The sequence below is a fragment of the Strongylocentrotus purpuratus genome, unplaced genomic scaffold, assembly GCF_000002235.5.
Source record: "Strongylocentrotus purpuratus isolate Spur 01 unplaced genomic scaffold, Spur_5.0 spur5_scaffold_1, whole genome shotgun sequence".
NCBI lineage: Eukaryota > Metazoa > Echinodermata > Echinoidea > Camarodonta > Strongylocentrotidae > Strongylocentrotus > Strongylocentrotus purpuratus.
In genome coordinates this window covers 29052000-29124088 of record NW_022145594.1, presented here as the reverse complement: position 1 = coordinate 29124088, position 72089 = coordinate 29052000, and the positions used below count along the sequence as shown (strand labels likewise).

The window sequence follows — 72089 nt, the reverse complement described above, 5'->3', positions numbered from 1 at the left end:
TATTAAAAATATCATCGCAGCCAATAGCTGAATCGCGATCCATTTCACAAGGATATATACAATACAATTGCAATTCAAATTGAAATAACACAAAATATGAATAAAAATATAGATATTTCATAAAAATTCATTGATCAAATTCAAATTTTTGTTAAAAAAAGGAAGAGATAGGGAGAGGTGTAGAAGAGGGAGAGTTGGAGTGATGACAGAGAGAGAAAAAGAGAAAAAGAGAAAGAACGAGAGAGAAGGGGGACGAAAGAGAGACGGAAAGAGAGATAGAGAGAGAGAGGGGGAGAGACACAGAGAGAGAGAGGGAGTGAGTTGAAGAGGGGAAGATACAGTCAAAAGGTACCTTATCATTACAGATGAGGGGAGATGGCAAGAAATATTCAGCAATGCAGAAAATTGAGATAAAAACTATCATTTACATAGTTCAATCATGGACTGTGAAATTCTAAAAATACAGTTTATATCGGTATTACATTTTATTCAGAAGATTTATAAAGTAAGGAAGAGAGCTGCACTGGAAGCGTTTTGTTTTACATTGGTATCGTTCAAACTTTGATTGAGATCTTAGAGAATAAGTGCTTTGTTGTCTAAGAAGTAAACATTCTTTAAATAAGGGAGTTTACAGATACAATCTGCGCATGGGCAGATAAAGGTCATTTGTACCAAAAAGGTAAAACCCACCGGAGATGAATACTTGATATGCGCTCATGAAAGTTATGTATTATTCATTTATGCACCAACGGTACATTCTAAGATACGCAGGTGGAAGTTTTCTTTTCAAGAGGGCAAACAAAAGGTATTCATGAAGCACATCTTGGACTTTGGCAGTTATTATTTGAAGATGCTCAAAGTGGAACTTCTCCATGTGTAAAAGATCTGTGGATATTTGGGGTCATTTGTACCATGTGCTATCTGTAAACTCCCTTATTGTGGGTGTTTGGCAAGAGCATTGGCAAAGTCCATACATAACTGCTCACGTCTTGCTTTTAATGAACGTAGATTGCACGTTTCCAATACTGCTTCATACTGACGTCCTAAAATGATTTTGCAAGCTCTTTTCTGCATACGTTTTAAAGTATATACATGAGTTTTTGTTAAATTAACATTGAAAACCGGTACCCCATAATCTAAAATCGAACGAATGTATCCTTTATATATAAGTAAAGGGTCATCTACAGGCAATCCATACTTCTTAAGGCAACGAAACATAAACAACTTCCTATTACACCTTTTTGTGAGATTGGATACATGACTATCCCACTTTAGGTTTGATTGTAAAATTATTCCGAGGACTTTGGCTTAATGAACATAAATTAATTCTTTGTCACCAATGGAAATTGAAGTTTGTTCTACACAATTTTTCATAAATGTTATAACCATAGAGAAACACTTGGACGGATTCAATGTCATATTTTTTTTAGCTGACCATTGGTATAGATCAGTGACTGCATTTTGTAGTTTAGACTGAGATGTTACTTTTCGGCTTTCTACAATCGTTAAGTCGTCAACATATTTATTATGTATAACCCTACAAGTTGTATTATATACATTAACAGGACATCATAAAAACTGGTATATTACCCTTAACCTTAAATTCAAAACAATATAACTAATTAAACTAATGACAAATGATTGAACCTATTGTTTCTGGGGAGGCCTTTAAGTTTCCTCTGCCTGTAAACGTACGTAGAGGGCAGTAATTATATTGTTCAATCTTCAACAAGACAAGAAAATGTCCTGCTAATGACAATGTCTACTTAATGACTTATTTTTTCACTACAAATGTCCGTCTAATGACGCTGTAAGATCAACAAGATATAAACAGCTAGACAGTGCATTAATATGATACGTTCGCAAATATACTTTGATAAGAAATTTATTTTTCTTCACATGAAGATTTGGCACAATACACGCTATTGCCCATGAAAATGGAAAATAACTTGTTCATCTTTCCTAAATGAGAATATCATAATGATAAGGTTTATATATCACAATGTTTATCTAAAGAGTCGGAGACATTGATTGCTCAGCTACTGAGAAGATACGATCCATAAGTTATCCATAATAAACGATATTATCACAATTATTTCATGAAAAGATGTAAAACAAATAAATGAGTCCAAATTTATGGGAACAGTGTAGTTTGGTAAAATCTTACAAACTTAAGAGACAGACTAAACGTAGTTGAGTATGCATTATAAAACTATTATTACGTGGCTGAAGAAACATTGGGTGAATAGTAAACAAAAATGAAAGTCACGTGATATGCCTTCAGCCACTCAAGTGACTAGAAACTGATTCTAGGTTCCACCACGATATATTTGCATAACACAGTGTTCTTTACCAAAATGAAGGCTGAAACTAAGATCAAAGATTAAAGTTTTTGTGTTTTGTTTGTTTGTTTGTTTTTTCTTCAGTTGGTGGTACAGGAAATACAAATATATTCAAACTAGCTGAGCTCAAGGAGAGCGCTAGAGAAGATACGTGTAAACACCATTACGCCTCTCAGCAGACGATTCCAAGATCATTTTCTCAAGCACAGCTAGTCGTAGTCCATAATCTGGACTGTTTGATTTCAATCTCCACCACACCAACGCAATATGCGACCTCCCCCTTGCTGTCAGCCGAAGATGGCGTGATCATTACATTAGGACGGGCTTGTGAGCGTATTGATAACGCCATCTTCGGCGGCTTGAACCGGCAATATTCTGGACTAGGCTAGTCCACGCACCCAACGCCCTAAGCCGCGCGACGGGGCGAACGAACAGCACCGAATAAGGGAGTTTACAGATAGCACATGGTACAAATGACCCCAAATATCCACAGATCTTTTACACATGGAGAAGTTCCACTTTGAGCATCTTAGAATAATAACTGCCAAAGTCCTAGATGTGCTTCATGAATACCTTTTGTTTGCCCCCTTGAAAAGAATACTTCCACCTGCGTATCTTAGAATGTACCGTTGGTCCATGAATGAATAATGTTACATAACTTTCATGAGCGCATATCCAGTATTCATCTCTGGTGGGTTTTACCTTTTTGGTACAAATGACCTTTATCTGCCCATGCGCAGATTGTATCTGTAAACTCCCTTATACATGCGGATGGTGAGGGTGAAGCCGACCCCCAATCATCAAGCTCCCCTTACTTTTGATTGACATTAATTTAGAGGGAGGGGGGGGGGGGGGACACCCTTCGATACGCCGCTGCTAGTAAAAAGAGATAGATTTGCATGTGAATGCATTCACTTGTTTATTCACGGAGCCGCAATAATAGTCCCCTTATGTGGGAGGGAACTGATTGGGGCATGCGTACATGAGCTTGACCTATGAACAAGCGAGCGTGCGCGGGTCACAACTACCACACCACAACTAGCTATGGTGTTGAGCCCCTTTCGCTCTCACGGCAACACACACGCATATTTTGTTATGTAAACATATCTTTATGAACCCTCATTTCAAATCACCTTATTGTGAGTTCATCGTAGTACTGGTCATGGCGTACAATATATGTGGGCGGATAATTCTACGTTTCAAAACTCGATAATTTTCAGTACTCTTACTTTTTTTGGCTTCCATTCATTGAAACGTTAATTATAACCTTTTATGACCTGGTATGAAAACACGTATGAATAAAGAGTGGCCTTCTGGGGATATTGACTGACTCGCAGGCCCAGGTTTACAGTCTTATAAACCAGCTCGCTGATCTCACATTCGTAATCATATTGTCCAGAAACCTCGCCAGTCTTCTCATTCTATAACATATCCCAAGTTGGCCACCCAATATTCAAATGTACATCTTCTTTTTTTAATCTTCATATATCAAATTGAAATCCAAATACTTCATACATCTGTGAACCTTGATTTACACCCCCTCTTTCTTTTTTCCATCTTTTTTTTTCTCTCTCTTTCCCCCTTTGACCAATATTTGTCCTCCATATTGTATTATTATGTATCCATTGAGGGTAGTCATGTTATCAAGCTTTGCTTACCTTGTCAACCCTCCTGTTTGATGTTTTCGATTAGTTACAGCAAGTCTTACCTTATTCTGCATATATTCTTTTGACATGTGTAAAATGTGCAATGTTTTGTTTGTTACATATTTGTAAAACTGCAAACGAAAAAGAAAATCAAACAGAAATAAATCAATCAAATCAAACCAAATCAAATTGTCGTCAGTTGTAGAAGCGTGCACATTTCTCTCTTAATACCAGACCCAAGTACTGTCTCGTTGCCAATATCGGCCTGAAATTAAAGCCGATCTTAATCAAAAAATTAAGAAACTATTCTAAAAGAAAGGAGGACAACCATAGAAATAGATTTGTTCACGTTTGAAAGAAATCGGACAAAATAAGAAGGTTATATATTTTAAAAGTTGTAATCAATATTCGTATGGGAACATCACGTTGGCTGAATCAGTCATGTCATGCATGTGAAGCAGTGCATTACAATCTTCCCATTTGTTCCAAGACACATAGTTATTAAAACTCTAATTTCAATATATGTGACTAAGGAGGGTCTTTACTCATTAAACGAACAATCATAATATTATGATATGCATAATAAATTGTTATTAGTACCCAAAGAAAAAAGGAATCCCCTTGCAGGAAAACAATAATAAATTGATGATATTTTTGTACTATAGTACATACATGTACGGTTTTGCAATGAGCTTTCCATGTTTTACGTCGGAATCCACTGACCTAATTGCCAATTAGAGATTCGCGGAGGGACTATTTCAGTTTTGCACGCTTTTCTTTAAGATACCATTGAATGCTAAAAATCATGTTTAGCACACCCTAAAATGAACCCTGTTTATTTCGAAGTCTCACCCCATCTCTTTAATGAAGCACTTGATTGTTATGATGCTCGGAACGGACACATACGTCACTGCAAATACTTTTCATATTTACGAAATGAATAATAACAGTATGATGAAGACAAAAACGTATCCCGGTGACACATCTGTCTGCATATCGATAGGGAAGATTAATTTCAATGGTTTCACCTTGACACAAAACAAGTAGAGCACAACCACCTTTTGTTGAATAAAACCAATTATCGCTTATTTGCCACCAAATAAAAAAAACTGGACGTCGATTATTATTAACAATATTCGTATCAAATAATTTGTTTTTTAACCTCGACCGCTTTTTAAAAACAAACACACAAGATGATAGAGTCAAAATATTAATTAGGAGGTTATTTTTGTTATTATCACCGTTATTTTAATTAACTATTCAAACGCTTCGACCACGTTTGAAAATATTGTCGGTTTGACATTGTCTATCTAGAGTAAATCTTATTCTCACAATTAATTCATGAACAGAGGGCAAAATGGGGTGACCGAGCCCTCTACTTCTCTAGACCTAAGCTGTCGAATAACCTTCCATGATATTTAAGGGGCGCCGAGTCTATATCAACGTTCAAGACTGTCTTGTTCCAAGCTACGACATGATCTCAAGAATAACACTATTGCCAACAAATACTAATGGAAAATAATCTTAATTTGAATAACAGCTGACCAAGAACGTTGAATTTGTAAGACGTTGTAGAGCAAGCGCCATGAGCGCCCAGCAGAGGCGGCAACCGGCGGCATACAAGAAGCGATTGTCATCTTCAACATTAACATTATCATGATACAATCTTTTATATAAGTGAAAACTGAAACAAACAATAATTTAGGGCGGAGGAGCTATTAGAAGCAAAATAACCTTACAGGAATGCTTTCGTAAAAAATTATAATATATAACATAAAGAAGGAAAAAGGGACAAAAATGATATATCAAGGACACTCAAAATGGTGTGTAAACATATTCATTTTTAATGGTGTGTGTGTAGTAGTACGTGATCAGTCTATTTAACGGGTTTGACTCCGAGCCATGTCAGTGATGTCACCAATGTCCTTTGGCAAGACATCAATCTAATTTACCTCTCTTTACCCGGGTGATGTTAATGGGTACCCGGTTGGGAGACACTCGATCCGTGCCAGCTTGAGCGCACTGTAATGGCAGTTCAGGCATGGTAATTATACTGGAGGGCCCTCAACAAGAAAAACATTAGTACTAAATGAGGCTACCCTGGGTAAAATGTGTAGTTCGTGGTGGTAGTGATTAAATTAATTTTAGTTTTTTGTTTGATATGTGGACGGATGATGTTTTTGTTCATGTTAGGTTATCTTTCAATTGTTTTACTATCTCACAACTTAAAAACTGTATGTATGCCAGTATGAGTGTCTGTGCTTTGCGTATTAACACGTTGCTTCCTCTTTTTCTTCTTCATCAACTTCTTCGTCCTTCTCTTTTTGTTTCTTCTTCTTCTTCTAGTTCTTCTTCTCCTTTTCACTCTTCTCGCATACTGCTTCAACTACAACAAAATCTATCCGAGGAAATCTGCTCGTGGAAAGTTTATAAACATAATCCAAAAAGTCCTTGCCCTTCATTAAAGAAATGGATGCGCAACTGTTACAGTGGGGCAGAGCGATGATGCAACAAATGGTCATGTCAACAGTAATAATTATATGATTACCTTTTAAGATAAAGTTAAATAATGACCACGCCCAGGCGCGTACGCAGAGGAGGGGGGGGGGGGGGGTTAAACCCCCCCCCCCTCAGTTTTTTTATGTGTATGTTTTTTTGAGAGTAGTTATGCCAAAATTTGGGTCAAACTTTCATAAGAAAAGGCAGTGGTGTCATTTTTACGCTGCAAACACTTTACAATACAGTGATTCTTGACGTGAAGCATTTCGAAGCTTGTGGGTAAAAGTACGATTTTCGTTTAAAGCCCCACTGTCCTACTTGTAGCTACTTGCTCCCTCTATATAGAAAAAAATCCCAAATCGGTGCCTGTTGGTCCCCCATGATCCTCTTTTTCTTATGTTAGCTGAGTTAATGAGATAGCCACCTGTCAGTGACCTCGCTGGCCCAGTAGTATTGACGGTCTTTAAATGCATTCGTATCGCTAAGGCATACACGGTGTTCGGCTGCGTGTTTTGTAAGAATCGCATAAATACGCGTATGCGCTGACAAGGAAGTTGCAAAGGCGTGGGTACTCTGTTTGTACAACAGTCCCATAATAAAACAACACGAAAGACCATTTTGAAAACTCGTCGATTTTCTTGGACCTCATTTACACTAGTGGAAAAAACACATGAACAACTATTAAAAGTTTACTGTTACCATTTGGGGGGGGGCGGGGTGAGAAGTGCGCATGCGCGACTCGTCGTGGCCCTTCGTGTACTGCATGCGCTAGCGCGAAATCGAAGAGAGTCGCGTGACGAAAAAATGGTTTCTCAACGAAATTTGCTTTTACTTTGCAAGAATTCGGAGATACTACGGCGGGCGTTTAAAAAAACCGCACTCCAGGAATAGGTTTTTCGATTTCGAATTTTCGTCGCGTCGGCGAAACACCGGAATGTGAGAAAGAACGACGATTGTCGGTCGCAGTGTAAATGCAGCTAATATAAGGACAGAGTTGTGGCGCGTATAGTTAACAATAGGTATCCGCATCGGGACACGCGCATTGCTGCTAGAATGGGAAAATAACCTTTGACCCATGCATTGAATAAATACTCTTTAAAGATCACTTTGTCCCTTTTGCAGCCAACTTCAAATTCTGTAGAACTTTGCAGGAATTAGGAATATGTCATGTATGTCCTATCTGTGAGATTTAAACGTTAGCAGTGTCCTAATATTCAAATTATGCAAGGAAATTCATTTACTTGCTAGACTTCACTGTCAGACACTATTGAGTGACTGACTGGCTTTTTTCATCTTTGGCAATAACATGCATAAAATGAGCTGTAAAGGGTAAATGGCATTTGTCTACATAAATAATCCACTTCTTGTAATGGCCAAAATTGAACTGATTGAATCTTTGCACAGCATAAAACGTACGACCATTCGGTACAATGGTCTGAACAATCAGACTATTAATTACTGGCTCTATAGCTCCTAAGTCGATTCGACAACTATTGGTCGTTATTTTCCCACTTATAGACATTTCCAAGCCCCCCCCCCCTCCCTTTTTTTTAAGGGAAGTTCTAAATTAGTATTATCTTTCAAATGCCGTTGGAATTTAATCTTTTCATTTTTTGGACTGCAAATAGGACATAGTACCTTTAAGAGACGTGTTTTGTTAAAATATCTCCCTTTTTTCTGGATTAACACTTTAGATTCGGTATCTAAAACAAGTATTGACTGTTTATTTGTTCGTGACATGGTTAAAACTGTGGCTCCTCGGTGATCTCGAAACTCGAGGATGTAGTAGCAGCAGTATAACCATTGTCATTTAATGTCATGTGGTGGTACACTGATTTGGGCAAAGCAGTGACCTAAAGGTGGCGCTATAGCAATATAGGAGTTGGGTTAAGTTGATCATTTGTATGGTTATTAGTTTGACTGTGTATATATTTAAAGTTGAACAAAATTAATGATGTCCCCGATAATATGATATAGGTACGGGTAAACAACCCCTGGACTTGAATTTCTGCATACAATTTACAGGTGTTTGTTTCCGATAAACACGTTAGACAATAGACTATTTTCCGGTTATCGAACATTCTTGTAGGGCTCTAGGCTCCTCCTACTTTCACCGGTACGTAGTCGGAACCACTCTATTTATTGTGCTTTGTCATTGGTTATATTTAATTGAATGTATAACTTCTCTCTTGATTGGTAGATTGAACTAATCTCGAGGTCGGGCGGCTTACGAATCATTTTATAATTAAATCCTATCTTGTAATTGATTGTCTTCGTAAGGGCCCTCCCAATTAGCTAATAACATCATGACATTGAAGTCATGTCGCCGGCGCATGAGTATTTAGTTGAGTTTTTTTTTTTTTTCCTTTTTTCTATTAAGGATGTGCTGCTAATTCCGTTTCATCTATAGGGCCGCCCAGCCTCTGAGAGAATAGGGACTTTTAGATTTGCACAACGAAAACGTGGATTGCTACGATCGACGTCCTTTTAATGCACTGCCTTGAATGGACGTCACACGTATCAGCCCACGCAAATCTAAAAGTCCCTAATAGCTGATATAAAACGTCCTTAAATAAATAAACTTCGCTTAAACTACTGGAGCTTCGGCTGAATTTTAGCGACGTTATAAATAATTAAGTGTTCCGAGCCTGTGTCGTATTCATTTATTTTCTTAAGTCGTTATCACCGACCGATTACGGGCCCATTATATTTGTTTTTGCATATGTTATCTACTTATTCATTTGTTCATTTCTTTTCTCAACAGATGAACACTTTCAAGATGTCGATCATTCTCATCGTGTCTCTCTGTCTCTTGATGAGCATAGGACAATCGGAAGCACGTAAGTAGTTCACACTCTATTAAATGTCCCGTGTCATACGGCTTACTTCGAACCATAGACCATCGGGTCAACGCGTTCTTGTCGGGTGGTCATGATTAAATCGTAGCTCAAAACAATATTTTCATTGCTTCTGTGTTGGATTTGAATTCATTTCTGCATTTCGACAACTTCGCTCTGACTGCGATCTGGTTTTGGGAGAATTGACAAACGACTTTGATAAGAACAATCGAACAATTAAAATCTAAATGACAGACGTTCTGAATAGTCATAGTCTAATACATTCTAAATTTCAAAATGTTATGCTTTCTTTATTAGAGGAGGAATAGGTAAATCAGCTCAGAATCATCGTGATGTCAGACTAGAAGTGCGATTGTCTTTTATTCTAACTACAAACATTAATTCTGTTGCTAGTATTCTTTTCGCCATTTAGAACTTAAATCGGGAATATGATATTTGACTAGATTTTCATATTTAATATAATTGCTGTTTCTTCGACAAATTAGATCACCGGTTTATCGATGGGCTTAAATGAGAAAGTACTACATATACATATACATACACATATACAGCAATACAGTGTCTATTTCTGCCGTAAACGTTGTTCTTCACCCAAATGATGGCTGAAAGAAAAGGCCAAAATTAAGGAGTTATTTTGTGGGGGGGGGGGGGATTCGTTTTCCATTGATTGTAATACAAAAATATGCAAATATGCTGAGAGCAAGAAAGCGGAGAGGGATAAAAGAATATTTCCTCAGTAGTCAAATCATGAATGCATTCGTGCACAAATATAGTAAGCGGCAATATATACATGGTATAACAACACAACAACTCCCTTAGAGCGAAGAGAGAGATAGAGAGATAGATAGAGAGAGAGAGAGAGAGATAGATAGAGAGAGAGAGAGAGAGAGAGAGAGATAGAGAGAGAGAGAGAGAGAGAGAGGTACAAGGAGACCAAAGGAGAGAAAGAAAGAAAAGAAAGAACCAAAACAAATCAACCTTTACACCACTAAAAGAATACGATCGTAAAGATAAAGTAGTCTGTATACTAATATCCAATACAAAACATCGAATCGGCAGTCAAGTATTAACTCCTAAAGATAAAGTAGTCTGTAAAATAATATTCAATCCAAAACTAACTTTAAATCGGCAGTCAGGAATGAAATAGATCTATCGAATAAATTATTCCCTGCAATACAAAAGATACCATAAACCCAGAATTTACTATAACCAACAGGCATGGCATCCCGAGGCAGGGGAGGGGTAGACGGTGGAAGGAAAAAAAACACCTTGGCAACCTTCGCCTTTTATTCGGGCAAATCACTACTTGAATGTGTATTCGTTTTTTTTTAATATGACATATTCATATAAATGACATATTTATATGTTTGCTTGTTATTGTTGTTTTCTTTTGGGAGGGTGGGGTAGGGGTCGTTTGCTTCTGTAACATATTTTATCTAATAAATATTGGATTTCAATAAAAAAAAATGTTAACCACTCAACTCCCCCTTTGCTTCAGAACATTTGCGTTTATGTCAAATATTACAAGCTTTTTGTGTTCATTTTTCTTTTCTTTTTTGGTTCACCATTTTGGAATTGCAGTGTTATTCTGTTACAAAGAGAGATAGATCGAAGGAGAGAGAAATAAAAAGAGAAATAGAGAGAGAGAGAGAGAGAGAGTTGTCATCTCAAAAGAAAACACCAACGCATCTGGTTAATGACGGTTTACAATCAATGACAGAAAATGCGATAATTTGAAATTAACAAAAAAGTAAATCATCCGAAAAATGGTGTATCAGTAAGATATTGTTTGCCGTTGAGAATTGTAAATACCTTACAATGTCCAGACAATCGTTGTGAAAAGCATTTTCATTGAGATGCCCGATTTATTCATTTATCCTTTGTTCGTTTTGTTCTGGACTTGTTTGTTTTGTTTTGTTTTGTTATCTAGTTTATAATTTGCAACAATAGCGATGCCATTCATTTGTATAAGCATAACAACCAAAATAGACTCTACAATTATAGTAGATAGTAGCTATTTTAATATAAAAATAAATAAATACCCGAGGAATTTCAACTTTTCTCAGATTCACCTAATTGCCATGCATCTAATTTATTACCTCTTTGCTGCTGTTAAAACTGGCAAGTCTCTGCCAAAAAACTTTGAAAAAAAAACATTGATTCATCTTAAAAAGAGAGCACCCCCCGCCCCCCCCCCCCCGCCCCCCCCCCCCCGATACGATGTGGTTTAAGTGAAAGGTTTAGCAAAAACCGATTAAAATTGAGAATGATATGACTTTTCTAAAGATGATATCAATCTAACACAAATTGGCAACTCTGTGGCTTTTCTCTCGAGGTCCCCTCCAATTATCTTTATACTAAAAACAAATCTTTTTTTCTTTTTTTTTGCCTTAAAGAAACTTTCCAACCATACATGCACCCTAAATATTATAGTTGCAAATGTGATTTTTGCAAACCCTGTATGAAACAAATCTATTCCATCATCAATAACTAAGAAAATGAAATGTTATATAATATGACAGCTCCAGATCAACATCCTATATTCTCTTACTAGAATCCTAAATGACACTTATGTGAGGTTGTCGAGATCTCGAGATCAATGACAGACAGACAGATCCTGTGAGAGGGACAAGCAAAGAGTTTCTTTATTAGTACTAATATAGTAACCAGGAACTGACACATTACATATCACATAATAATGCTGATAATCATGGAGATCATGCATTCCCCAAAACATGTCATATTATCAAATATAAAACGAGTACATTTTCCCTTTAATAACCAATTGCCACCGTACAATGTAACTGAAACTTTTAAAGGGATAGTTGAGTTCTGTGGCAGAGGGCGCTAATTTTTTGTGAGATAATAAAAATCTGAGTGTCAAATTCGAAAGAACATACAATTTAAATGACAAAGTCATCTTTGTTTGAGCGAAATCGGTTCAGAAACGGCTAAAATGACAGAAATATAACGATTTCTAATACTTGTGTACCACCACAAATATTCAATAATTTGAATCAGCCGTTGATGAAACGAAATAGCGCCTTCTACGTTGTATTTCAGCCAATGCCGAGTTTGACTTTTTGTTGGCTTTTTCGTGTTGGTTATATTACGCACAACTAGCCGGCTCATGTATTATTATTGTTAATTAATTAGTTAATTAACGGTCACTGTATTTTTTTTTAGTGGAGCTGAATTGTTATGATCGTATTGGCTAAATTTCACACATTTTGGGGTCTAAAATTACCTTCATAGCAATTTTAGGTTCTAAAAGGTCACTAGAAATTTCACTTTGAAGGCATTTGCGGTCTAAAAACAGAACTCAACTATACCTTTAACATTAACACAGGTAAATACCTGACCCTAATACTTAAACAAATAACAGTCAATATAAAACTCATATAAAGCAACACATTAGCAAATTTGGATAAACCACCACACCAAGCTAGGTTTAATAACCTTATCATGTGACCTCTGTGTCACTACTTAATTATTGTTCAATAAACTATACCTTTAATTTTTACATTGTAATATTAAGACGATGCAAATATCCTAATAACATAAACTTAAATAGGGCTATCCTGGTTTCCCCTTTTTAAAGTAAGCACATATTATACATGAATAATGTAACTAAAAATATCATAAACAATGGAACAAAGACAAAATATCTCTGCTTTTAAATAATTATCAAAATATCCCAAGGCCAGAAACATTGATAAATTCTGGAAACTATGAATCTCTTTATATCTGCATCATATACAACTTTCCTCAACCACTCCAATCCAAATATCTATCTTCCATACTTTCCTTACTTCCAAACAAACTCCAATGATCTCCTGGTCTAACCCTAAACACTGCTCTTACTCCTATTATTCCATATCAATTTAACATGTAACACCTTTATATCAATCTGCAAAATGAGAAATAAGGTTTACAATGATAGAGGGCGCTAGAAACCTACTAATGGCTAAATAGTCAGACAAAGTTCGATCATCCCTGTTTGATGTACCATAATCAATATCCCCTAATAGCAACAAACATAAAAACAACATGTAATGCTTTTAAACACTCAACTTCCATCATAGGCACTTCTTTTCTATGCCCCCTACCTTTCTCACTGACCTCGTTCCTAAACCAAGACCTATACTCATCACATAAATTAGAGCGTAAGCCTAGCCCTGGCCCTGGGACCAGGTACAATATTAGCACAATTTTGGTACCGCATTCAACTAATTAGTTTACATGACCATGTACTACAATGTTAATGCATATAAGAAATCATAACGCTAAGCATCAAACATTTTAACATTAAATATAAACATTAGTTCTGGTAAAAAAATGAAATTAATTCTCACAGAATCAAACGAAACTTACACTGAATGTTCAAGATTACAAATATGACAAATCAACATTGAAGTTTTGAAGATTTTTTAAATTTTTGAAATAACCGGGTCTGGAGTAAAGACTGCGCGCTATACCCATGCTTTATTACAGGGTTTTTAGTTTTGAACAAATTCGACATAATATCACTTCAAATTTATTACATTTATGGGTAAAGTCATTATTACATTTGTGAGTGATTCAAAATTATTACATTTGTGGGTAAAGTGGTTATTACATTTGTGGGTGAAATTATTATATTTGTGGGTAAAGTGTTATTACTTTTGTGGGTGTTATTACATTTGGGGTAAAGTGTTATTACATTTGTGGGTAAAGTGTTATTACATTTGTGGGTGTTATTACATTTGGGGTAAAGTGTTATTACATTTGTGGGCGTTATTACATTTGTGGGTGTAACAGGGTAGTGAGCACTAATTCTTTTTTTTTTTTGCTCCCGAAAATTTGAAAATCGTGCCGGCCGATAATTCGCTCAGGTACCCCCCCCCCCCCCCTCTCCTCCCTGGATCCACCACTGGTGTCAAACAATTTTTCAAAAAAAAAATTATATTGTGCAAAATGTATGACTCCGGAGAGTCTTTGCATTTTAGAGTACCTAGATACCTAACAACTGTTTACGATTCTATTCCATATGGTGTTTTAATTATTATGATAATCAGAAAGGTTTGATTGCCGTGTACTAATCAAGAACCTAAGGTTACCTGTTTACGATTCAATTCCATATGGTGTTTTAATTATTATGATAATCAGAAAGGTTTGATTGTCATGCACATAATCAAGAACCCAACGTAACCTGTTTACAAATCTACTATTCCAAACGGTGTGTTTATTGTAGCTTGTTTTATATGCTAAGGAGTATAATCAATCCATCGGAGTGAAAACATGATTGGAATTAGTACATACAACCCTTGATTGTGCAAATCGATATCTGGGGCACGCAACGTTCGGTCAGATTTTAGCTTTATATTCAAACAAAGTTTTGCATAACTTTCTAAAGTTTTGTTAACAAAAAAAAACCTAAAGACGCCCTTTATATATTTAAAATGTTGGTTTATTTTGCCGAGAGAATATAAACAAATTGTTGCTGAGACATGCTGAAGAAAAATGGTCTAATGGAAAAAGGAATAGATTACACTTTTCTGCTTATTATTGGATATAGGGAGGGATTGGATTCATCAATATTCGACTTGAAACGCATTTGTTTTGAAAACCCTCGCAGAAATATGTCTTAAATTAGATCCTCTTTCGCATTATGATAGAATTTAAGTCAAATTTTACCATCAAACTTTTGGGGCTCCCAACGCTTAAGAGGCTCTACACCAGGCGCAGATCCGGGACTTCATAGGGGGGGGGGGCCCAAATTTGAAATTATGCGAGCCAAATATCGGTACGTAATGGTGACCTGCATTGACGTTGTAGGGGGGAGGGGGGTGCAGGAAGGGGCGATTTCCCCCTCCCGCGCAGAACGCGGAAGCATTTACGTTTCATTAAATCATTAACGAAAGAAGACGATTCGTATTACCATTCTCGACTCTTAATTCTTGTTGAAATTCGGTCCCCCCCCCCCACCCTTCAGCACAGTTTAATGAAATTTACGTTTCATTAAATCATTAAGAGAAAGAAGACGGTTCGTATTACCATTCTCGACTCTTAATTCTTGTATGATATCATTACACCCCCCCCCCACCCACCCCCTCCTGCGCGAAGCGCGGAAGCTTTGAACTTTCATTAAAGAGGGTGGGGGAGGGGGGTACTGAGCACTTATTTATTTATCTTTTTGCTCCCGAAAATTTGAAAATCGAGACGGCCGATAATTCGCTCAGGCCCACCCCTGGATCCACCACTGGTGTCCAACAATTTTTCACAAAATAACTAAAATGTATATTGTGCAAAATGCATGACTCCGGAGAGTCTTTGCATTTTAGAGTACCTAGATACCTAGTACCTGTTTACGATTCTATTAGAGTACCTAGATACCTAGTACCTGTTTACGATTCTATTCCATATGGTGTTTTAATTATTATGATAATCAGAAAGGTTTGATTGCCGTGCACTTATCAAGAACCTAAGGTTACCTGTTTACGATTCAATTCCATATGGTGTTTTCATCATTATGATAATCAGAAAGGTTTCATTGTCGTGCACTAATCAAGAACCCAACGTAACTTGTTTACAAATCTACTATTCCAAACGGTGTGTTTATTGTAGCTTGTTTTATATGCTTAGGAGTATAATCAATCCATCGGAGTGAAAACATGATTGGAATTAGTACATACAACCCTTGATTGTGCAAATCGATATCTGGGGCACGCAACGTTCGGTCAGATTTTAGCTTTATATTCAAACAAAGTTTTGCATAACTTTTTAAAGTTTTGTTAACAAAAAAAAACCTATAGACGCCCTTTATATATTTGAAATGTTGGTTTATTTTGCTGAGAGAATATAAACAAATTGTTGCTGAGACATGCTGAAGAAAAATGGTCTAATGGAAAAAGGAATAGATTATACTTTTCTGCTTATTATTGGATATAGGGAGGGATTGGATTCATCAATATTCGACTTGAAACGCATTTGTTTTGAAAACCCTCGCAGAAATATGTCTTAAATTAGATCCTCTTTCGTTTCATTAAATGATTAGAGAAAGAAGACGATTCGTATTACCATTCTCGACTCTTAATTCTTGTATGAATTCAGTCCCCCCCCCCCCCTCATGCGCGAAGCGCGGAAGCTTTGACGTTTCATTAACATTATTAAAGAAAGAAGACGATTCGTTTTACCGTTCTCGACTCTTAATTCTTGTCTGAATTTCAAAAATGTTTTTTTGTCTGCTCCTTTTGCTCCGACGTGCTCTTCATTTTCTTTCTTCTCTTTTTTTTGGCCGGTGTTTTTTTTTTTTTTTTTTTGGAGGGGCCCCCACCGCCCATGGCTACGCGTCTGCGGTCAGATGAACATATTTCGACACCTTGTCCGCTTATCCCAGAAACTCAGGGGATTAAGGCAATAAATTACTGTCAAACAAGCATTCAGGGGCCCGCCTTAGGGGCCCGGTGAAGTCGAGGGTGCGGAAACCCCGGAATCTCAGGGGTTTTAGGCATTTGATTACGGTCAGATGAACATATTTTTATACCTCATTTGTGACACTGGCAGGACACTGATTGGCGTGGGGTCCAGCGGGCGGAGCCCCCAGAAGCTCAAGGGTTTAAGGCACTAAATTACGGTCAGATGAATATCAGGGGGCCCGCCTTAGGGCCGTTGGTTGAGTCCAGGGGGCAGAGCCTCCGGAAGCTCAGGGGTTTTAGGCGTTTAATTACGGTTAGATGAACATATTTGTATACCTTATTTTGTTGTGACACTGGCAGTTAACTATGCTTTCTCTCTTGCTCTTTTTCTTTTTTTTTCTATTTAATATTCTTTGTCAAAAAAATATGGGGGGGGGGGGGAGGGAGCTGGAAGTTCCCGATCCCCGCCGTTCCGAGGGCCCTGACATGTAGGCACCTCAAGAAGCATATTTCATGCCTGGCTGTAAATTTAGGAATTTGTCATTTTACAACAAACGCATAAAATGTATAATTTACTAAAAAATGAGGAAAATCTCTGAAAATTATGTCATTTCAGCATTATGTGTAAACCACCGTAACGGTTATGGAATCAGAAATAAACCCCCTCCCCGATCAAGACGCCAGTGCCCCGCCCCCCCCCCCCCCTGATCTACACTTTGTTGGCGGAAAAATCGCAACTGATCTCCCCTACCTTTCTTCTTTCTCTTTTTTTTTTATATACCTTGGAAATATACCTTAGAAGTAGGCATTTAAAGTTAAAAACTTATTTGCCTCTCGTTGACATTCGGATGAAGAATCCATATTTTGACAGCAATTGACGAACATGGACAAGCGAAGGACTCCTCTGGGTCAAATTGATCTTTTCTTGACGACCAAAATTTCTTTCCCTTACTCTCCACATTTTTTTTTTTTTGCCCCGGAAATTGGAAAATTACGTCGTCAGAAATTTCGTTCAGTGGCTTGAGGGAAAGGAACACTTTTTTTCCCCAAAAAAAAAAAATCTTTCCCCTCCCCCCTTTTGTTTCTTCCCTCCCCCCCCCCCCCTGGATCCGCCACTGACTGATAATTCATAATCGATGTTGGCAAATGTCTACCAGTAGGTATATTCTAATCTCCATTGCCAAGGTAGCCATGCACAACTGTACTGGGGTCACCAAACTTTGTTTTACTCTGAAATTCAGTCCCTGTGGAATGTTATGGCCTGTTGAATGGTTTCTCGGAAAATCGTCATAAATCCTCAAATCTGACACCTTTTAAAAAGAAAAATATACTGTAATGTAGCTGAAAATTTGCAAATTCTTATTATTTGATCGGTTTTTCTGAATTATTTGTGAAACACATGAGGAAATAGCTGTGACAGTGATCCAAGTAATTTCCATCGCCACCGCTGCACGCCACTGAATAGGGCCAATTTGGAATTTAAGGTTAATATTTGATTTAAATATGATCTATAAATATATGATTTAAAAAATGCCCCCAAAATAAACAGTTTGACTTTCCTAATTTGCACAATGAGTGCGCGAATATATAATTAGCTGAAATGACCTAATTTGCATATTTGATGAATATTCATTTTTTTCTTCTTCAAATTGAATATATTTCCATACCTGTCTGATATACATAGGTTTTACTGATGTATCATGTTCGGTTTTGATTTGATTACATATGCGCATATTAATTAGACGGACTTAGTTATTTTCACAACTGTCTTATTTTGTTGGCTTCTGTTTTCAAAACGGTAATAGATATATGAATTTTCTTTTTTGTATTTTTTACCACAAAGATGATATTTTAGTTTCTGATAATTTTATTTATTATTTGTGTCCAAGAAAGTGATGAATTAAGTTGTCAACTTTGTCAAATTTTGCTTTGTTTGCAAATTTGACCATTTCTGGCAGGTTTTTCGGCCATTTTACGACTGGTATACAATCACAACGCATTGACCGATTTCAATTCTGTTTTGTTTTTGTTTTGAAGCTTTCATAAAGCTTGATCATTTGCAATCATCAAATAACATGTGTTTGTTGTACTTATTTTTGGTGTGCTATACCTACTATCAAGCTTCGCTTACTTTGTCAACCCTCCTGTTTGATGTTTTCAATTAGTTACAGCCAGCCTTACTTTATTCTACATAATTATATTCTTTTGTCATGTGTAATTTTTCAATTAGTTACAGCCAGCCTTACTTTATTCTACATAATTATATTCTTATGTCATGTGTAATTTTGCAATGTTTGTTTGTTATATATTTGTAAAAATGCAAAAGAAAAAGAAAATCAAACAGAAATAAATAAATCAAATCAAACCAATCAAATTGACGTCAGTTGTAGGGGCGTGCACATTTCTCTCTTAATACCAGACCCAAGTACTGTCTCGTTGCCAATATCGGCCTGAAATTAAAGCCAATCTTAATCAAAAAATTAAAAAACTACTATAACATAAAGCAGGACAACCATATAAATAGACTTGTTAAAATCAAACAGAAATAAATAAATCAAATCAAATCAATCAAATTAAATGTGTTTGAGAAGCAAGACGGATTGTGTGTGCCCTCATATTGACACAAGTAGATGGCTGCCACCGGAGCACGCGCGTCGTACAGTTCCCTGCGTTCTGATTGGTTAAAACCTTACATCCATCGAATGGATGTACGGTTGTATAGTTGTCATCAATATGGCATGTTCCGCCCGCCATACGCGCGCTCTCTCATACCACGCACTCGTGTGGAAGGCAAAACCAATGATAAGCAGCATCTTATCTTCTGGCGTTCAACAGGTTGGTTGTCCATTCCGGCGTAGAGGTTAAAGCGAAGCACGGACTCAGATTTCTCATTTGTTTCAAAGATATAGTCAAATAGAAGACACTGAATTCACCGGAAACTTAGTGCATTAGGTAAGTTTATTCAGTTTCGTGATTGTATTTTCTTGATTATTTTCTCTGTCACTCTCAGGCTCTCTCCCTCTCTCTTAATTTCTCCGTTATCATTATTATTATTTCTAAAGCATCTCTTTTCAGGACAAAAACTTGAATCTTTTATTTTAAAACGTATTATTTGATCTACATGTATCTAGAAGAGGGGAAGTCGTAGATTGGGATATTTTTTGAGCTGCATGTAGTTATTTCAGAGAGTTTTACCCCCCCCCCCCCAAACCCAAGAAGAAAAAAAGAGACTAGAAACTGATGATAACGAAAAACAATAAGAGAGAACAACTCCTTATTTGTATTATTGTTTCAGAGTTTTATCTCTTTATGAGTCGGAAATTAGTATTTCAAATGTGTGATCATATTATCATATGAAATGATTTTATTAATTTCGGAAGGTTACATATCATTTTTATTCAAACTAATATGATGATGGTCAGTGGCGTACGCAGGATTTTTTTAAGGGGGGGGGGGTTTAAAATCGGGCCAAAAAAATCACAACGACTCAGCCAGCCGCTGAATAAGCGGGGGGGGGGGGTAAGAGGACACTCTTTTTTTTTTTGGTCTAAACAAAAAATCGCAAAAAAACAAAATCAAAAGGGGGGGGGGTTCCCCCAAAACATACAAAAAAGTCAAGGGGGGTACCCCCCCCCCTGCGTACGCGCCTGATGATGGTGAACAAAATGATAGTGATGGTGATTATGATGATGATGATGATAATGATGATGATGATGATGATACTTTACTGATCATAATGATGGTAACAATTATGAAGGGATGATGATGATGATGATGATGAAAATGATAATATTGGTATGAATGAGAGGGATCGTGATGATGAAAAACAGATGCATTGTATACTAAAGTATCGTAGTTAATTTTACCCTGGCTTTAATAGTCGAGCTACCGTGATCTGTACGGTAGGCCTACACGAGTATTCAAGGAATTTCTTTCCATCGGGTAACCATTCACCTCTCCTGGGAGGGGAGAGGCAGATTGAGATGAATGCCTTGTCACTGGAATGACAGTGCCGTGTTATCCCCTTACATACACACGATTGCCTATCATATACATTTTATCATTATATGTAATTAATATCATATTAATTCATTGCAACACTTTAAGCCTGAACAATTTACAATCGTCGTAGTCTCACGTGATCAAATTCATGTTACCTTGGCAACATAATAGCTTGGGAAATGACTAATTGAAAGATTTAATTACTGAATACTTGGAGACTGAATCGATACTATTTAAAATTGCAGCGCATTATTTATCAATTTACCTATTTGATTTTGAAAACGTGCATATGCATAAATGCATATCGCAGATATTTAGCCGTTTAAAAATTATCAAGCCGAGAGACAAAAAAAGAAAAATAGGTTTCATATTTTCCTGAATAAACCCATAATTATTCTGGTATCACCCCTGATTCATTCCTCATTATGCCAATCTTCAAAATATTTGAGCAATATTGTAGGCTATGGCAGGCGCGGATCCAGGGGCCGAGGGGGCCTTGCCCCCCCCCCCCCCCCCCAGAAAAGAGAGAGAGAGAGAGAGAGAGAGAGAGAGAGAGAGGAAAAGAAGGGAAAGGGGAGAGAACGGAAAGAAAGAAAAGGAAGAAGAAAAGAAAAAGGGGAAAGAAGGAGATGGGGGGGGCGGGGACGAAAGGGCCTTGCGTCCCCCCCCCCCCAAAAAAAAATAGAGAAGAAAGGTAAGGAAAATAAAAGGAAGAAGAAAAGTAAAGACGGGGGATCAGTTGCAGTTTTCCCGCCAACAATTTGTTGATCGGGAGGGGGGAGTAGTTATAGCAGTGAGTATGGGGATTGCCATAGGGTTTGTTCACGAATTTTTTCGTACTTATACTATTTCTAATTGACTCGTGTACGAAATTTTGAAAACGGACTTATAACACGCGTGTCTATGGGATTATGACTTTTTGAATTTTACTTAGTGATTTTTAAATATGGACTTTTTTCAAGCAAAAAAGTGACTTGCAACAAGTGTTTCTATGTGAATTTTGACATTTTGAATTTTATTTAAAGATCTTTAGGAATTTGTTACGTTTTGAATATTGGATAGGTATTTTCTTTTTTGGAACTGACTTTTAACATGTGTGTTTATGGAATTTGCACCATATGCACCTGTCCTCAATAGTTTCAGGTGGTGGATCAACACTCCTGAATGTCAGGTGTTATGAATGTTTGTGTTTGTTTAAAAAAAAACCTGTCTAAAGATCACGGTTGGAGATGATGAAACTTACCCATTGAAAAATTTGGATTTTAAATTTTTATTTAACAATTTTTTGTGTGTGTGGAGAATAAGTCCACATGGACACCTGCTCATGTTAAATATGAATACAAATTCCATCATCGGTTAATATTAGTTCTTCAAACATGTAAAATAGTACAGGCACATAACACCTGAAATTCAGGAGTGTTTAACCACCACCTGCATGAAACTATTGAGGACGGGTGCATATGGTTAGGTACACTTGAAGCCACTCTTTTTTTGAAGTGTCTAGCATCAGTTATTTGTTTCCTCATAAGCAGGCTGATGTTTACAAGCTTCATATCAATCATATTTTGTTTTTGTAATACATCCATACACAATGATCTGGAAATTGAATTACTGATCTATATTAAAACACGGTAGCTCCCCCCCCCCCCCATAACTTCAAAAATAAAAAAAGGAACATCAACTCTTCTGTATCTCCTTCGGGTCATGAAATGAACAGAACATGTACGGTTGTCAGTATCATCTTTGTTTGTGTCCGATCTATTATAAAACCCAAGGATTCAAACTTTATAGAACCAAATTTACTCATTAAATCACCATTACAAATCTAGTATGAAACAATGATATACATGTGTACAACACTGTAGGTGAATAATGCAATTAATTATATACATTTGTTTTTCAAGATATCTTGGAAATGATACATGTGGGCAATTTCACGGTAACGGAATTACATTTCAGAGAAATTTTGGCTCGATTTTTATATACTGTAGACAGGTGGTTAGACCTAGCTGATTATTTATCTTTTTAAAAATTATTGTGTTATGCACCTGCTAGCAAATCAAAATCAAAAATATAAAAAAATATTCATTCGGAACACCCCAGGACCAAAAAATGTGTCGGTAACGGAATTACGACACAAAAATTCGGTTATTTTTGTTCAATTACTTTGAAAAGAATTCTTCTGAAATCTGCAGCCCATTGGGGATGAAGTAATGCTAAAAAAAGGTTGCTTGTACTATTGACTGTCCCATAGTAAGAGTTTTTTGGGTGAAGTTGTCATAGTTTATCTATGCTGGATGTTTTTTCTTTAACAAAGGTAGCGGTCACGTAATTACACAAATGGTAACGGAATTACGTCTTCTGAAATAAGCTTGACATAAATAAATTCGTTAACTTTCAGTTGGCTTAAAAAGTTGTTTTATTGTTTAAGGAGTTGCAATAATTGATTTTAACTACAAATCAATTCATATGTGTACTTAATTTTTAATTAATAATTTTAATATTCTGGAATTTGCCTAAGTTATATACCATTGGTTGATTTTTCACACATGACCAAGTGTCATCATCTCCAACCGCGATCTTTAGACCTTAAGTGAGAGCGATCTTTACAACATCGTATTTGAGATTCACACAACTTTTGTTATATTTCATACTTAAATTATTGTTATTCTTTCTTGAAGATGTCTATAAATTGGACATCCGAGGACGAACAACTTATACGGTTTATACAACAAAAAAATTCAAAGCAAGAAGAATGCGAACCAGTTAGTGACTTTTTCATCTTCAAAATGATGACTTTATGGTGATAACAAAAACTATGGAAATGAACTTGTGGTACAAATAAGGACATATGACAATATTTAGGAATCTCGAAGGTACAAAGTCAACCCGATAGGTTAAATGCACGGTTAAACTACCTCATTATGCTGAAGGAAAGAATGGAAAATGAAGAAGAAGTAAGTGTTGGTTTATTTTGCTGAGAGAATATAAAGAAATTGTTGCTGAGACATGTTGAAGAAAAATGGTCTAATGGAAAAAGGAATAGAGTACACTTTTCTGCTTATTATTGGATACAGGGAGGGGAAGTCCACCCTGATATTAAGTTAGCTTCATTAGAAGCAGAACAATAATTTGGGTTTTCTGTTGTACGCAAAAAAATCTAAATTTTGTATTCTTTCATCAATATTCGACTTTAAACGCATTTGTTTGAAAACCCTCGCAGAAATATGTCTTAAATTAGATCCTCTTTCACATTATGATACAATTTGAGTCAAATTTAACCATCAAACTTTTGGAGCTCCAAACGCTTAAGAGGCTCCACGCCAGGCGCTGATTCAGGATTTCATGGGGGGGGGGGGCCCAAATTTGAAATTATGCGAGCCAAATATCGGTACGTAATGGTGACCTGCATTGACGTAGTGGAGGGGGGTGCAGGGAGGGGCGATTTCCACTTCCCTACTCCGCAAAGCGCCGAAGCTTTGACGTTTCATTAAATTATTAGACAAAGAAAACGATTCGTCGTACCGCTCTCGAAAATAATCCTCGTCTGAATTCAGTTTACCCCCCCCCCCGCACGCCTTCCGCGCGAAGCGCCGAAGCCTTTACGTTTCAATAAATCATTACAGAAAGAAACCAATTTGTTGTACCGTTCTCGACTCTTAATCCTCGTTTGAATTCAGTTTCCCCCTCCCGCGCAGAGCGCGTTAGCTTTTACGTTTCATTAAATCATTAGAGAAAGAAGACGATTCGTGGGGTCGAGGGGTCGAGGGTGCGGAAACCCCGGAATCTCAGGTGTTTTAGGCATTTGATTACGGTCAGATGAACATATTTTATACCTTATTTGTGACACTGACAGGACACTGATTGGCGTGAGGTCCAGCGAAAGGAGCCCCCAGAAGCTCAGGGGTTTTAGGCAGTAGATTACCGTCATATTAGGATCCAGGGGTCCGCCTTAAGGCCCAAGACGGGGTCCAGGGGGCAGATCCCCCGGAAGCTCAGGGGTTTTAGGCATTTGATTACGGTCAGATGAACATATTTTTATACCTTATTTGTGACACTGGCAGGACACTGATTGGCGTGGGGTCCAGCGGGCGGAGCCCCCAGAAGCTCAAGGAAAAAAAAGGAGGAAAAAAAAAAAGGAAAAAAAGATGGAAAAAAAAAGGGAAAGATTTGTTTGTTGTTGGAAAAAAGTGTTCCTCCCCCCCAAGCCACTGGACGAAAGAGGGGGTTTATTTCTGATTCCATAACCGTTACGGTGGTTTATACATAATGCTAAAATGACATAATTTGCCGAGATTTTCCTCATTTTTTTGTAAATTATACATTTTTATGCGTTTGTTGTAAAATGTTCCTAAATTTAGGAATGAGTTATGTGTTTTCTCGTTCTTGTATGTGATGTTAGAAGAATATCCTAGCAGGGAAATGTACCGTGAAATGTATGACTCTTCAGAGGCCCTGATAATATGATGACTGAGAAGTTTCTGAAAAATATGAACCGCCGAACGTTCATGCCTTATATAGGGTGAAGTCCCACCTGTGGGCGCATGTTCATGTGATTTTCAGCATGATTAAGCCCAAACTTTGTCATTTTGATGATTCCCATGCTTATTCTAATCGCCAATTATTTGCGTCTGTATGTACATGTACCACAACCAACCTTTAAGAAGCATCTTCTATACAGCTCAATTTAACATTTAATCACGTGATCAGAACTCGACTTCATTTTAAAGAGAGGAATATTTTCCTATTCATACAGATCAAATCATCAACGATGTCTATCAAGTTCTGGGCCTACTTCTTTCTTGTCTTGGGAATCAGTGCTACACACATAAGCGGGCACCTAGGTAAGGCGTGAGTAGGGTTATGATATTCGTTTAATGCCCCACTGCACTACTTATAGCTACTTGTGCCCTCTATAATTATATCAAACAATGTCTTATCAGTGCCTGTTGGTCCCCCAATCATCATCTTTTTTTATGTTAATTGAGAGCTGATTTGATGAGATAACCACCTGTTAGTGACCTTACATGGAGGTCTAACCCCCCTGGCCAAACTAGTACAAACGGGCTTTAAACTTGCTTTAGCGTAAACATACCATATACATTTCAATGAATTTACCAACTTTCGTTTCCCTTGAAATAAAATTTATTTTTAAAACGAGTTTAAAAGGACAATCCGACCCTCGTAATAAATAAGAGACACCGAATGGATAAAGTATGAAATAAATCGGAACAATATTAAAAGAATTATGAATGTATGAAATATGAGATCACTATCAAATTCTATGCGAATCTCAAAATGGGAGTTTGATCAGCCTGCATTGTGACGTATTTGCGGATAACTCTCCCGCTTGTCGTAGTACACAAATATCATTAATTTATGTGTTTCTCCTAACTGCTTTCTCCCTTGGGGGCACTACTCGAAATATATTATGGATAGCATATTACAAAGTGAATGTCTAATCATTTTGGGTGTTTGAACAAATAGAAATTTTTTCTTTCACTTCACCAAGGCACTCTTTCTGTACAATTTTGACTCTGTATATGATTTCTTATTGTAATCCAGCAAAAAATGTATAAAAGTAGTTTCATATTCTTGATTCCCCTGGATCTAGCGCGAGTCGGGACGAAATTTCGATCGATCGCCTCTTTTTCTTTTGCGCCTTTAAATTACGATTCTAATTCAAAGCAAACCACGTAATTTGCTATCAAAGCATTTTTCAAAATAATTTCTGATGGTAAAATTATGTTTATTGATAAACAAATCTCAAGAGAATTTTTTTTTCCCCTGAAAAACGCTTTCTAATGTTTTACTCCAAAAGGCGCTAAATCCAAAAATATTCGTCAGGTATATTTGTGTTAAATGTAAAGTAATCATCGAACCTGGTTACTAACACCGCATGTACGAAAATCGTTTTGCATTATTTGGACACATATGAAACGAGAAATTAATTCGTCATTGGAACAAATTAGGTGGTCTGTTATTTAATCTGAACAACTGGATTTGGGACGAATTGACGTTGCAGTATAGGCCTACATTAGGGACTTTTAGATTTGCGTGGACTGAATACGTGTGACGTCCATTAAAGGCAGTGCATTAAAAGGACGTCGACCGTAGCAATCCACATTGTCTTCGTGCAAATCTAAAAGTCCCTATTGATGATCATGATGACGGTGATAGGGATGATGACGATGATCATAAGGATAATAGAAGAAAAATGTCAAGTAGATTCATGATGTGAATGAAATTCACCTTCAATAGGCATTACATTAAATGGCAATTTTCACTATGATGACGTCATCAAAATGAAAAATTATATTAATTATCTTGTAAAAGAATTGTCTCAGCTAAAACTTATCAGAAATTGGGAGTAAACAAATCAATATTCAAAGAGTTACAATCAATTTTCCATAAATATGCATACGTCATAATATGCAAATTCGTATTTTGAGTTCAAAGGCCAGTATGATGGTTTCATGAGACATGAAATCTTATCTCCGACTCATACTCTATCTAAATATGAAAACAAATTGGGAGTTCTCCAGGTACGACCATGACGAACGAAAACACGCGCCCATGCGCGTGTGCGCGATTCTTTGACAAATGCTCAAAATATATGCACTATAAATTTGAGACGATTTGGAGCATTTTTATATTTTGCCCGCGCACTGACGCGAGAACGTACGGGTACGCGCGCGTTTATTGACCTGAAATTGACCGGACGGATATTGACCTTTATCAAAATAAATATGAATGAGAAATTATTTTCTGTTATGAAGATAATGAGTTGAGACACATCTTATGACAATGACCCATGACTGTCCCAAAATTGAAAGAAATTGATCATACCGATCTAAGAGTTATGCTCTGCAAAAAAAGTTGAGAATTATAAGAAAAAAGAAAGAAAATTCTGACGAAATCAATAGGTGAGCTGTCGAATACGACATTACCAAATAATAAAGAAAGGAGGTTCTGACTAAATCAAAAGGGAGTCTGTCGATGACAGACCACCTAACAATTTCTTTATTTCATGAACAAGAATTCGTTATTTTAGGAGGATAATTGTATTCCAAAGTCTTTTGCTGGGAATATTTATAACTTCCATTCGTGTGTCTAGTTTTGTATTCATTTTTTATAACTCTATTATTTTGTTCCAAAAAAAAAGAGCAAGTTTTTTCCGGAGGTTGTGATAGACCCATAATTATTGTTATCATTGCTTTGACGCGGTATTCCAAAATGTTACGTTTCAATTTACAAAATATAGAATGGTCATAAGTATTAGCATTTGATTTAATCTTTTAGTTTTACGTCTGGTTGGTGGAAACGACGCAACAGAGGGAAGGGTTGAAATCCTGCATAGCGGAGTCTGGGGAACTATCTGTGATGACTATTGGCATATCGAGGATGCCGAGGTCGTCTGCCGCATGCGAGGATTCCAGGGGGCTTCTGAAGCTCCAGGAGGAGCTCGTTTCGGAGAAGGCACTGGTCCTATTCATGTACATAGCATTGCCTGTACAGGAGATGAACAGACTATCTTTGAGTGTGAACACGATTTTTACGGTGTTCATTGTGATCATTCTGAAGATGCCGGAGTGGTTTGCATTGCTCCATTAAGTACAGGAGGTAAATAGTCATTATCAGCTTACCCCCAAAGTTTAAAAAAGATTCCATGTCGTTTCAGGCGCGGATCCAGGATTTCTTAGGGGGGGGGGCCAAATTTGAAATTATGCGAGCCAAATATTGGTACGTAATAGTGACCAACAGTGACGTAATGCGGGGGGGGGGTCGGTGCAGGGAGGGGCGATTCCCCCCCCCCCCCTCCCTCCTCCGCGAAACGCGGGAAGCTTTGACGTTTTATTAAATTATTAGAGATAGAAGACGATTCGTTGTACCATTCTCGAAAATAATTCTCGTCTGAATTTAATTTTTCCCCTCCCTGGTGAAGCGTGGAAGCTTTTACGATTCATTAAATCATTAGAGAAAGAAGACGATTCGTTGTACCGTTCTCGACTCTTAATCCTTGTCTAAATTCAGTCTCCCCCCTCCCCCTCTTGCGCGAAGCGCGGAAGCTTTTACGTTTCATTAAGCCATTAAAGATTCGTATTACCGTTCTCGCCTCTTAATCCTCGTCTAAATTTAGGTTCCCCCTCCCCTTCCGTTCTCGAAAATAATTCTCATCGGAATTTAGTTCCCCCTCCATCCCGCGCGAAGCGCGGAAGCTTTTACGTTTCATTAAGCCATTAAAGATTCGTATTACCGTTCTCGCCTCTTAATCCTCGTCTGAATTTGGGTTTCCCCCCCCCCCCCCCCCCCCCCCCTCCCGCGCGAAGCGCGGAAGCTTTTAAATTTCCTTAAATCATTAGAGAAAGAAGACGATTTGTTGTACCATTTTCGAAAATAATCCTCATCTGAATTTAGATTCTCCCTCCCCCCCCCCCTCCTCCCGCGCGAAGCGCGGAAGCTTTTAAGTTTCATTAAATCATTAGAAAAACAAGACGATTCGTTGTACAATTCTCGACTCTTAATCCTCGTCTGAATTCAGTTTTCCCCCTTCTGCGCGAAGCGTGGAAGCTTTTACGATTCATTAAATCATTAGAGAAAGAAGACGATTCGTTGTACCGTTCTCGACTCTTAATTAATCCTTGTCTTAATTCAGTCTCCCCCCTCCCCCTCTTGCGCGAAGCGCGGAAGCTTTGACGCTTCATTAAACTATTAAAGAAAGAAGACGATTCATTGTTCAGTTCTCGACTCTTAATCCTCGTCTAGATTCAGGTTCCCCCCTCTCGCGCGAAGCGCGGAAGCTTTTAATTTTCATTAAATCATTAGAGAAAGAAGACGATTCGTTGTACCGTTCTCGAAAATAATCCTCATCGGAATTTAGTTCCCCCTCCATCCCGCGCGAAGCGCGGAAGCTTTTACGTTTCATTAAGCCATTTAAGATTCGTATTACCGTTCTCGCCTCTGAATCCTCGTCTGAATTCAGGTTCCCCACCTCCCGCGCGAAGCGCGGAAGCTTTGGCGTTTCATAAGATTATGAGAGAAAGAAGATGATTCGTTGTACCGTTCTCGATTTTTAATCCTTGTCTGAATTCAGTCCCCCCCCCCCCCCTCCCCTCCTGCGCGACGCTGTGACGTTTCATTAAATTATTAGAGAAAGAAGCCGATGCGTTGTACCGTTCTCTATACTGTTAATCCTTGTCTGAATTTCAAAGATGTTCTTTGTCTGCTCCTTTTTCTTCCTACGTCCTCTTCCGATTTGGGGGGACCGCCCCCCCCCCCCCCCCTCCCCCCTCCCCTGGCTACGCGTCTGCGGTCAGATAAACACATTTTGATACCTTGTCTAACCCCGCAAGCGGTCAGATAAGCATTCAGGGGCCCGTCTTAGGGCCCCTGGTGGGGTCGAGGCGGCGGAGCCGGCACTGGAAGCTCAGGGGTTTTAGGCGTTTAATTAAGGTCAGATGAGCATTTTTTTTGTATACCTTATTATTTTGTGACACTGGCAGGTCACTATTTGGCGTGGGGTCCAGGGGGCGGAGCCGCCAAAAAATCAGGGGTTTGAGGCATTAAATTACCGTCAGATGATCATCTAAGGGCCCGCCATAGGGCCCTAGGTGGAATCCAGGGGGCAGAACCCCCGGAGGCTTAGGGGTTTTAGGCATTAATCACGGTCAGATGGGCATATTTTGATGCCTCATTATTTTTTAACACTGGCAGTTAACTATTTTTTCATTCTTGCTCTCATTCTATATTATTTCTCTTTAATATACTTTTTCAAAAAAGTGGGGGGGGGGGGGGGGGAGCTCGGTGCTCCCGATCCCCGCCGTACCTCGGGCACTGACATGTAGGAATCTCAAGAATCATATTTCTTGCCTGGCTGTAAATTTAGGAATTTGTCATTTTCCAACAAACACATACAAACGTATAATTTACTAAAAAGTGAGGAAAAATCTCGGAAATTATGTCATATCAGCATTATTTGTAATCCACCGTTGTGGAATTAGAAATAAACCACGTTTGAATTTGATTTCCCCCAAGCCCCCCCCCCCCCCATCGGTACGCCAGTATCTCCTCTTTTCCTTTTTTCTTTCCCTTTCCTTCCTTCTCTCTTATTTTTTTGATTGGGGGAGGGGGGGGGGGGGTCAACAGCCTGGGAGGCAAGGCCCTTTCGCCCCCCCCCCCCGATCTCCTTTTTCCCCCTTTTCTTTTCTTCTTCCTCTTCTTTCTTTCCCTTTCTCTCCTCTTTCCCTTTCCCTTCTTTTCCTTTCTTCTCTCTTTTTTTTTTTTTTTTTTTTTGCGGGGGGGGGGGGGCCAAGGCCCGCTCGGCCCCCCCCCCTGGATCCGCGCCTGTGTCGTTTTACAAACAGTACATCATTTCGCAAGTTTGTTACTCTGTACATTCGTAAGGCCAATGGTTCGTTTTTCTGAATGTTCATAATTTGGAAGTCTTGTAATTGAAAATTCTTAATTCCGAAAATGAGCTACAATCCTTTATTGCCTAAGAAATGTTAACCTATCAGTAAAATAAATTATATTTCTTTTTCAGAATAATCTAACCTCGGATATACGAACTGTCTAAAAGAGCATTCACTATTGGGAAAAAAATAAACCCTATATCATTTTTTGAAATGATGAACACCCTGATTTGAAATATTCGTGTTTCGAATTTACAAATCTTTGGAATTATGAACTCTTTTAAAAACCAAACTTCGAAAAAGAAACTTCACCAAGTATGATCACGTATATGTAAAGCAGATACCTTTCATCCCAAATCAGGATGCAATTGTACTTATACTTTATGTCAATTCAAATTTCAAAAATGGCTTGTCAAACCATTCAAAAACGTATATTGTACAAAGACCTATCATTTTTTACGAAAAGCAGACCGATTATTGATACCGACATGACACAATTGAAATTTAATATCATTTGTGAAATACATCTATTCTTTATTTTTTAACAAGACAATCTTGTTATAATGTAGCCCGCCTCGACCCTTTAAATGAAGAGAAAAGACAGACACGTGTTATTTCTTGGTAAAAGTAACGGTAGAATGCTTTTATTTAGACAAATAATCAAACACATGAGCGTATACAAAATAATAATATGAATATGTTGAGATTCAACATATATATCAAGATACTGTAACCCCGAGGTTATTCAGTCTCATATAATAAACTTAACATTGATAACACAATGTATTAACGAGTTCCTATTTAACTAATATCTACAAATTAAACTATTAATACAGTTTCATTATCAAATTAAATAAACACTAACCTAGTAACAAACAGATGATATTATATATATTCCTACTAATATTGTGATTCGTAATACCCTCTACCTCTAAAGGTATTATGAACTTCATTGTATACCTAGACAATATCAAAATGCTGAACTATTACCCTCTCAGATTTATAGAAATATAACGTAAACATAGACCTATGTTGTATCCTTCAAGCTAGCACACACTACATATATGCAGGTGTAACTATCGTTAATAGGAAAACGAGCTTATCAATCATTACTGCTATCTGCATGATTCACCTATTAATGCACTATTATTATGCTTAGACTACCCAGGATATGACATAGAAACAGAGAAGAATAACCATGAACTATATACAAGACAAGAAATATAGACTAAAGAATATTGATTGTCTCTAAGAAATCGGATAACTTCCACTTATACAATGTACAGCGAAACATGTTGTATTAAGCCAATCGATATCCTAAACATCAATCTTTAAATATAAATACAATTATGGGATATTTATGTACAGGTTTATTCTATTGAAAACTACCAATTAACTATGTTAAGACAATCCCTTGTGCCAGGCAAATGCAAACTCTTCAGTGTTTCCAACTTCTACTCTGAGCTCTTAAGCAAACATGCCTCCTAACACTAATTCCCTTGTCCTAGCCCAATGGAGAGTGTAATAGCTTACAACACAGCGTAAACAAGAATACTGGGGAAGGGAGAAAGAGAGAGAGAGAGGGGGAAGAGATAGAGTATCTGTGTGTGAGAGAGAGAGAGAGAGAGAGAGAGAGAGGAAGAGAGAGTGTGTTCCTCTACCAAGGGAGGGCTTGCAACGAACACTCACGTATCACGTATCACGTGATCACGTGATCACGTGATCACGTATCACGTATTGCGCCCTTTCGTGAAACAGGTGACCCAAATCTACGAAGTGTTGGGTTACGTGACCCAACAAATAGTTATTTTGCTATATGCAATCTACGAAAGCTCACGTAAATTGACGCTGGCGTTTAAAAAAAATAATGCTAATTGTCATTGAGAAGAGACTAATAGCAAAAAAGCTGCTTCAGGTCAGAATATGTTGTGTAACTCTGGCGCGGATCAAGGCCCCCCCCCCCCGGAAAAAAAGGAAAAAGGAAAAAACAGAAAAGAGAGAGAGAGAGAGAGAGAGAGAGAGAGATTGAAAAGAAGGGAAAGAGGAGAGAAAGGGAAATGGAAGAAGAGAAAGAAACTGGGAAAAAAAAGGAGATCGGCCGGGGGGGGGGGGGCGGGGAAGGGCCTTGCCTCCCAGTTGTAACCACCCCCCCCCCCCACCCCCGCCACCCCCCCCCCCCCCCACATAAAAAAATAAGAGAGAAGGAAGGACAGTGAAAGAAAAAAGGAAAAAAGAGGAAGAAGAGAAAAAAATAAGGGGGATATCGGTTACAAGTTTCCCGCCAACAAGTAGTAGTTCGGTGGGGGGGGGGGGGGGGCTCTTGCCCCCCGCCCCCCAAAAATGGGGGAAGGAAAAGAAGGGTGAAAAGAGGGGGAGAACAGTTGCGATTAATCCCGCCAACAACCTGTGGATCGGGGGCCGAAAGGGCCTTGCATCCCCCTTGCAAACCTGAAACAGAGAGAAGGAAGGGAAAGGAAAGGAAAAAAAGAGAGAAATGAAAGGAAAATGGGAGATAAAGGAAAGGAAAAAAAGAGGAAGAAGAGAACAAAATAAGGGGGATATCAGTAACAAGTTTCCCGCCAACAAGTTGTAGTTCGGTGGGGGTGGGGAGGCTCTTGACTTTGGGGGGGGGGAGGATCCAGAGGCGGATCCAGGGGGGCCGGGGGCCCGCCCGCCCCCCCCCCCCCTGGAAAAAAAAGAAGGGAAAAAAAGAACGAAAAAAAGGAAGGAAAAAAAGAGAGAGATAGAGAAGGAAAGGGAAAGAGGAGAGAAAGGGAAAAGAAAAGGGGAAGAAGGAGATCGGGGGGGGGCGTCCTAGGCTGTTGCCTCCCCCCCCCCCAAATAAAAAAAATAAGAGAGAAGGAAGGAAATGGAAAGAAAAAGGAAAAGAGGAGATAAAGGGAAGGAAATTGGAGAAGAGGAAAAGAAAAGAAGGGGGTAATAGTTGCAATTTTCCCGCCAACAAGTTGTGGATCGGGGTGTGGTGGGGCAAAATGACCTTGCCTCCTCCCCCTCCCCCCTCCCCACTAAACTTAAAAGAAAGAGAAGGAAAAAAATAAGAGAGAAGGAAAGAAATGGAAAGAAAAAAGGAAAAGAGGAGATAAAGGGAAGGAAATTGGAGACGAATAAAAGAAAAGAAGGGGAAAATAGATCATTTGCGGTTAATCCCTCCAACAATGTGTGTAAAAGGTTGGGGGCCGAAAGGACCTTGCCCCCCCCCCCCTCCCCCCTCCCCAGCAAACTTAAAAGAAAAAAAGAGAAAGAAGAAAGGTAGGGGAGATCAGTTGCGATTTTTCCGCCAACAAGAGGGGGGGGGGCTCGGGGGAAATAAAATTTAATCGTGGTTTATTTCTAATTCCATAACGGTGGTTTACACATAATGCTGAAATGTCATAATTTTCCGAGATTTGTTCTCATTCTTTAGTAAATTATACTTTTTTATGCGTTTGTTGTAAAATGACAAATTCCTAAATTTACAGCCAGGCAAGAAATATGCCTCTTGAGATGCCTACATGTCAGGGCCCGCGGAACGGCGGGGATCAGGAGCTTCCAGCTCCCTCCCCCACCCCCGAATTTTTTGAAAAAGCATATTAAAGAGAAATAGAAAGAAAGAGAGCAAGAAAGACAGAGTAGTTAAAGTAATTAAACGCCTAAAACGGGGGCTTTGCCCCTGGGACCCAACTAAGGGCCCTAAGGTGAGCCCCTTGATTCTCATCCGACCGTAATTTAGTGCCTAAAACCCTTGAGCTTGTGGGGGCTCCGCCCGCTGGACCTCACGCAAATCAGTGTCTTGCCAGTGTCACAAATAAGGTATACAAATATGTTCATCTGACCGTAATCAAATGCCTAAAACCTCAGAGTTTCTGGGGTTTCCACACCCTCGACCCCACCAGGGGCCCTAAGGCGGGACCCTGAATGCTTATCTGACCGTAATTTATTGCCTTACAAGGTATCAAAATATGTTCTTCTGACAGCAGGCGCGTAGCTAGGGGGCGGTGGGGGCGCCACCCCCCCCCCCCCCCACCAAAAAAAAGCCGGCCACAAAAAAAGAGAGGATAGTAAAGAAAGAGGACGTAGGAAGAAAAGGGAGCAGACAAAAAACACTTTTGAAATTCAGACAAAGATTAAGAGTCGAAAACGGTACAACGATTGTCTTCTTTAATAATTTAATGAAATATCAAAGCCTTCGCGCAGGAGGGGGGACTGAACTGAGACAAGGATTACGAGACGAGAACGTAACAGCGAACCGTCCTCTTTCTTAAATAATTTTAATGAAACGTCAAAGCTTTTGCGCTTTGCGCGGGAGGGGGGGACTGAATTGAGACAAGGGATAAGAGTCGAGAATGGTAATACGAATCGTCTTCTTTCTCTAATGATTTAATAAAACGTAATAGCTTCCGCGCTTCGCGCGGGAGGGGGGGGGACTGAATTCAGACGAGGATTAGAGTCGAGAACGGTACAACGAATCGTTTTCTTTCTCTAATGATTTAATGGAACATAAAACGCGGGAGGGAAGGGGGAACTGAATTCAGACAAGGATTAGAGCCGAGAACGGTACAACGAATCGTCTTCTGAAACGTAAAAGCTTTCGATCTTCGCGCAGGAGGGATATCAAGGGGGAGCTGAATTCAGACGAAGATTATTTTCGAGAACGGTACAACGATACGTCTTCTTTCTCTAATAATTTAATGAATCGCGCTTTGCGCAGAAGGGGGTGGGTGGGGGAACTAAATTTAGACAAGGATTAAGAGTCGAGAACGGTACAACAAAATCGTCTTCTTTCTCTAATAATTTAATGCAACGTCATAAGCTTCGCGGAGGATGGAGGGGGAAACTCGCCCCTCCCTGCACTACCCCCTATTACGTCACTGCTGGTCACCATTACGTACCAATATTTGGCTCGCATAATTTCAAATTAATACAGACCGATAGGAAAAATTATGCTTTACATGAGTAGGTTCATATGCTATTTTTTTATCCCATAATGAGAGAGAGAGAGAGAGAGAGAGAGAGAGAAAGAGAGAGATGCAAGTGGAGAAGGCTGAAGATTTATAGAAATAAATAAATTGCAAGAAAATTGAAATGAAAAGGAGCAAGATAATAGGCCTATTTCTTTCCTTTCTCTCTATTTTTTTTCTTAAAGTTTATCTTTGGTTTCTTTTTCCACATTTTGTTTCCCTACTCATATGCCAGGCGCGGATCCAGGATTTTCCAATAGGGGGGGGGGGGGGGGGGGGGGGGGGGGGGGGGGGGGGGGGGGGGGGGGGCGGAAATTCCAAAATTGCGCAGACCGTTTTTTCAAGGTCATATTAGAAGCACCATACCGGTACAATTTTGGACATTTTCATCGGGGGGGGGGGGGGCTATAGCCTCTTGCCCGAAAAATTAATTTTCTGGTTTCACAATTCGGCTAGTGAGCGAGCAACAATTTGACCATAATATTGTGAAAGTGTTATTTATCACCAAAATAAACGAGAAAAGATATAAAACAACTCATATTCGGGCAGCTCGCTGCCACCCCCTCCTAATTACGCGCGAAGCGCGGAAGCTTTGACCTTTTCTTCATTATTAGAGAAAGAAGACGATTTGTGTTACCGTTCTCGACTCCTATTTCCTTGTCTGAATTCAGTTTTCCCCCTCCCGCGCGAAGAAAGCTTTGACGTTTCATTAAATTATTAGAGAAAGAAGACTATTCGTTGTACCGTTCTAGACTCTTAATCCTTGTCTGAATTCAGTTTTCCCCCTCCCGCGCGAAGCGCAGAAGCTTTGACGTTTCATTAAATTATTAGAGAAAGAAGACGATTTGTTGTACCATTCTCGACTCGTATTCCTTGTCTGAATTCAGTTTCCCCCCCCCCCCCCGCGCAAAGCGCGGAAGCTTTGACTTTTTATAGTTTAAATTGAAATTATTAGAGAAGATGATTCGTTGTACCATTCTCGACTCTTAATCCTTGTCTGAATTCAGGTTCATCCCGCCTGCGCAAAGCGCGGAAGCTTTGACCCAGTGGCGGATCCAGGGGGGGGGGCCGGGGGGCCCGCCCCCCCCCCCCCCTTGAGAAAAAAAATCATGTAAAATCACGTGATTTTTACCCTTTTGGGGGGTTGGGCCCCCCCCCCCCCCCCCCCCCTGGCGCCGTACCGTTCTCGACGTGTCAGAATTTTCAAAAATGTTTCTTTGTCTGCTCCTTTTTCGTCCTATGTCATCTTACTGCCCCTACCGCCTTTGGCTACGCGCCTGCTTTAAAGGGAAAATTAAACAATCATGATTGTGATGGCACACAATTAGGTTAGTAGAAATGAAATGGAAAAAAGATCTATTTACACCAACCATGGATAAATCACGGCCGGGAGCGTCATAGTTTTGTGTTATCGGGCGAGGGCCGCGGCCGGCCGGAGCGTAGCGACCAAGCGAGATTTTTTCAATGTTGAATGCTGAAATTATGCATTCTAGAAAATCCCTGAGCCCAATATGTACGTTCTTTTCGCTATATTTCTTTCTAGCTATATTTCTAAATTTCCTGGGGGACGTGTCCCCCTATCGGGCCCAGGATTGCCGCGCGCGCCCCTGTCCATGATTACTACCAATATGAGTTCAAATACAAGCACAAGCGAGTTGGTATGAGCTGAATCCAAATGAAGGGCAAAATAAGAGTTGTGAAGCGGCCCTACCGTTAATTTAGAATTTGACTGTTGAGTATATAACTTCTATTTAAAAGACACCCAAAATATTGTGCCCTTTCAAATTTCTCACTTCAGAGTGATGACCTTTGTAGCGCAGGGGCTGTTCTTAACGTTTAACTTTGAATCCGCGGCTCGAGATTTTATGCGTCCGGCCCGGCCCCCCCCCCTCTATTCAATAATTTCGTTATCTTTTCTCTTCTCTTCTCTTTCTTTTCTCTCCTTTTTTCCTTTCTCTCCTCCTTTCTTTTTTCTTCTCCTTTTTTTCTCCTCTTCTCCTTTCTTTTTTTCTCTTCTTTTCTTCCTCTTTTTTTTTCTTCCTTTTTTTTGCGCCGCCAATAAGGGGGGGGGGCCGCGACCGTTTCGCCCCCCCCCCTGGATCCGCCACTGATATGCTGTGAAGAAATTATTTCATCTGGATTATATGTTTGTCACGAGCTGACAAAAAAAAAATGAGGGGGGGGGGGGCTCGATGATAATTCATCATTTGAAGGTTTACAAAAATGTCCATGGGTTATATGCACCCACTGAAGAAAATCCATGTATAGGGTTGCTTCAGGAACCCCAGCACCCACAGATCCCACGCATGATGAGACAAACTCGAGATAAAAACACATTCTTTCACATAGGCCTACTTATTAAACGCCCCCTTACCACCTGCGTTAATTACTCCCTATTCAAATCTGACAGATGCCCCTTTTACCTTTTATAAGTGCCACTGTTCCCTTTTCATAAGTGCCTCTTGTGATATCTGATAAAAGGCTTTTTTATTCTTTACTTTGTCACGCGTCTCCTTATAATTTTTGATAAGTGCCCTTTTACCTTTTTAATAAGAGCCCCTTTCCTTTCTCATCAATGTCCTTATGACACATGCCTCCTTTTCCTTTCTCGTAAGTACCCTTTTCCTACTGATAGGTGCCCCTTTTCCTTTTTTAATGATTCCCCTTTTCTCTATTTCTCTCCGAAAATTATCTTCTGCAAGGTTTGTTCCATTGACTGAACAACCTCTTGCAATTCCTTTCTGTCTCACTTTCAGTCGTACTTGTTACCACTCATTTGCATTCCCTCGTTATCAACTACGATCAACCATTCCATATTCACTCCATTACTGTCCACATTTCAATTGGATTCTCTTCACTCTACCTTTTGCAGCCTTTGCAGAATCGTTGCTAGAAGTAGAACATTTTTAATTTAGGGTTAGCATTTTATTCAAGTTTTCTAACTTGAAAAAAGGAAAGTGAACCATTGTTTAATTTCAATATTGACATAATTTTTTTTTAAAGACAATTGAATTTAACACTACAAATTTTTAATTGGTTTGCCCCCCCCCCCCCCCCCCCAAAAAAAAAAAAAAAAAACACCACCAAAGTGGTACCAGGGTTTTTGTTAGGAGGCCATGTCCTGTATAATTTTTATTTTAAGAATAGTTTTCTCTTTTTTTAATTAACTTTACATTGGTATACCGTTAATTTCACTGGGGAAACAACCCCCCCCCCCCCCCTCCCATTAACAATCAACACTGCCGTTACTTCCACCAACACTAATGCTATAATTCAAAACTTTTCACTTTCTAAGTCCTTCTAATATAAACATATAATCATATGTGTACACTATTGCAACCCGTTACATGGGCCATGTAATAATAGCACCAGGAAGAGGATAGCAAGCCGCCCCCCCCCCCCCCCCCCGTCCATAGAGGTAAATGAATTTCAACAAGTATAATTATAATTAAAATATCATTAATTAATTCAATCTTTGATATGGACTGATAGATCTTTATCACTCAAATTTCAAGGAGAATCTTTCTGCCCAGTCCTCAGTTTCATCTTATAAGATGGTAGTTTACATTGTTAGAATTTTAATGTTTATTCATTGAGGATTAGTTATCTTTAATTATTTCTACGTTGACAAGATAATAAACTTCATTAGCTTTATTGAATGTGGTATTCTACAAACATATAATACAAATAATAAATAAATATCATGTAAATATTCCAGTTTAAACCCATCTATATTGTACTCTTTCATAATATGAGGGTGGCATCTTTAAGACGTAGTCCCGTGTAGATGTCTTCTGCATTCATCACTAAAGTTGTAGCCTAGTTTTCAGAAGAAAGGGCTGTAGTGATAACCCAAGTCTGTTGAATGGAAAAATGAAATAAGATATAAGAAAATCAATGACGACTAATAACACACACCCTGATACCTGCTCAGAAAAAGGAAGGATTGAAATTCACTTGGGGTTCTATTGGGCAAACCGAAACTATTTTTCGTACAAGACTAGTTTCTGACCACATTTTAGATTATTTCTGATGATCCCATTGAGACGATAGGACTGCTGGAGTATGGTTCAGACAAGGTATGAAATAAGTAATACAATGTACTTGTGATGTAAACTCGTGCTCATTATTGAATAATACTCGGTTAAAGGTAATACAAAGTTTTACGAAATTTTGAAAATTGGGTGGATAGTGATTCTTTACAATTTTGATATATTTGAATGCCCCTGTGGATGTATTATAAGCACTAGAAAACTTAGCCTCTAAAACACTTCTGCTTTCGAGAAAAATTGAATATAAATATTTACTGGTGCTCCCGGTAAATTTTGATAAATTTCAAATGGTAGCTGCGACCATGAAAATCTCAGAATATGTAGATGTGATATATAACTTCCAAACGAGAATAGCAAATTGGTCGATTTTAGTCAAGAAAAATGTATATCTTGACCTTGAGAGGGAGCTATACAACATAAAGAGTTTATTATTTACAATTTCATAATTTTAGACTCGATTACAACCGCGACAACGATCACTGAATATTGTAGGATCTCATATGCGTCCAATATGTTCATTTGAACCAAATTTATGACCCCATACTAAAACTGTGTATTACCTTTAAGTATGGGACATAAAATGACCAAACAACTTGGACCAGAGAATATACTGGAAATAATGCTACTGAAACACACGTAACGTAGACTTATATTTCATCTATATTGACATTTAATTTTTAATCTAAATCACAATTGTGATATTCAGTCAATTATTCGTCAGATCTATAATTTTCTGCATGACATGTGTTCCACAAAAGTTTATTGGGGTACCTACATGTATATTAGCACACTTGCTCGTATGAAGTGTAGTAGGCCCGCATCTCTAGATATGATCCCGTCAATATCTCTTCTTTGTTCCTCTCCTGAGTTTGTAAACCAGCATGCCTTCATCACCCACTGTAGAGAAGCATCATCCTACATGACAGAAAACAAAGTAGGTACTTCAATTTAAAACTGATACTAATGGATACATATCAACCATAATACATCCTATAAACAGACTTTCATCTTATTTTGTGTTCTTCTTCATCTTCATTGCTCAAGAAGTGAAAGGAGCCCTTACAAAAAAGTAATGAGGGGTCCTGTGTATACCCTACATGTAGTGCTTTGGATGTGGATTAGATATGGCTCTTCTACACACAGACCAGTCCCCCCCCCCCCCCCCCCCCACTCAGGGGTCGGCAGGACCGCATGCGTATTCCCAAAATGTCCAGTAAAGGGGTAGTTTTCACAAAGTCTGGCTCATAGCACACAAAAATCCGGCCCGTATTGACTTTACACACCAGACTTAGGGGGTGTTTTCAAAAGGAGGGAACACGCATACGCATACCCCAAATAACACTGAGTGGGGGGGGGGGGCGGGCACACAGGACCTCCTTTAAATAAGGACACATTTTCCTTTGTAAACCAAAAAAATTAAAGACATCAATATTTCTCTTTCCAACCCCACATGCAGCTCATCATTTAGTATTTTTTTCTGTACCCTCGATCTCTCACTTCTTTTTGTCATTGTCTACTCTTTGTATAATTATGACCATGTTCTTCTATCTTTGTCGTGTAAAGTATTGTCTTGTCCCTTTCTCGTCTCTGTTGGCATCCCCATTTTTCTTTCCCCTATTTTGTAGTTCCTTTTGTCATTACAGAATAGTAAATTTAATTACTCATTATTCCTAAGTTTCATTTGAGGTGTTCACACTTGTACAAGCATTGCTTTTTAGTGGACCCCTCTGTTTCCAACATGTATTTCTTAAATTTGTTTTAAATGCTTATAATTATTTGTAATGTTTTGTTGGAAATGTGAATAAATTTGAAATTGAAATTGAAATTGTATGCTAGGTGCAGAACTAGAATAAAATATACCCTCCACTATATACGCTAATAATAATAATAATAATAATAAAAATGTTACTTATAAAGCGCTCACCACCGAAGTCTCTAAGCGCTATAATTGCAACGTCAACTTAGTTCCATTTACTTTGTTAGTGAATTAATACATGTAGGTGATCGTTTAATATTTGTGTGCTAAATAACCTGGTAATTTTACCTGCATGGGACTTTCTGCTTCATGTTGTTAACTTCTTTCAGCTCTTTAATTTCAATCTGTTGGAACAAAAAGAAGGAAAAAACCAATACAATAATCAAGGCATCCCTTTCTCCTTAACAATAAAATAGATCAAGCATAATAGCTATTTTTTATGTCATGGTTGGCCTTAAATTTAACATGGTGTGGAAATCAACATTCCTATTTAATGAACCACAGTACAAAGTAAAACTAATGGAATATTTAACGTGTACCTCACACAGTGCTTTCTATGGCCTATGAGCACGAAGAAGTACTAAGTAGAATTAGTTTATTATAACAAGAAGAGGTGGACTACAGATAAGTAAACATAATTGTGGACTAGGGGTCATTTCTTATACAACGTCCAACAAAAATATATTTATCAACATGAACTGCACAATTTGGAAACAAATCTTTAATTTAGACTCCTTATGAATATGAGTTATGACAACTAGACAAGCATGCTGGACCCACACAAAATCTAAACATTAAATAAACAAATCCTAGTTGTTGTTTTTTGAATATTTTTATTAATAAGTTCCAGGTTTACATCTAGATCTAGGCCTAAATAAAATAGGGTTTGGAGTTGTTTGATTATCCATGGTCACAGATAATTCTGGTCTGAAGTTGACACCACCAATTTCATTTCATTTCAAAGACTTTATTTTCTGCAATCAAACAAATCAGTTATTCAACAAATATGGATAATTATATAAAACATATTAAGGTATGCAAACAATATACGAAATATAGACCCTAGAAACAAATGTATAATACATGAGTAAGAGTAAATTTATACGTTGGGCCATTGCGTGTATAATTGCAAATTTGAAATTTAGTGTGCTGAAATTTGAAAATCGTGCCGGCCAATATTTTGCTCAGTGGGGGGGGGGGGGGGGTACTGCATGAGTACCTCAACAGAGTCCACGTCTAGAAGAAGGGTCTACTAAAGATTTTAACAAGAATTAACCCACTTGGATTATTAAAGAAATCATACTTCATAGATTATTTCAAGGTAAGTTAAATCTAGATTTAAATTCAATCAATAAATTGATGAATTAGATTCATGATGACGATCAAATTTGCAGATGAGCACCGCAATTCCACGGGGTGGGCCTGCCGGAACCCCGGGCCCTAACTGGGTGACATGACGGCAAACCGCAGTCAAACTACTTCACGACGATGAAAATCAAAGTGCAATTTGAAGAGAAATATTTCCCTAGCCTTTTCCCCAAATATCTGTTGAGAACAGTCTCAAAATGAAAAGAAATTACCGAAGATCACGAAAACTATTACAAATTTTTCAAAATTAATCACTAAATTTACTAAATTCACTCATATTGCAATCAATTACTCACCCATTCTCCGACTTTGTTGTCAGCTAGCTAGGCGCAGGCGATATTAATACTCGTACACAGTACAAATCATACATATTACGGTGACGTCATGACTAGTCTTAGTAACAAGCGCTTGCAATTATAAAAATATTGATTAAACACTCACGTCACGTTTTGGAAGACGTGATCATTCGTGTTTTACCGGCGTGGAAAACAACGAATGGTAGACCCTACACTTCGTAAATTAGAGTCACCTATTTTACGAAACAGCGCAAAACGTGATACGTGATCACGTGAACGTGAACGTGAGTGTTCGTTGCAAGCCCCAGGGAGAGGGTTAACCTCTCCACACAGAGTGAACAAAGAGAGATAAGGGAGGGATGGAAGAGGGGGAAGATCTACTACACATGGCATACAGTGTATGCATTATACTCTGTTGTATTGTATCTACACTTGATCATACAATAACTCAATGGCACTGTTGCAAAGTATATACACTATTCACCTAATTTGCAATTAGAGTAAGTTCTGAAAGATATATTGTAAACCTGGAAAGTACCATTGGTGATATAACATTTACCTTTTCTTTATCAACTCTAAACAAACTCTTATTCTATCTACATGCTCCAATACTAAACGGAGGATAAACTTCCATAAGAATGTATAACAGGTCTGTACTTCATTCTATGAGAACCTTACAGACTGACATAAACATTCAAAGTTTATGATTTTACCTACTATTCTTTGCATCACAAAGTTCAAACCACAATGGAACTACATAATGTTCAATTAATAATACTCTTCCAATGTACTTCTTTTCTGGCATAGAAATCACAGTCATTCAAAATCACTCTTCAACAATTAATACTTCTTAGAACTTCTTCTACATCATATAGTCACACACATAATCAATAACTTTTAACTGGCATTAGTTAATATTCAACATCCAATCACACTCAAAAATTCAATGATTATAATAACTTGAAAGATGAACCAAGCTTACCTTTAAATGAAGAGAAAAGACAGACACGTGTTATTTCTTGGTAAAAGTAACAGTAGAATGCCCTTCTCACAAAGTGTGGTCAAACTCCTGCAGTACGTATCTGGACTCTTCGATTATGTTACAAGGGTAACCATCATTACCAATAGAGGGACTGCCAGGTGTGCTAATTAAAGGCCTGTATGTACCTTTGTGTACTTTGTGGGCCTGCCCACACTAAGAGGGCAATAGTGCTCTTAAGTCCTTTGCTGGGAATATCTATAACATCCATTCGTGTGTCCAGTATGTTATTCATTTTCCCAAAATGGTAAATAACTCTAATATTTTGTTAAAAAACATCTGACCAAGTTTTACCGCAGGTTGTGATAGACCCATAATTGTCGTTATCATTGCTTTGACGCGGTATTCCAAAATGTTACGTTTCATTTTTCAAAATATAGAATGTTCAAAAGTATTAGCATTTGATTTAATCTTTTAGCTGTACGTCTGGTTGGTGGAAACAACGCAGCAGAAGGAAGGGTTGAAATCCTGTTTAACGGATTCTGGGGAACTATCTGTGATGATGACTGGGATATCAACGATGCCAAAGTTGTCTGCGGCATGCTAGGATTCGAGGGGGCTTCTGGAACTCTAGGAGTAGCTCAATCCGGACAAGGCACTGATCCTATTCTTCTATCTAACGTTGCCTGTACAGGAGCTGAACAGTCTATCTATGAGTGTGGACACGCTGGTTTCGGTGTCAGTTACCAGTGTGATCATTCTCAAGATGCCGGAGTGGTTTGCATTGCTCCAGCAGGTACAGGAAGTAAATAGTCGTTATCAGCTTACCCCAAAGTTTAAAAAAGTTTCCATGTCGTTTTACAAACAGTACGTAATTCCTCAAGTTTGTTACTGTGTAGATTCGTAATGCCAAAGGTTTGTTTCTTTGAAGGTTCATAATTTGGAAGTCTTGTAATCTGAAAGCTAAATAAGGTAACTATATTTTCGTAAATTCCGAAAATGAGCTGTATATAAACCAAGTAGTGTAGTTAACTCGGCAATTTGTTTGTCATAATCATTCAATACATTATGTTTGTTAGAAGAAAAAACAATTCCTCTCGCCCTTATTAACATGAATATGCGAAGCCATGTATCATTTAATTTTCACACATACATTACACGTGGACAAACAGAAGATCCCAGACTTATGTTGTATCATTATTTCTCTATTCCTCAGAGTCTGACAGCTCGTCCTCGGAGTCTGACAGCTCGTCCTCGGAGTCTGACAGCTCGTCCTCAGAGTCTGACAGCTCGTCCGCAGAGGAGTCTGACAGCTCGTCCTCAGAGTCTGAGAGTTCGTCCTCAGAGGAGTCTGCCGAAAGCGCTGCCTCAGCGGAGTCTGCCTAAAGCGCTGCCTCAGCAGAGTCTGCTTCTTCCAGTGAGAGTAGATAGACCAAGTCAGGCTTCGGGCGTTCTCTGGCGACCTTTAAACCATGATTTATGATTCAAATTCAACAGATTACAAATATATGTTAACAACTCTTTGTGTGTCACTCTCATAATATCCATGTTCTATACTTTAAATCTGGACGTGTACTTTTCTCTTTCGTTCCTTAGGTCAATTTTACTATTTCAAGTAAGAAAAACACATATATGTCATAAAGGAGTTGGTCTTGTATTCAATTAAGGCTGGGAATGGGTCACTATGCAAGGCTTTTGTATTAAAGACATAGTTCAGATCATATTTTCTTCCCGATTAGCACTCGAGGCACACATGTGAGTGTGTTAATCAGCGCTCCTGGCAGATGAAAGGTTATTCAATACGATTATTGACATAATTCTATTTATATCTAGACAGATAATCACATTTTTTGTATTATTCAAATTAAATAGTTAAAATGTGTGTAATCTGAATTGACAGTGCCTTCTTTACATGTTGACAATTGATTTTTCTTATACAAATAATTACAGTGCAGAATTGTTAATGTTTTTGTTTTAAAGTCTAGATAGATTTCCCTTTACATGTTATCAAGATACTACATGGTCGACTGTTTCCCCATTCAAATCATAATCGGTTCAAGTGTTCTTTTTGTTTTAGTGTAAGCACAGACATTCGAAATTAGTAGTGTTGGAGAATGTTTTCTGCTTTCCTCTTTTTTTCCCCTTTTTCTCATTTTTCATTTCTTGTTTTACATTCCCTTCTTTATGATCATTGATCTGTTGTTAATGTTCCCTGCACTTAAAATACAATACAAATTGTGAATCATAATCATGATTAAATCGAAGCTCAAAACCACATTTTCATTTCCTCAGTGTATTTTATTTGAATTAATTGCTGCATTTCGAAAACGGCAAAGCCTTTAAAGCGCACTATACGCTCAGACTACGATCTTGTTTTGGGAAAATTTATAATCGAATTTCATATGAACAATCGAAAAACGAAAATCTAAATGACAGACGTTCTGAATAGTCATATGATTAATATATTCTACATTTTCAACAGGATTTTATGATTCCTTGGAGAAGCTAAATCCTCGTGACGTGAGACTATAAGTGCGGTTTTCTGCGATACCGACTTTTTTCTATAAACGCGCCAAAGGTTCTATTGCTATTATTCCTTTCATTGTTTAGAACTTAAATCGGGAGATAATCTGTGTTTCGATTTCTTTATCTAATATAATCGCTATTTCTTCGTAAAATCGGATCGCAGGATTATCGTGTAGTTCGGTGGATTAAGAACTATATATCCATGATATATATAAATCAAAACAGCAAGACAGTGCATTCAGGGGCGGAACTACGGGGGAACGGGCCTTGCCCCCCCCCCCCCCCCCCCCCCCCCCCCCCCCCGCCAAAAAAGAGAAAGAGAGAGAAGGAAATTAGGGAAAGTGAAAGAGGAGAGAAAGGGAAAGAAAGAAGAGGAAGGAAAAAAAAAGGGAGGAAAAAGAAGGAGACCGGGTAGGGGGCGGGGGACGAAAGGGCCTTGCCTCCCAGCTCTAACCTCCCCCCCCCCCCCATAAAAGAATAAGAGAGAATGAAGGAAAGTGAAAGAAAAAAGTTGAAAAGAGGGGGATATCAGTTGCGATTCCCCCACCCAACAAGATGTAGTTCGGGGGGGCAGAAGGCCCTTGCATCCCCCCCAAAAAAAAAAAAATGGGGAAAACGGGAGGGAAAGGGTAAGCGGAGAGCTAAAAGGGAACCAAAAAGAGGAAGAAGAAAAGAAAAGGGTGAAAAGACGTGGAGAACAATTGCGATTAATCCCGCCAACAACATGTGGATCGGGGGGGGGGGGTGGGGGGGGGATAAAGGCCCTTACCTCAAACGTGATTATTCTAATTCGATACCGGTGATTTACAAATGTTGCTGAAATGACATTATTTTCGGAGATTTAAAAAAAAAAATGTTTATACGTTTGTTGAAAAATGGCAAATTCCTAAAGAAAGAAAGTAAGAATAGTGACCTGCCTTTGTCATAGAATACTGAGGTGTCAAACTTTGCTAATCTGACCGTGATTAAATGCCTAAAACCCCTGAGCTTCCGGGGGCTCTGCCCCCTGAATTCTACTAAGGGTCCTAAGGTGGGCACCTGGGTGCTCATCTGACTGTAATTAAATGCCTAAAACCCCTTGACTTCCGGTGGCTGTGCCACCTGGACCCCACCTAGGGCCCTAAGGCAAATCCCTGGATGTTAATTTGACTATAATTAAATACTTAAAAACCCGTGAGCTTCTGAGGTCTCCGCCCCCTAGACCTCACGCCAATCGGTGACCTGCCAGTGTCACAAATAAGGTAACAAAATATGCTCATCTGACCGTAATTAAATGCCTCCAACCCCTGAGCTTCCGGGGGCTCCGCCCACTGGACCCTACGCAAATATGTGACCTGCCAGTGTCACAAATAAGGTAACAAAATATGCTCATCTGACCATATTTTCGATCCCCGCGCCAATTCGTGTCCTGCCAGTGTCACAAATAAGGTATCAAAATATGCTCATCTGACCGTCATTTGTTGCTCAAAACCCCTAAGCTTCCGGGGGCTTTGCCCCCTGGACCCCACGCCAATATGTGACGTGCCAGTGTCACAAATAAGGTAACAAAATATGCTCATCTGACCATATTTATGATCCCTGCGCCAATTCGGGTCCTGCCAGTGTCACAAATAAGGTATCAAAATATGCTCATTTGATGGTAATTTAATGTATAAAAGCCCCGAGCTTCCGAGGGCTCCGCCCGGTGACCCCAGACCAATTTGTGTCCTGCCAGTGTCACAAATAAGGTATCAAAATATGTTCATCCGTCTGACTGTAATTTAATGTATAAAACCCCTGAGCTTCTGGGGGCTCTGCCCCCTGGACCCCACATCAATTTGTGTCCTGCCAGTGTCACAAATAAGGTATCAAAATATGCTCATCTGACCGTAATTTTTGCTCAAAACCCCTGAGCTTCCGGGGGCTCCGCCCCCTGGACCCCACGCCAATATGTGACGTGCCAGTGTCACAAATAAGGTAACAAAATATGGTCATCTGACCATATTTTATCGCCCAGAACCCCTGAGCTTCCGGGGCTTTCGCCCCCTGGCCCCCACGCCAATTTGTGACCTACCAGTGTCACAAATAAGGTAACAAAATATGGTCATCTGACCATATTTTATCGCCCAGAACCCCTGAGCTTCCGGGGCTTTCGCCCCCTGGCCCCCACGCCAATTTGTGACCTACCAGTGTCACAAATAAGGTATCAAAATATGCTCATTTGACGGTAATTTAATGTATAAAACCCCCGAGCTTCCGAGGGCTCCGCCCCCTGGACCCCACGCCAATATGTGACGTGCCAGTGTCACAAATAAGGTAACAAAATATGGTCATCTGACCATATTTTATCGCCCAGAACCCCTGAGCTTCCGGGGCTTTCGCCCCCTGGCCCCCACGCCAATTTGTGACCTACCAGTGTCACAAATAAGGTATCAAAATATGCTCATCTGACCGTAATTTTTGCTCAAAACCCCTGAGCTTCTGGGGGCTCTGCCCCCTGGACCCCACATCAATTTGTGTCCTGCCAGTGTCACAAATAAGGTATCAAAATATGCTCATCTGACCGTAATTTTTGCTCAAAACCCCTGAGCTTCCGGGGGCTCCGCCCCCTGGACCCCATGCCAATATGTGACGTGCCAGTGTCACAAATAAGGTAACAAAATATGGTCATCTGACCATATTTTATCGCCCAGAACCCCTGAGCTTCCGGGGCTTTCGCCCCCTGGCCCCCACGCCAATTTGTGACCTACCAGTGTCACAAATAAGGTATCAAAATATGCTCATTTGACGGTAATTTAATGTATAAAACCCCCGAGCTTCCGAGGGCTCCGCCCGGTGACCCCAGACCAATTTGTGTCCTGCTAGTGTCACAAATAAGGTATCAAAATATGCTCATCTGACCGTTATGAAATGGCTATACCCACTGAGCTTCCGGGGCTCCACCCCTAGACCCCACGTCAATTTAAGATACGCTCTACCTCATCGTAAATACCACCCCACCCACTTAATAGACACGTTCATCGGGGCTGCATGTACCAATATTTGGCTCGCATAATTTCATATTTGGGCCCCCCTAAGAACTTGGATCCGCGCCCGAATGCATTTAATTGATAACGTCTGCAAATCTACTTTAAAAAAGAGAAAACATTTTTCATAAAGACATGTTGTACATTAGTCACTATTGCCCATAACAATTGTAAAAAACTTTTTTACTTCATGAGGATACACTGTAAAAAAAAATAGTCGAAATAACTCAATAAAATTGAGGACAAGAATTGCCTTATTTTTATTAAGTAAATATTACCTACGGCATCTTAAGTAGAATTTACTTATTTTGCTGAATAAATTTTTACTCAGTTAAATCGAGTTACATTAACGTAAATAATTTAAGTATTGTAATCATTTTAGATAATTAAAAAAAAGCTATGATAGGATTACATATTGCACGATTTGGTACCCATCTAATCTAACAAGTAACATCCACTAATCATTCACTACTTCTATTTAAGATTTAACCGTATATATATATCTACCACCATCACAAACTATTACATACGCTTCAATTCGACACATATTGAAAGGCTCCAAATTTTATATATACTTGATCGTAGCATCTTAAAAGGAAAATTGGTTGACAATTTCCTGAAATATCAAGTTTTGATTTGTTTTGAACTGGGTAACAATTAAAAATTGTCTTGTCTTTGCTTAGCCATGTTAAATGAATTAGTAAATGTTTTAAAGTCCTTAAAGGTAAAGACCAGTATTGGCAACGCCCCAATTTCAAAAAATGAAATGGAAGCTCTCATTACCAATCATGTGAAAGAATATGTTTTGACTAATACATGATGATAAAAAATTTGCCGGGAAACCGCCTACTAATTCATATATTTGGTAAATTTATTTCTCTCATGGTCTGGTGAGAGAGATAGGGTAGTCCCATATACATCTTTCTGTGTATAGTGCTTGTAACTTTACGAAGAATGGGCCAAATTTCTTATCATTTTGATGATTCCAGAACCTTGCAGATGCTAGATGCTAGATGATCAACCTTTTCTGATCGATTCCACAACGTTTCTTTCACAATGCAATCGCATGACCATTACTGGTCTTTACCTTTAAATTTTCATTCAACCACAAAAAAGAATTGTTTTATTTAAAAAAGAGTTTAATTTGGTCTTAATGAATATTCATAAATTATGTAAATATTTCTATTACGCACTGCATCGGTCCTTACTTTAAAAAGATAAGAATAATCAACATAAATTGTTTGAGTAATAAGTATAATTTCTGATTTTGAGTTAAAATTACTAAATTAATACAAGCTGAAATTACTTAAAGTTCTTATGTATTTGATTTTACTTAAATATTCCACGTATGTTCTACTAAATTGAAAGTTTGAGTTAGCAAGACTTAGTAGTGCGTAAATGGCAAAACTAATGTTTTCAAGTAAATTCTACATGGAAAAAATACGTAAAAATTACCAATGAACAAATTCTTTTTTACAGTGTACGATTCATTATGGATAAATGATTATCTTCTCAGAATGTTTTTTGTCAAGCTAAAGAGTCAGAGGGATTCATTGCACAAGCAGTGCACTTCAGTAGCGTACGCAGAATTTGTTCAAGGGGGGGGGGGTTAACCTTTTTTAAATCGGGCCGAAAATTTCGCTACGACTCAGCCAGCCGCTGAATAAGCGAGGGGGGGGGGGGGGGGGAATAAGAGGACAAAAAAAAAAGAAAAAAGGAGGGGGGGGGTTGCTCCAAAATACACACATACAAACATTTGAAGGGGGTTTAACCCCCAAAACTTTGCATCAGTGATATTCTGTTTCATTGAATTGAGTTTCCCGCAGAGAGGATTCAGTTGGTTTAATTAAAGAAGGAAGAGAGTCAAATGAAGAATCAAAAGCGCCATGAGCACCGAAAGGTGGACCTATGCGCTATACAAGTAGTCACTATCATTATTATTATTATATGTTTTTCATTTACTAATGAAAACTATGAGAGGCGGCCCTCCCGGGGGGCGAATTTTTTTTTCCCAAACAGGTTTACCTATGAGAGTAAAATCCTGCCTCCTGATTGGTTCAGAGGTATACGCGTCATGAATATTCACGAGCTGAGTTCACAGCACTGTGGCTGAGCTGCAGTACCTAGTATATGTATTACGCATGCGCGTGGACTTTAGTTTTGCTGGCCATTTAGGTGTACAAAATGTATGTGAGCTAGCTGTGGTGCGAGGGGATTTTTATTGGGGGAAGGGGGGGGGGTCTGTTTGTTTTTGAACATTTCTGGTTATTCTGGTGCTTGGTTTATATAGTTTTACACTGAGGATTTTTTTTCTCAAAGAGTTCACTTACAGTACACACACTAATATTCCAATTTCACACATAGGCTATACATACAAACACTATCTTTCTCTCTCTCTCTCTCTCTTTCTCTCTCTCTCGCTCTCTCTCTCGCTCTCTCTCTCGCTCTCTCTCTCTCTCTCTCTGTCTATAAACACACACACCCACCCACCCTCATGTATTTACAAACACATAAGCAACAAATGCACACACTAGCTGTCAAGAATACACAATAGACACAAGTTCAAGTTCAAGTTCAAGTTCAAGTTTATTTGTCTTCCAGAAAACACATGTGACAAAATATAATAGAGTATAATCATAACAGTACAATGTAGAACAAAGGAAGACGAGGAGACCTTGGTTGAAGCACAGCTTGTTAAGTTAAGGCCCCCTCATACGATGTGACAAAGATAACTTATTTATGAATACAACAACAAATATGGAATATATAAAACTATTTACAAAATACTCTCAGAGAACAACTACCCAACGTCGCATCTAAATTATGATCTAATATGGACAAACCCAAGCCGACACCAAGTCGAGACATCAATGAGTTATTGCTCTCTGAGTGCAGAGGTCAAGAAGGAATATATGGTATATGTAGTATGTACAGATGAGAAAGAAGAAGAAAAAAGAAAAGGGATAAAGGGGGTTATATGTCAAAGTCAAGAATTAACGAAAAAAAAAAAGATCAAGAGTAGAGTTAAATATGCTACAGTACACTAACAATAAAGCTTGATAACACATTCATGTGTCATCGACATACTTGTCAAGAAAATATGACTTAAGTCTACGTTTAAAAACTGAGATACTTGAAGCATTTGTTATGGTAGTATCAAGTGAATTTCAGAACCTGGGGCCAGTGGACATTAGTGTATTCAAAGTGAAGGTTGTCCTTGCATATGGTAAATGGAGAGCAGAAGCCTGTCTAGTATTATAGCTGTGAATTTGGTTATTTCTTCTAAAGATTTGAGCAAGGGCAGGAGGGAGGTCTCCAGAGTGAATGCTAAACATGAGCATTCCAAGTTGCATTGAATAGAGATCTTCTAGTTTTAGAATACTGTTTTCATAATAAAGTAGATTTGTATGTGCACGATAATTTGCTTTACAAATTATTCTAATAACCCGCTTCTGCACAACAAAAAGCCTGTGGATTTGAGTTTTGGATGATTTGCCCCATGCCAACATACCATAATTGATATATGATAAAATAAGAGTAGAGTACAAAATGAACAATACCTCTTGAGGTATACATGATCTCAACTTATAAATAACACCAGTATTTTTTGACACCACTTTACTTAATTTGTCCACATGAGTTTTCCAATTCAGTTTCTCGTCTATGTATATTCCAAGAAATTTCGTTGAAGTTACTCTCTCAATTGGGTTATTATTGAATGCCACTTCGCCTGGCAAAATATTAACTGAATTACTGAACAGTATATAATTAGTTTTCTGAAGATTCAAGGATAACTTATTAGCATTAATCCACTTCATTACTTTTCGAAACTCTTCATTAACAGTTTTCAACAATGTTTGTGGACATCTATGAGAAAAAAATACACTTGAGTCATCAGCAAAAAATATGAATGATAATACACTTGATGAGCGTTGAAAATCATTAATATACAAAATGAATAAAAGTGGTCCCAAAACACAAGGGGTATGAATTATCTTATCAGGATGGTCCGACATGAGATGGTTGGATGTGGGTCAAAGCCACTGTGTTGCTCCGAGCATGATATCTTGACAAACATTTAATATTATCACCCGTAACTGAAACCAACACACAATTAATATCACGGTATTAGTCTCTTTTTTGTTCCACCAAGCTAATTTTTGCACCTTGCACAAATGCACTTCTCAACATGAAATATTTCACTAAATTTGTTTTGTTATTTTCACTCCAAATTAATTCAGCCATGCTCACTTTTAATCACTTCACTTATATCTTATTTAACATTGAATACAATGCAGTTGCATGGGTTGTTCTTTTATTTTGTTAACTCGGCAGAGGCCACGGTCATGTTCAAGCATTTACGCTTACGACATGTGGTCTCCTGCTTTTTCCTTTTGTATGAAACTTTTATTTTAACTAGAAACAAATTTTGTCAAACTTACATGTTATTCATTATATTTATTTGTATGTTTCTTTGTATTGATATGAAAAAGTGGAAATAAAACAAAACAAACAAACATATCAGTGGTTCTGGTTCCTTTGTGACAGATGAACCTGGCCAAAGAAAACAAAGGACATAAAGTAATATATACAGGCTCTACACACATGTCAAAGACAAGCTTTTATTATTAATATGCATACCAAGTGCACATTACACTGATTCATCTCTTATTTAAACATGAATATCTGACTAAGTCCTTTTCAATCTTTATATCTTCAAACTTCTTTTCTCAAGATTATCTTACTTAAATCAGAATCAAAACAATATTTAAAGGACATCCATTTCATTGCATTAATTTGAGCTTTCAACAATAAATACAAACAGCAGGTTCATAACCTTTGACCTACTTTCATGAATTTAAACTTGATATGACATGCACATGATATGATTTTACATTTTCTGTTATTAAGATACAATCCCCACACACATTTATTTCACTGCCTCTGTCAACTAAATTTGAGACTCCATATAAATTATATTGCATGCATGTGTCACTGCTTTTGAGACTAATTCAGAATACATAATAACATAACCTACTGACACTATATACTGACAATTTCAAAGCATTAAAATAAAAATGGGATGGGCCGATTTACAATTTCACAATAATATTGTGGTACTTACATAAAGACTTGTATGGTTCTTGCAGAAGAAATCGGTATTCTCTTCTTTAGAGCGACCAAAATTGCAGAGAGTTGTACTTGTAGACTCCGCCATAATACTATAGCTCATGTAAAAGTTATAACTTAGAGCCAATCACTGCGCATGCATACCATGCATGCAGTGTATAGCCTACGTACTATAGCTGCGCTGCATCAACGAACTCAAACTTGGATTTCGATGAGCTGCATGAGCAGCTTCGCCTGGTGTCACGCGCATGCGTAATACTACTAGTATCTTTCAGCTCAGTCATGAATATTCATGATGCGTATACCTCTGAACCAATCAGGAGGCAGGATTATACTCTCGTAGGTAAACCTGTTTGGGAAAAAAAAATTCGCTCCCGGGGGTGGGGGGGGGGGCACCGTGCCCCCAATTTTTCAAGCACCTGAAAAGTGCCCCTTTTTACATAGGAATAGTGCCCCTTTTACTTTGACAAGTGCCCCTATTAATTTGTAAAACTGCCCCTTCCACTTTTCAACTCTGATAAGTGCCCCTTTTATCTGGACACGTGCCCTTTTTCCTTCGACAAGTTCCCATTTTCCCTTGCAATAAGTGTCTATTTTCAATTCTCATAGGTGCCCTTTTTAATCTCGAGTAAGTGCCCCTAGTTACGTACGAGAAGTGCCTCTTTTCACTTTTCATTCAAGTCCCCCTCCACCTCTGATAATCGTCCTATTTAAATCTGAGAGGAACGTGCCTCTTTTACTTTGACAAGACTAGTGCCCCTTCCACTTTTAATAACTACTCCCATTTCAAATCGGATAAGCTCACCTTATATTTGTCCCCTTTTTCCTTTTCCAATTGATAAGTGCCCCATTAAAAAAGAGCCCCTTATCAAAAGTGCCCCTTTTTTGGTAAATTACCCTATTCCCGAACAAGAAGTTACTATTTTGATTAGGGTGTCCCCTATTTTGATTAGGGTGTCCCCTTCTCCTCCGATAAATGCCCCTTTAAAACCTGATCGGTGCTCATTTTCTTTTAACTAATACAAATTGTTCCTTTATTACAAGTGTCCCTTTTTCATTCACATATAAGTGTCCCTTTTCATATCTGGTCATTGCCCTTTTCAGGTGCAATAAGTGCCTCTTGTCACCTCTTATAATTTCCCTTTTAACAATATATAATAATTATCATAAGATATGATATTTTATAAATGCCCCTATCAAAATCTGATGGGGGCCCCTTTTCCGTCGACAAAAAACCATATCCTGTTCTCATGACTGACTTTTTTCATTCCTGGTGAGTGCCTCTTTTTGAGGGTGTAAGAAGTGCCCCATTTTCACCTCTGATAATTGATAATTACTCTTTGTACTTTGGCACATGCTCCTTTTCTTTCCTGATAAGTGTCCCCTACTCCTCTCATCATTAAACGCGACTAAGAGCAATTTCCCCCAAAGCTATACTTCTGTTACTTATCAAAGGTCTTTTCAGTCTTCCGTTATGAGAATGTACTTATAACCCCCTTAGGATTGAATTTTTTCTTCCTCTTTATAAGACGTAATTTTTCGCATTGCGACCTCATACATCTTAAAAATTGTCCTCGCTCGCTCGCAAACAATATTTTAGACAATCAAACCCAGCTGCAAAGCATCACGCTTAAGCAATATCGTGTATGGTGTATAAAGTGAAACAAATATTGAAATCATCCCTGATAATTGTAATTACAATGTAGGGGTCTACCAATGTCTAAAAAATTTTATATTTTCGCTTTGAGATTTCCCTTTGTAGGTGCTCTTTTTTCCAAGAAAGTGCCCTTGTTTCTTGGTGCCCCCTCCCCCTCCCTCCACTTTGGAAGTCGCTCGGCCGCCCCTGAGAACTATGTTTTTTGAGATCTCCTTACACAGAATATTGGAATGGGTTTTTCACGATGAATGTTGTTTGGAGACATCAATATTCATAAAATGTATGTTCATATCACCAGGAAATAAAGATTTTTCTGTCTACATGAACCTTTTCTGGTTGCTTATTGATACATTTGCCCACTGGTAACATAATACTTCCACAAGTTGATATCGCTCACCATTGATTTTTTTTTTGGATGGTCTAAATTTCGTTTAAAATTAAATGATATCAGTCTGGTAGGCCTACACTGCAGGCAAGAGTCAGGACTAACATTTAGCATGTTATTAAATGTATTACCACTCTTATATTCTCTGAAATGTTATCTTTATTGAGGGTGACTTGAAGAAGTTAATAACTTGGAAGGGAGGGGGGGGGGCAACCTGCCACACGGTTCTACCTCTTGGTTGCTTTGATCCATTGCCGAAGATATTTTGGCACCTATCACCCCCCCCCCCCCCCAACCACGGATACAAATCGACACCCCTGGTGAACACTCGAGCAAACCGACACTTGTCAAACTCCTCTTACCTTTAATTGACAGGGGGTATATTCCCCCGACCACCCTTAGAAACGCCGAGCTAGTAAAGAGATAGATTCGCATGTGAGTACATGGAGCAGCAATGATAGTCCCCTCCCACAAACTGTGTGGGAGGGAACTGTTTGGGGCTGCGTACATGAGTTTGGCCTATGAACAAGCGAGCGTACGCGTGTCACAACTACGTAATTTTAACTATAGCTATCATCAACACACACGCATATTTTGTTCTCTAAACACCTTTTGATGAGCCCGCATTTCAAATCGTCCTAGATTCTTAAAACCGAGCTCTAAAGTGACTCGGTAACATTGCCTCAGATTCTGAAAGAAAATCTTTGATTTAGCTCATGCTGCAACTATAATATAAACCTTTAAGTCAGTCAGTCCGGAATCCCATGACTTTTACAAGCCGATCGCCTGTCTGATTATCAAGATATTTACGATTGGAAATCGAAATTCTGTTTTTCGCTTTCCTAACGGTTTTTATAACATTACAGTCTGTTGGGGGAAATTAGTACGGTAAAACCGGTCACTCAAAGATTTTTTTTACTTTTTTGAGGCACTTCTAATCATTTTAAATCGCTTTTAATTTTAATCTAAATAAAAAAATTTTAGGGCTTCAATGTTACACCACATCACAAACACTGATAACACGTAGGGAAATGCATTTCAGATTTAATATTGTTAAACGATGCCTTTAAAGATAAACTTGAGTTCTGGTAAAAAAAAAAAATGAATTCTCACAGAATCAAACGAAATATACACTGAATTTTCAAGATTACAAATATATGTCATGTGCCAAACAATTTTGGAAGAAAATGTAAACTGGCTGAGTAATGAGCATAGAAAGAAAAGGAAATCAAGGTAGGTAGCCTAGACACCAATTGTGTAGTCCCATATACATCTTTCTGTGTACAGTGCTTGTTACTTTACCAAGACTTGGCCAATTTATTATGATTTCGATGACTCCAGAACCTTGCAGTGCACACCAATACTTACATGCTACATGATCAACTTTTTCTGATCGATTCCACACCTTTTCTTTCACAATGCAATCGCATTACCAGAACTCACCTTTTAATATCTTTAGTAGTCATGTTAGTTTGTTGTCGGTTTTGGCGGGGTGACTTGGGCGTTAAAACTGTTACCGTTTTAACTCTCGTTAGTGTAACATAACGTGAAAGGCAGGCTGGGTTATCACACATTGATCTACTGGTAAATTATCATTATACATGCTTGTAAAAAAAAAAAATTTTGAGAAAAAAAATTAGCGACGACCAGGCGCGTCCGCAGGATTTTTTCAAGGGGGATGTTTTAACATTTTTAAATCGGGCCGGAAATTTCGCAACGACTCAGCCAGCCGCTGAATAAGCGGGGGGTAAGAGGACACTTTTTTTTGGTCTCGAAATTTGAAAATTTGACATTTTTAGGTCAGCCATGGGAATATTTTTTTTTTATAATAAAACAAAAAACAAAAACAAAAAACAAACAAAGGGGGGTTTTAAGGGGGTTTACACAATTAAAAATACCAAAGGGGGGGGTTCAACCCCCTAAACCCCTCCCCCCCCCCCCCCCTGCGTACGCGCCTGGCGCCGACTCAGCCGGCCGGTGAATTAGCGGGGGGGGGGGAGGGTGATGGAAAGGAGAACCACTTATTTTGTTGATGTGGGCGAAAATATATATATTTTTTTTTTTGGGGGGGGGGGCCCGCTTTTGTTTGTTGTCTCAAAACAATTTAAATTTACGCACTTATCCTATTTTTTAAAACCGTTATTTGGGCTAGGGGGGGGGCAGGCCGGAAAAATCGCCACGTGGATCCGCGCCTGGGCCTGGGGGTTGTACGTCATTCGTTCTGACGACAAGTCCTCTACGGTCAATACCAGTTAATGCGGGACTGCATTACCTGTAGCTACTTGCGCCCTCTATATAGCAAACAGTGCCTAAGCGGTACCCGTTGGTCCCCCATGATCCCCTTTTTCTTATGTCAATTGAGAGCTGATTTGATGGGATAACCACCAGTCAGTGAACAGGCATGAAGGTCTAATCTATCCTGGCCAAACTAGTGCAGACAGGCTTTAATTGAATTCTTTGCCCAGGTCCAAAACACGACAAGGCTTTCGTTAGGCCTGATATTAAAGCAATTTTTTTTGTTATAGAAAACTATTCTCAAAGAAAGCAGGGAAACCATAGAAGCAGACTGATGCAAATTTGAAAGAAATCGGACAAGAAATAATTAAGAAGGTTTTAGTTGTTGAAAAGTTGTAATGAATATTCGTATTGGAACATCAAATCGGCTGAATCAGTCATGTCACTGCATGTGAAGCAGTGCATTACAATCTCCCCATATGTTCCAAGACACATAGTGATTAAAACTACTTTTTAAAGGAACAATCATAATATTGTGAAATGCTTAATAAATTGTTATTATATAGTACCAAAAGGAAAAAGGTACCTATGGAATCCTTATAGGAAAACAATAATAAATTGATGATATTTCTGTACTAGAGTACAGTTTTGCAATGAGCTTTCCTTGTTTTCCGTCAGAATCCACTGACCTAATTGCCAAATAGAGCGCAACCACCTTTTGTTGAATATAACAAACTATCGCTTATTTGCCACCAAATAAAAAACAGGAGGTCGATTATTATTAACCTTATTCGTATCGATTAATTTGTTTTTTTAACCTCGACCGCTTTTTTAAAATCAAACACACAAGTTTATAGAGTCAAAATATTAATTAAGAGGTTATTTCTTATTATCACCATTATCTGAATTACCTACTCAAACATTTCGACCACATTTAAAAATATTGTCGTTTTGACATTGTCTATCTAGAGTACACCTTATTCTCACAATCGATTCATGAAAAGAGGGCATCTGTGTATGTATTTATACAATTGGGATGACCGAGCCTCCTCCTTTTTCTCTGGAGCTAAGCTGTCGAATAACCTTCCATGATATACCAGGGGCGCCAAGTCTATATCAACGTTCAAGACTGTCTTGTTCAAAGCTTCGACATCATCTCAACGATAACACTAATGCCAACAAATACTAATGGAAAATAATCTTAATTTGAACTAGAAATTTAATTCGTCATTAGGACGAATTAGGTGGTCTGTCTTCACTTCTTATGAGAGATTTGAATATTTACTATATAGAGAAAGGGAGAAGTTATATAAACATGTAAACAATGATGATGATGATCATGATGATGATGATGATGATCATGATGATGATCATGATAGTAAGGTGATGATGATGATGATGATAATGATATTGTTAGAGGATGATAATAACGATAATGCTAATGATGATGATGTTCATGATGATGAAGATGATGATGATCATGATCATGATGATGATCATCATCATCATGATAGTAATGGTGATGATGATAATGATGATAATGATATTGTTAGATGATGATAATAACGATAATGTTAATGATGATGATGATAATGATCATCATGATCATGACCATGGTCATTATGATGTTCATGATGATGATGATGATATTGATGATGATCATGATCATGATCATAAGCGTGATCCCGACATCTGATTGAAAAAATGAGGGGACATTTTATAGATAGCATATTGTCTCAGCTACAACATACTAAAAAATCAACAAAAACCAAGCAGAAATAACGGCGATATTGCTCGCAAAAGACAGGAATGTAGAATCCAGATTTGAGAAAAAGTCATCTCCCATAGGGATTACACACAAAAAGTAATGGATCAAGTGATAATAGGATAATAATAAAGTAAATATGGTTGTTTATTACGTTATTTGCCATTCCTTGACCGGAAGGTGGATGCGCAACAGTGGGGCAGAACAAATGGCGATGAGAGTCACGTGGTTTCACGTATCCGCTCGAAACAAAAGCTGTTGTGATTTCGAGCTTGACATGGTCAATACTCGATACGGTCACGAAACTAGGACGTCATTTATTTTCTTTTTGTGTGTAATTCATTCAAGGCATTTTACCGTTCAAACTGTATAAATAGGAGCTGGTTTTAGGACACTGCTAATTTTTCGTTATTAGTCTTTGTGAAGCTGCTCTTCACTTCGTGTCTCGTTTCCTGTTTCATCAGACGTTAACAACTCAAAGCATCGTAAGTAAAATATTCGAGTATCATCAGATTGACTTTTTAATTTGACTTGATCTGATTTTGATTTCATTTGATTTGGCTTGACTTGACTTGACTTGAATTGACTTGACTTGCCTTCATTTGATTTGATTCGGCTTGAATGTACTTAAATTGACTTGACTTAATTTGATTTTATATGATAATGTATGATCTTATTTGGTCTTATCTGATCAGGGCCCCGTCTTATAAAGAGTTACGATTGATTCGGATCAATCAAAACTTAAAATTAATCGCAACTCCTATCTTTTAAGTACAAAGTTGCGACTAATTCTAAGTTACGATTGAGTCAAATCAATTTCTTGATGACACAGGGACCTAATCTTATATTATCTGAATTAACTTTATTTGATTTGATCTGTTCTTGTTTAATTTGATCTGATCTTGTGTGAGCTGATCATATCTGATTTGATTTTACTTTCGTGGATTTGATTTGATCTTAAGTTATGATAAATCATCGATAATTCTCCGCTTCGTTTTGTCATGGACCCACTGTATAATTTATGATGACGCGTAATAAGCGCTCAATTAACTAATTACGCCCAACATTAATTTGCGTGGAGTGCATTTTCAGATATGGCACCAACGACTCCTATTGGTTAACCTACTTATTATGTTTATATAAAAATAGATCTTGATTGGTTGGGTCCACAAAAATGGGCGCTTCAAAGATTAGATAGGAGCGGTCCTTCAAGAGATAATATAGGTATTATTTAATTTTCAGAATACCAACTTACAACAAAATATTAGCGTTGTATTATGTATGGAAGATACAAGAAATGATAAGACAAAAGTTACAACAATTTTTGAAATAACGCCCACGAGTTCTCTTTGGAATAAATAATTTAAAGGTAAAGACCAGTATTCGAAACGCCCCAATTTCAAAAAAATGAAATGGAAGCTCTTATTACCAATCATGTAAAAGAATATGTTTTGACTAATACATGATGATACAAATTTTGCCGGGAAACCGCCTACTAATTGATATATTTGGTAAATTAGTTTATATATTGGTGTGTGAGAGATAAACGCACGTGTCGCGCACGTGTGCGTAGTCCCATATACATCTTTTTGTGTACAGTGCTTGTAACTTTACGAAGACTGGACCAAATTTCTTGTCATTTTGATGATTCCAGAACCTTGCAGTATACACCAATACTTATATGCTAGATGATCAACCTTTTCTGATCGATTCCACAACGTTTCTTTCACAATGCAATCGCATGACCATAACTGGTCTTTATTTTTAATGATAATGTTGATGGTAACTTTGTCAATGTAATTTACCATTTGTTTGCTCAGGCTAAGTCATGTGTAGTTTCTTGTTCAGAAAAGTCTTCTTTATTTGATTGTAACATTGATGTGCGACAAGGAGAACATTTATCTCCGATGCTTTATTTTTTATTTTAGTGACTTTAAACAATTAATTTGCAAAACAAAAAGTTTGGAGGAGTAGATGTTCTTCCTGCCAAATGTATTGGTCCAGCTTCGTATCAAAACTGCATAGATGTATATCTCAGGCTTTTACATTACTGTATGCAAACGATACGATAGTTCTTGCACAAACTGAAGGTTATCTTCAACTTGCTCCTGATACGGTATCTGATTATTGTACAAATTGTTTCTTCAAGGCAACACAGCTATTGAAAAACAAATTTGTTGTCTTTTCTAGTGGTAAAGCTCGAAAAAAATCCGTCGTTATTAATAATTTTATTGAATAACATTAATTCGATTTGAATTGTATTATGAACAGTTTTAAATTGTCGAATTCAAACTGATTGTAAACTTCTCCAATACCTCAATGTGGGTAACATGATAATGAATTTTTATTGTCATTGGCCATATAATATGAGGACGCAATTTTAGCGGTATAGTTAAAGAGAAGTTTGAGTTCTGGCAAGAAAATCATTTTTGAGCGTCATCGTTGTATTATGCAAATGTGGAAAAACATCAGATAAACAAATGTTTCCTGAAAAGCATGGCTCTTCAAATACCTTAATATTCTAAATGTGGCATGTAACATCATAACAACCGGGACGGATTTTGATGCCACATGTTCGTGTAGTCCCATATACATCTTTCTGTGTACAGTGTTTGTAATCTTACCAAGACTGGGCCAAATTTCCTATCATTTTGATGATTCCAGAACGTTGCAGTACACACCAATACTTATATGTTGGATGATCAACCTTTTCTGATCGATTCCACAGTGTTTCTTTCACAATGCAAACGCACGACCAGAACTGAACTTGATCTTTAACAATGGGTACGCGCAGTGGGACACTAGATTGGGAAATCAACATGTGAATCTTCAAAATAAATACACTTGAAGAGCCATATTTTGTTAAGATATCTCATTTTAAGAATGATACTGTGGATGCAGTATATCATCAAATTACTGACTGCTTATTTTTTCGGGTCTCGGTTAAAACTATAGGTCCTCGGTGATCTCGAGACTGCACTTTACTGCTCGACTTCGTGTCGCTGAGTTACGAGATCACATTGAGCAATATATGTCGCATCCCTCTCAAGGCTAGATAATATTATATTATTATTATCATCATTATTACCTCGACAGTAACATTAGTAGTAGTAGTAGCAGTAGTAGTATAATATCATCAACAGTACATACTACAGTTATTAATGTTGTTGAGGCTTATGTTATACATTTATTATTCATTTGTTCTTCAACAGATGAACACTTTCAAGATGTCGATCATTCTCATCGTGTCTCTCTGTCTCTTGATGACCATAGGACAATCTGAAGCACGTAAGTAGTTCACACTCTAATAAATGCCCCTTGTCACACGGCTTACTTCGAACCATCGGGTCATCGCGTTCGTTGGCTGGGTGGTCGCGTTACACAACTTTGCGTGAAACATTAGACGACTGTTCGTAGATTTGCTTTTAATAGGGTTTTCACAAAGTGTCGGGTAAATTGGAACAGGCGATTTGTAGAAGAGAGGTGATTATTTCACAAACATTAACCCCGTCAATAAAGTGGCATGTTTTCACAAAAGGTCGGGTTACGCGACCCTCGACCCGACGCGATGACCCGATGAGGGAAGCCTGGTCACACAATTATGACGTTGTGAAATGTCAAAGTAGCACTATTTCACTTATTAAATGAGAATGCCTAACAGCATGTTCAAAGTTGACGTGAGCTCACAGTGGTTATGAGTCGGATTGGCTTGCCACCGGGAAGCGCTTTTTTTTCCGTACCGCTAATGCGCCGTAGAGGTTATTTTGATGACTTGAATAGAGGCAACATCCGACACACAGTACCGTGCGATGAGCTGAGGCGTACTTAAGTTGATCTGGCGTAAATTCTAGGACTAAGATTAGGTTTATTTAGTCTAGGTTTTAAGGTTAAGGTTGGGGTAGGATTTAGGAATAGGATTAGGGTTAGGGAGACATTAGCTGAAATTAGCAATCGAAAATAATTTAAACCCCTAAAACCAAGGATAACCATTTGCCACTCGTATAAATCTCACAATGGAATAAATCGAGAAAATTACAAAGAAAGATTAAAGTTAAACCCGAATAAATCTTTATGAGAACACAACACTTAATGACTTTTGCCAACGATACTCAGAGAAACGCACGTTTAAAAGTGTAAATAAAGCCACACACAAAACTGTCGGCTGATGTGTTATGATCTGAAAACGTGACAAGATCAGTGCGGCGGTGTGTGTCGGATGTTGCCTCTATTCAAGTCGTCGAAACAACCTCTGCGACGCATTAGCGGTACGGAAAAAAATGCGCCTCCGGGAAGGTTTGAAATCACCTGAAATTTAGATGTTATTATTCTACGACTATTCAGACCTAGTTTGATGGCTAAAATTCAACCCCTTTTTATTTTTATATATATATATATATATATATTTATATATAACAACAACAAAAAACGTCATTTACAAGGCTCAAGAATATTTTGTCTTACAATCGCAACTTTTTCCAAAATTGTATTGCAGTCGGATCGTATAGTGTGCCCTAATAAAAAGACGCTACGTGCAAAAAATGTCAGGGTAAAAAAATAATGTAATGTGACTACGTATAAGACCTTTGTTGTGCGTTATATTTATTCGTTCAATTAAAACAAATTAAAAAAATGAAAAAAAAATATATATATATAAACCAAGGCATAATTATGTGAAAAAGCCTAATAGTGTAGTAAACTCGGCAATTTGTTTGTCATAATCATTCAATACATTATGTTTGTTAAAAGAAAAAGAAATACTTACCACACGTGCTTATTTACATGAATAAGCGAAGCCATGTAACATTTAATTTTCACACATACATTACACGTGAACAGACAGAAGATCCCTGACTTATGTTGTATCATTATTTCTCTATACCTCAGGCAGGTACGGCAAGAAGAACATGAGGAAGATAGATGATGGCGGCATGGAAAGGGATCGGGTGGAGCGATCTTTAGGGTCAGACTCAAACTCGGCAGGTCGCGAGAAGCGATCTGAATCAGGCTCAGACTCGGCAGGTCGCGAGAAGCGATCTGAATCAGGCTCAGACTCGGCAGGTCGCGAGAAGCGATCTGAATCAGGCTCAGACTCGGCAGGTCGCAAAAAGCGATCTTTAGGCTCAGACTCAGACTCGACAGGTCGCTAGAAGCGATCTAGTTCAGAGAAGGCTAATGGCGCTGCCTCAAAAGAATCTGCTTCTTCCAATGAGAGTAGATAGACCAGGTCCGGCTTCGGGCGTTCTTTGGCGACGTTAAAGCGATGATTTATGATTCAAATTCAACAGATTAAAAATAGATGTTAACAACTTTGTGTTGGTCACTCTCATAATATCTGTGATCTATACTTTAATTCTGGACGTGTACGTTTCTCTTTCGTTCGTTAGTTTAATTCTACTATTTTCAAGTGAGAAAAACACATATATGTCATAAAGGAGTTGGTCTTGTATTCCATTAAGGCTGGAAATGGATCATTATGCAAGGCTTTTGTAAGACATACGTGTAGTTCAGATCCTATTTTCTTCCCGATTAGCACTCGAGGCACACATGTGAGTGTGTTAATCAGCGCTCCTGGCAGATGAAAGGTTATTCAATACGATTATTGACGTAATTCTATTTATATGTAGACAGATAATCAGATATATCACTAGTAATTTCATTGTAACATTATTTTATTATTCAAATTAAACAATTAAAATGTGTGAGATCCGAATTGGCAGTGCCTTTTTTGCATGCTAACTCTTAATCTTTCTTACACAAATGATTACAGTGCAGAATCTTGTGAGTGTTTTTCATTCTTGATAGATTTCTCTTTAAATGTAATCTACATGTAGATTTGATTTGATTTGATTTGATTTGATTTATTTATTTCTGTTTGATTTTCTTTTTCTTTTGCATTTTTACAAATATATAACAAACAAATATTGCAAATTTACACATGACAAAAGAATATATGTAGAATAAGATAAGGCAGGGTGTAACTAATCGAGAACATCAAACAGGAGGGTTGACAAAATAAGCAAAGCTTGATAGTATGACTACCCTCAAAGGATACATAATAATACAAATATGGAAGAACAAAATATTGGTAAAAAGGGGGAAAAGACAGAAAAAAGAAGAGAAAAGAAAGAGGGGATGCACATCAATATTCACAGACTTATGTGGTAGTTGGATTTCAAATTGATATATAAAGATTTTAAATAAGAAAAGAAATGCAAATTTGAATACTGAGTGGCCAACTTGGGATACAATAGAATGAGAAGACTCTCAAGGTTCGGACAGTAAGAATGTGAAAGTAAGATCAGCCAGCTGGTTTTAAACATGATCGACTGCATTCCGAATCAAATCATATTCAGTTTAAGTGTTTTATTTTTCTTATGTAAGCACAGACATTTGAAATTAATAGTGTTGCAGAATGTTTTCTACTTTACCTCTTCTTTTCCCCTTTTTACTTAAAAAAAAAAATCTTACCTTCTTTATAATATAATCGTCATTATTTCCATCATTGATCTGTTTTTAATGTTTTCTGCGTCTAGAATACAATACAAATTTGTGAATCATAATCATGATTAAATCGAAGCTCAAAATATCTTTTTCATTTCCTCAGTGTAACTTTGTTTGTATTTTATTTGAATTACTACATTTCGACAACGGCAAAGCCTTTAAAGCGCTCCGCATGCTATACGCTCTGACTGCGATCTGTTTTTGGGAAAATTTATAATCGCATTTGATATGAACAATCAAAAATGTAAAATCTAAATGACAGACGTTCTGAATAATCATATGATTAATAGATTTTAAATTTCGAAAGAATTTCACGCTTCCTTGGAGGAAGAATAGCTAAATCCACATGACGTCAGAGTCAGACTAGAAGTAAGGGCGATGATACGAAGCCGATTAAAAAACAATTATAACTGGAAATGTTAAAGTTAAACGCACCAAAGGCAATGTTGCTATAATTCTTTTCATTATTTAGAATTTAAATCGGGAGATAATATTTGTTTTGATTTTTTAATCTAATATAATCGCCATTTATTTGTAAAATTAGATCGCAGTATTATCGTATAGTGCGATAGACTATGTACTACATTTGCATTATAGATAGATATATAGAAATGGATTTTATTAAAAAGATCATCGCAGCCAATAGCTGAATTGCGATCCATTTCACAAGGATATATACAATACAATTGCAATTCAAATTGAAATAACACAAAATATGAATAAAAATATAGATATTTCATAAAAATTCATTGATCAAATTCAAATTTTTGTTTAAAAAAGGAAGAGATAGGGAGAGGTGTAGAAGAGGGAGAGTTGGAGTGATGACAGAGAGAGAAAAAGAGAAAAAGAGAAAGAACGAGAGAGAAGGGGGGCGAAAGAGAGACGGAAAGAGAGATAGAGAGAGAGAGACAGAGAGAGAGAGAGGGAGTGAGTTGAAGAGGGGAAGATACAGACAAAAGGTACCTTATCATTACAGATGAGGGGAGATGGCAAGAAATATTCAGCAATGCAGAAAATTGAGATAAAAACTATCATTTACATAGTTCAATCATGGACTGTGAATTTCTAAAAATACAATTTATATCGGTATTACATTTTATTCAGAAGATTTATAAAGTAAGGAAGAGAGCTGCACTGGAAGCGTTTTGTTTTACATTGGTATCGTTCAAACTTTGATTGAGATCTTAGAGAATAAGTGCTTTGTTGTCTAAGAAGTAAACATTCTTTAGATAAGGGAGTTTACAGATACAATCTGCGCATGGGCAGATAAAGGTCATTTGTACCAAAAAGGTAAAACCCACCGGAGATGAATACTGGATATGCGCTCATGAAAGTTATGTATTATTCATTTATGCACCAACGGTACATTCTAAGATACGCAGGTGGAAGTTTTCTTTTCAAGAGGGCAAACAAAAGGTATTCATGAAGCACATCTTGGACTTTGGCAGTTATTATTTTAAGATGCTCAAAGTGGAACTTCTCCATGTGTAAAAGATCTGTGGATATTTGGGGTCATTTGTACCATGTGCTATCTGTAAACTCCCTTATTGTGGGTGTTTGGCAAGAGCATTGGCAAAGTCCATACATAACTGCTCACGTCTTGCTTTTAATGAACGTAGATTGCACGTTTCCAATACTGCTTCATACTGACGTCCTAAAATGATTTTGCAAGCTCTTTTCTGCATACGTTTTAAAGTATATACATGAGTTTTTGTTAAATTACCATTGAAAACCGGTACCCCATAATCTAAAATCGAACGAATGTATCCTTTATATATAAGTAAAGGGTCATCTACAGGCAATCCATACTTCTTAAGGCAACGAAACATAAACAACTTCCTAAAATTATTCCGAGGACTTTGGCTTAATGAACATAAATTAATTCTTTGTCACCAATGGAAATTGAAGTTTGTTCTACACAATTTTTCATAAATGTTATAACCATAGAGAAACACTTGGACGGATTCAATGTCATATTTTTTTTAGCTGACCATTGGTATAGATCAGTGACTGCATTTTGTATTTTAGACTGAGATGTTACTTTTCGGCTTTCTACAATCGTTAAGTCGTCAACATATTTATTATGTATAACCCTACAAGTTGTATTATATACATTAACAGGACATCATGAAAACTGGTATATTACCCTTAACCTTAAATTCAAAACAATATAACTAATTAAACTAATGACAAATTATTGAACCTATTGTTTCTGGGGAGGCCTTTAAGTTTCCTCTGCCTGTAAACGTACGTAGAGGGCAGTAATTATATTGTTCAATCTTCAACAAGACAAGAAAATGTCCTGCTAATGACAATGTCTACTTAATGACTTATTTTTTCACTACAAATGTCCGTCTAATGACGCTGTAAGATCAACAAGATATAAACAGCTAGACAGTGCATTAATATGATACGTTCGCAAATATACTTTGATAAGAAATTTATTTTTCTTCACATGAAGATTTGGCACAATACACGCTCTTGCCCATGAAAATGGAAAATAACTTGTTCATCTTTCCTAAATGAGAATATCATTTATTATACACATAAATGATAAGGTTTATATATCACAATGTTTATCTAAAGAGTCGGAGACATTGATTGCTCAGCTACTGAGAAGATACGATCCATAAGTTATCCATAATAAACGATATTATCACAATTATTTCATGATAAGATGTAAAACAAATAAATGAGTCCAAATTTATGGGAACAGTGTAGTTTCGTAAAATCTTACAAACTTAAGAGACAGACTAAACGTAGTTGAGTATGCATTATAAAACTATTATTACGTGGCTGAAGAAACATTGGGTGAATAGTAAACAAAAATGAAAGTCACGTGATATGCCTTCAGCCACTCAAGTGACTAGAAACTGATTCTAGGTTCCACCACGATATATTTGCATAACACAGTGTTCTTTACCAAAATGAAGGCTGAAACTAAGATCAAAGATTAAAGTGTTTGTGTTTTGTTTGTTTGTTTGTTTTTTCTTCAGTTGGTGGTACAGGAAATACAAATATATTCAAACTAGCTGAGCTCAAGGAGAGCGCTAGAGAAGATACGTGTAAACACCATTACGCCTCTCAGCAGACGATTCCAGGATCATTTTCTCAAGCACAGCTAGTCGTAGTCCATAATCTGGACTGTTTGATTTCAATCTCCACCACACCAACGCAATATGCGACCTCCCCCTTGCTGTCAGCCGAAGATGGCGTGATCATTACATTAGGACGGGCTTGTGAGCGTATTGATAACGCCATCTTCGGCGGCTTGAACCGGCAATATTCTGGACTAGGCTAGTCCACGCACCCAACGCCCGAAGCCGCGCGACGGGGCGAACGAACAGCACCGAATAAGGGAGTTTACAGATAGCACATGGTACAAATGACCCCAAATATCCACAGATCTTTTACACATGGAGAAGTTCCACTTTGAGCATCTTAGAATAATAACTGCCAAAGTCCTAGATGTGCTTCATGAATACCTTTTGTTTGCCCCCTTGAAAAGAATACTTCCACCTGCGTATCTTAGAATGTACCGTTGGTCCATGAATGAATAATGTTACATAACTTTCATGAGCGCATATCCAGTATTCATCTCTGGTGGTTTTACCTTTTTGGTACAAATGACCTTTATCTGCCCATGCGCAGATTGTATCTGTAAACTCCCTTATACATGCGGATGGTGAGGGTGAAGCCGACCCCCAATCATCAAGCTCCCCTTACTTTTGATTGACATTAATTTAGAGGGAGGGGGGGGGGACACCCTTCGATACGCCGCTGCTAGTAAAAAGAGATAGATTTGCATGTGAGTGCATTCATTTGTTTATTCATGGAGCCGCAATAATAGTCCCCTTATGTGGGAGGGAACTGATTGGGGATGCGTACATGAGCTTGACCTATGAACAAGGGAGCATGCGCGGGTCACAACTACCACACCACAACTAGCTATGGTGTTGAGCCCCTTTCGCTCTCACAGCAACACACACGCATATTTTGTTATGTAAACATATCTTTATGAACCCTCATTTCAAATCGCCTTATTGTGAGTTCATCGTGGTACTGGTCATGGCGCACAGATTCTCTATCCTTTTTCTTTCTTTCTTGTCTTATTTATATGTGGGCGGATAATTCTACGTTACAAAACTTGATAATTTTCAGTACTTCTACTTTTCTTTTATAAACCAGCTCGCTGATCTCACATTCGTAATCATGTTGTCCAGAAACATCGCCAGTCTTCTCATCCTATTATATATCCCAAGTTGGCCACCCAATATTCAAATGCGTATCTTCTTTTTTTAATCTTCATATATCAAATAT

The 72089-nt window shown here is 38.0% G+C and overlaps 1 protein-coding gene, 1 long non-coding RNA gene and 1 pseudogene across 2 annotated transcripts; 2 read left to right on the top strand and 1 right to left on the bottom strand.

Annotated features, from left to right (window-relative positions):
• Positions 1-25515: 25515 nt before the first annotated feature.
• Positions 25516-28375, top strand: LOC115921316 (annotated as a pseudogene).
• An 11581-nt stretch (positions 28376-39956) lies between these two features.
• On the bottom strand, positions 39957-42976 carry LOC115921027. The gene is made up of 3 exons (XR_004062701.1): positions 42211-42976; positions 40942-41081; positions 39957-39972 (listed from the first exon to the last, which is right to left on the bottom strand). It is a non-coding gene; the product is annotated as an uncharacterized LOC115921027 (long non-coding RNA).
• Positions 42977-61615: 18639 nt separating this feature from the next.
• On the top strand, positions 61616-66547 carry LOC581533 (RNA polymerase-associated protein LEO1-like). Its single transcript, XM_795047.4, has 3 exons — positions 61616-61753; positions 64481-64556; positions 66153-66547. Exons 2-3 carry the CDS (start codon positions 64481-64483, stop codon positions 66413-66415), a joined length of 339 nt encoding a protein of 112 aa, XP_800140.2. The 5' UTR covers positions 61616-61753; the 3' UTR covers positions 66416-66547.
• Positions 66548-72089: the final 5542 nt, after the last annotated feature.

Excerpts from the sequence above, each read along its gene's own strand:
- LOC581533 (XM_795047.4), top strand. The coding sequence starts at position 64,481 with ATGAACACTTTCAAGATGTCGATCATTCTCATCGTGTCTCTCTGTCTC. Across the intron at positions 64,557-66,152 it reads CATAGGACAATCTGAAGCAC|GCAGGTACGGCAAGAAGAAC; the intron begins GTAAGTAGTTCA and ends TCTATACCTCAG.